Source organism: Schistocerca americana, chromosome 3 (genome assembly GCF_021461395.2).
Source record: "Schistocerca americana isolate TAMUIC-IGC-003095 chromosome 3, iqSchAmer2.1, whole genome shotgun sequence".
Lineage (NCBI taxonomy): Eukaryota > Metazoa > Arthropoda > Insecta > Orthoptera > Acrididae > Schistocerca > Schistocerca americana.
In genome coordinates, this window is record NC_060121.1 from 813,674,541 (window position 1) to 813,746,629 (window position 72,089).

The 72,089-nt window shown below is 42.0% G+C and overlaps 1 protein-coding gene across 1 annotated transcript; it reads right to left on the bottom strand.

The window, feature by feature from the left end:
• Nucleotides 1-549: 549 nt before the first annotated feature.
• On the bottom strand, nucleotides 550-52,407 carry LOC124606415 (sialin-like). Its single transcript, XM_047138396.1, has 10 exons — nucleotides 52,052-52,407; nucleotides 43,540-43,745; nucleotides 39,017-39,250; nucleotides 33,497-33,581; nucleotides 26,596-26,813; nucleotides 21,682-21,834; nucleotides 11,962-12,094; nucleotides 7,421-7,662; nucleotides 2,984-3,104; nucleotides 550-623 (listed from the first exon to the last, which is right to left on the bottom strand). The coding sequence occupies exons 1-10, from the start codon at nucleotides 52,134-52,136 to the stop codon at nucleotides 550-552; spliced, it is 1,551 nt and encodes a 516-aa protein (XP_046994352.1). The 5' UTR covers nucleotides 52,137-52,407.
• Nucleotides 52,408-72,089: the final 19,682 nt, after the last annotated feature.

The following is a 72,089-nucleotide window of genomic DNA, read 5'->3' on the forward strand; positions in this document are numbered from 1 at the left end:
TGGACCAGGTAGCAAAAGTAAATATTCATAGATGGACATTACACTGTATTCAGGGCATAGTTAAGCAGGTAAAATTCAATCACAAACAGTTCCGTAGATTCAAAGTATATGTTTTAATAGGTATTTATTTTGCATGACTGCTTTCCCCCATTGGTCGGGCTAGATGCCACTTGATAGTTCTGTACGCCCTTAAAACTTAGTTTTTAAATAGTGGTCTCAGATTTTTCTTAGTTAACTGATATCTTTTCAACTCTTCGTAAAATTTCATTTAAACTGATAGCGTTTATTCTCGTGTTGCAATGACAATCAGAATATCACCCAATTACTTTCTTTAAAAGATTTTCAGTGTTTTTTATTCAAAACACACATAAATAAGGAAACTGAAACGTTTAGTGGCTCACAGCGCTGAACGCAGTGCAGCTAAACGGTAGCGCAATTGATAAAAATAAGACAATAAATAAAAAACTGATGATTTTATTACAAATGAATGATAATGATGACATACAAAACTCATGAGAAAATAAATAGTGACATATGACATGACTTTTGTTAGAATCGCTCTGTCTCGAAGACGGGGTTGTCAAGTCCATTCTGTTGTTTTCCTTCCTCTCTGGACTCTTCCTCTGTAAAGATAAACCAATCGTAAGTGGTAAGTGAAATAAAATTTGTAGATTTATTAGTTAGTTAGTTAGTTACATATTCAATAGCTCATTTGAACGATTCTCTTATCGAAATGTTGTGGAAGACTTATTGTTAAAATCTACAGCATTCCAGACTGCCTTCTTAGTAACTGAGTAGCTTGGATCTAAATAATAGTGAAATGTAAAGAAATGTTTGGCATTTGAACAGAAACTGCACGTATGGAACTTCAAGTGAATTAGATAGACAGAATAAAGATCGCAAAATCTTCCAAGCACTCACAGTCATTTATCTATGAGAAAATAATCCTTGCAGATGACAGTAAAGGGAGGAATAAAAGAGATCGTAAGACACGGAACACAAGTTAATATTGTACAAGGATGGGATGTGAAATCGTAATTTTCTTTTCGAAAAAAACCATCCCGCCACTCACTTAAAAACACAGAAATGGTAACTCTGGATGACCAGATAAATGGTAGAATCCCGATCCTCCCGAATGCAAGTATACTGTCTTAAAAATCTCGCTCGGTGCAATCACTCCTGCACCATCTTCAGCGAATCATATAGCCGTATACTGATGAAACAGTCTGCTGTAGCACGGCGTTGTTTGTACTTAGCTCATCTACCAGCAGACTTTTCCATTCAGCCTTTCTCTGTTCTTATGGCCCAATTGCTTCCACAGAATAATTTCTCACCCAACCGTTTAGAAGCGGCACTGTCGATACAAACAATAACGTTTCAATCCAGTTAGGTTCTTGGGTTTATGTTGATATTAACGAATGGTTTTCAATGAATTCACATGTCAGATCGCATTCCTGATACAATGACAAATCGTGTCAAGCTTAATGCTTTCTTACATAACTCTAGCAAAACTGAAATTGTCTTATGGCAAAACATCTTCAGCCAAACATTGACAGTAGCTACACACAGCGTCATTCTAATTAATCGTTCATTCTAATTTCATGAAGAAACGTGTGAATGAGGAGCACTAGTGGTTGATTCAGTTAAATCTTCGGAAAGGAAAACCGCAAATAATGGGCCACTAACAAATATGGAACTTAGGTAATTTCGTTTGAGATTGTATGCAGTGGGGTGTCCGAGAAGCGGTTAAGGAGCGATCAAGTAGTGGAGCTCAAATCCGCGTCCGGCCACTCGTATTGTGTTTTCGTGCTTCCCCGTACCGACTGAAGAGAATACCAGAGTGATTCTCCGTCTTTGTCTAAATACATCTTCTGCTCGGTTGCCATAGGTCTCAACTTTAAACTAAATACGAAATAATTTATCAGGTTTAATTAAGTGTTGATGTTTATGATATGATGAAAATTCTTTTCATGATGAGATGGGGCCTTCTGCTAACTATGAGTTGGGTTTGTGTTGACAGCATTACAAAGGAGGGTGTTATCTGGATAAAAGATAAGCAATGTGGGAAAGATAGGATGTAGGTGGGCAAGGAAAGTGTAAACTGGAAGTTTTTTGGAAATTTGTGGTAAGGTCTTATGGGACCAAACTGCTGAGGTCTCCAGTCCGTAAGTTTACACACTACTTAATCTAACTTACGCTAAGGACAACACACACACCCACGCCCGAGGGAGGACTCGAACCTCCGACGGGGGGAGCCGCGCGGACCGTGACTAGGCGCCCGAGACCGCTCGGTTACCCCGCGCCGCAAGTGAACTGGAGTCTTCATTAAGGATGGGATGGGTAAGTCTTGATTGTAGGAAACGGTAGATTACAGGAATGAATCCATGATCTGGAAAGGAAAGTGTCTGAAGTGAAGCTGTCAAAAGACAGGGGGTGTTTGGAAATGGAGGGATGAGGGGATGTGTTGATAGAGGTGCGGTAAAGGCTAGAGTTTTCAACAATGATGGAGACTGTAAGGTGTTGGGACTCACAGCTATAGAAGATGTAGTAATGGTGAAGAAGTTCAAGGGTGTGTGAGAAATTCATGATCTAATGCAAGATGCGAGTGTGAGGAGATAATCGCATGTGGAAAGCGAGGTGGCGTGCGAGGATTGGACAGAGTGATAACATTCAGGAGGAGAGAAGGCAGGTATGGATGGGCCAGGCGAGAGCTTCATATTTATGGATGATGCTCAAGGGATTCAGATTCCCTCATTCGGTTAGTCAGTAGTTTTAGCCTGTTATGGGCCTTGCTTTGAATAATTATGTGGTGCAGAGACGATGGAAAATCTACACTTTTTACGTAGATCTGACGGGTACATGAAACAAAAGGAATATAAAGGAACAACATAGACCGTGCTTTCAACGACGCGTGCATTACTGTACTGTTTCACCTCTCTTAGTGCAACCTACCGAGTGGATCATCTATGGGGTAGTTACGTACCCTGGGGCGGATCGTTCCATGGCTGCACTTTGTCCGTGGCGAGCACCACATACAGGGCGTACGTGACGAGGCCGATTCCCGCTGAGATGTAGAACACAGTATTCCACGCCGTCCGCGTTTGCTGGAAGAAGCAATAAAAGAAGCTGTTACTGCTTGATTCCAAGACCAGAGTACCCAGAATCATGCTACTCCTCTAAATCTTCCACTACTGGCCAAAGTCAGGTGTGTTCATTCAACTCTCAAATATACAGCGCAGCCAAATTAAAGGATCATTTTGTCGAAACCCCGTAGTTGTTTTCCACTGAGACGTGTAAGTTTGAAATTTGGCTCAAAAGTAACTACAATCTGCCTCTGTAATGGCGCAAAAGGCACAATTGAGCAAAACTTCAGAATTACGCGCCGGCCGGAATGGCCGAGCGGTTCTAGGCGTCACAGTCTGGAACCGCGAGACCGCTGCGGTCGCAGTTTCGAATCCTGCCTCGGGCATGGATTTGTGTGATGTTAGGTTTAAGTAGTTGTAAGTTATAGGCGTATGGTCAGAAAGCAGATGGTAGTTATAAGAGTCGAGGGACATGAAAGGGAAGCAGTGGTTGGGAAGGGAGTGAGACAGGATTGTAGCCTGTCGCCGATGTTATTCAATCTGTATATTGAGCAAGCAATAAAGGAAACAAAAGAAAAGTTCGCAGTAGGTATTAAAATCCATGGAGAAGAAATAAAAACTTTGGGGTTCGCCGATGACATTGTAATTCTGTCAGAGACAGCAAAGGACTTGGAAGAGCAGTTGAACGGAATGGACAGTGTCTTGAAAGGAGGGTATAAGATGAACATCAACAAAAGCAAAACGAGGATAATGGAATGTAGTCGAATTAAGTCGGGTGATGCTGAGAGAATTAGATTAGGAAATGAGACACTTAAAGTAGTAAAGGAGTTTTGCTATTTGGGGAGCAAAATAACTGATGATGGTCGAAGTAGAGAGGATATAAAATGTAGACTGGCAATGGCAAGGAAAGCGTTTCTGAAGAAGAGAAATTTGTTAACATCGAGTATAGATTTAAGCGTCAGGAAGTCGTTTCTGAAAGTATTTGTATGGAGTGTAGCCATGTATGGAAGTGAAACATGGACGATAAATAGTTTGGACAAAAAGAGAACAGAAGCTTTCGAAATGAGGTACTACAGAATAATGCTGAAGATTAGGTGGGTAGATCACATAACTAATGAGGAGGTATTGAATAGAATTGGGGAGAAGAGGAGTTTGTGGTACAACTTGACTAGAAGAAGGGATCGATTAGTAGGACATGTACTGAGGCATCAAGGGATCACCGATTTAGTACAGAAGGGCAGCGTGGAGGGTAAAAATCGTAGAGGGAATACACTAGTCAGATTCCTAAGGATGTACGCTGCAGTAGGTACTGGGCGATGAAGAAGCTTGCACAGCATAGAGTAGCATGGAGAGCTGCATCAAACCAGTCTCAGGACTGAAGACCACAACAACAACAACAACATGGTCACCACAGCACTCTCCCGGCCTTTGTCAGTTTTTGTGACCGAGGCAGCTCCTCATTACTCAAGTAGCTCCTCAAGTGGCGTCACAGCGGCTGAGTGCACCCCGCCGCCAACAATGCTCCGCGGAACCGAACAGGCACACATCCAACTGCTAGCCAAGCCCGATAGCGCTTAACTCCCGTGATCTGACGGGAACCGGTGTTACCACTGCGGTAAGGCCGTTGACGGCTTTCGAAAAGGTAATCTTTTAATTCTGTAGCGCAGTTTAGAAACATGAATATATTTTTTTGTTTATATTTTACATGTTATTTATTTACCTATAGCATAAACATTTCAATTCCTTTTTAAAGAAACGTACCGTGTTTAAGGGCTAGCGTCTGATTACTTTTCCAAACGTACTAAGTCCAATGTTGGATCAAAGGCACACCTTAGAGTCTAAATAAAAATCAACAACTCAGGCAGCCGGAGACTTCAGGTATAAGAAATCTGTTTCCGCTAATGGCCTCGCCAAAATTGAGCAGAGGAGTGGACAGAGGGTTATGGCATCCTCTTATTCTTCGTGTGGGTAGCTCCACCTAAGGCCGGAAAAATCACCAATGATCAGCGATTTGAGAATGCAAATGCCAATGGAAACCTCTGCCTTAAAGAGACACAATCTGTATACCTAGGAAATGTACCCTGTAAATAAAAACGAAGTTGTCGCTCCAAGGTGAGAAGATTCTGAAGTAGTCCCCAATTCAAACAGACAACTGGATGTTGAACATGAGGAAAATATTAAAAAAGCAACGAAAGGGTAGTATTCTACGAGTCTGAGCCTCAAATGCAAGATATCTGACTGTGGCAGAGAAGCTAGAAAATCTGAAAAATCATATGCAAAAGCTGAAGCAAGATGTAATAGCTATCAGTAATGTCAGACAGTACACGATAATATCAACATTATCAGAAAATGTTACAACGAAAGCAATATGCTATGATTAATCATGCAATGTCATTATGAATAAAAAAGTAGGGCGTAGACTGAGTTACTGTGAACAATTCAGCGATAGGTTTATTTTCATTATAATCGAAAACAAATCCATGCTAATAATCATAGTTCAAGTATACAGTCGATATCACACGGAGAACGTGAATAGACAGAATATATGACAATATATGAACAGGTAATTCAGTATGTAAAGGAAAATGAAAATCAAATAATCTAGTGGGACAGAACAGAAGGCAGAGTTACGGGTGACTATTACCTAGGTGACAGGAAAAAGAATGAAGAAAGACTAGTTGAATTCTCCAATAAATGTCAGCTAGTAATGGTAACCGTACTATTCAAAAATCGCAAGACCAAAAGAATTACTTGGAAAAGAGGCACAAGGAGATTACATCATGGCGAGACACAGGTTCCAAAATCTGATATGGTATGTAAAATGCACTCAGGAACAGATATATGCTCATAGTTCAGTTGGGGAGGAATGGAAGGCCCTATAAAAGGGTAATCGCACAAGCTTGACAGACAAAAGTAAGTATAAGAAAAGTGAATTCGAAGAAAATATGTGTAACATAAGAAATGCACCAACTGAAGGAGTAGAGAGGGAAAGAAAACCAAGTTCAGTTAAGAAAAAAGAATAAAGCAATGTAAGTCGCTTAGAAATGAATTAAACAAGAAAACCAAGGACGCTAAAGGAAAAACAATACAGGAAAAATGCGACGAGATCGAGAAAGGAACAGCTGCAGAAAGGATATTTAGAATGGCCAAAATAACATTCAGAGAATTTAGAAGCAACGGTGTCAATGTTATGAGTGGGAAATACTTCCACAGTTAAACCCAAAGGCTTGAGCCTTGAGCGGACAGAAGAGGTATTACGAGGGCCGGGGCGGGGAGGGGAAGGGGGATAACTCTTACCTAACGTGTTAAAAGAAGAAACAGGTTCGATATGGGTACAAGGACTCTGTTTCTAGAATTTGTCATAGCTTTGGAAGACTTTCGATTAAAGAAGATAGAATGAATAGACAATTTCTTTTTAATTTATAAAATCATTAGGAGAATGGCAGTCAAACGATTATTCAAGTTAGTGTGTAGAATCTGTAACAGTAGAGACACCGTCGGATTTTCGGAAGAGTATTATCCATGTAATCCTGGAGATGACAAGAGCAGATAAGTGTGTGAACCAGACTTATGCCATAAATGTGCTGAGCTCAAGGAGGAATATGTTGAGTGCATTTTTTTTTTCAAACTCGTAACAGCATTTCTTCTTTATAAAGCCAAGGACTTACCAGCACCCCCTCATACATACGCAACAACATATATACAATTGAGGACATTGTGTTAATCTGCGATGAAGAAACTGTCATAGAAGTGCACCAAAGTAATTAAAAGTTTAGTGAAAAAGAAAAGTTAATGAGAGGAGACCACCGCACTTGCGACTTGTTTGAAGAATTACTTTGTAACTATTAGCAATAATAGCTCAAAGTGGCCACTGCAAAGTTTGCTGCAAACATAGTGAAAAAGTTACGTTCTCTTACACGCAACTGCAGAGATGTAATGCATTGGCCACGTTCGACGTGACAGACGTATTTCCACCATTTTTGGATGAGTTACCTTTGGGTCAGAGTCCTCCTTTCCACAGCGGAGTTAAACCTGTCGATGATGGACGAATCTTCAATCGAGACGATTTCGGACTGCCGAATGCCGAGACGGTTGTTTTATAAAATTGAGAGCTGTTTTCCTTCTCCATTCCTGTCCAATCCGAGATTGTGTTCGGACCTCGTCATCGACAGTACATTAAATCCTATTTTTACTCCTTTTTATTATTTGAGATGTAGCACATGATATGGTGCCATACATTTTCCTTGGATGAGACACAATGAAATCTTCATCTTATTATAAGTTTTTGGGTGTTTCAGTGCTATCAAATCTGAACTACAGATCGCTGAAGTACTTACGTTGCCATTCGTCAGCCATCCCACGACGTACGGTGCCAAGATGCCAGCGGCGTTTGCGAACGTGTTAGAGATGCCGAGCATGGTGCCCGAAAAGTTGGGCGCGATGGCGAGCAGGTTCATGGAGTTGCCCGTGTACTGCGCGCCCATGCACAGACCGTTGATGGCGAGGAGGACGATGATGCCCGCCACGTCACAGCCCACCAGCGTGATCACGATCAGCATCAGCGCCGGCGGCACAGCGGCTGCGAGTGACACCACCACATCAGTCATGTGGAACGAGAGTCAAATTCGCGTTTGTGAATATTACGAAACATTGGCTATACTGAGCACTGGCCGGTTATAGCGGATGTTATATACGTCACACCTTATAATAGAATACAGACTGTAACGGGTACGTTTATATACTGAGGTGACAAGTCATGTGATAACGATATGCACAAGAACAGATGGCGGTAGTATCGCGAACACAAGGTGGACTGGCGGTGCTGTCATTTGTACTCAGGTGATTCATGTGACATTCCATTTTGGAAATCGTTAGGGAGCTCAATATTTCGAGATTCACAACGTATAGAGTGTACCAAGAATGCCAAATTTTAGGCATTACCTCTTCCCATGGACAACGAGTGTGGCCGACGGCCTTCACCTAACGACTGAGGGCAGCGGTATTTGGGTAAAGTTGTCAGTGCTAAAACACAAAGAACACTGTGTAAAATAGCCGCAGAAATAAATGCGAGATGTATGACGAACGTATCCGTTAGGGCAATGGGGCGAAATTTGGCATTAATGTGGTATGGCAGCAGACGACCGACGTGAGTGCCTTTGCTAACACTACGACATCGCCTGCAGCGCCTCTCTTGGGCTCGTGACCATATCGGTTGGACTTTAGAATACTGTGGTCTCGTCAAACAAGTCCCAATTTCAGCTGCTAAGAGCTGATGGTAGGGTTCGAGTGTGGCGCAGACCCCACGAAGCTATGGACCCAAGTTGTCAACTAGACACTTTGCAAGCTGGTAGAGTTTTCATAATGGTGCGGACTGTGTTTACATGGAATGGACTCGGTCCTTTGGTCAACTGAACCGATCATTGACTGTAAATGGTTATGTTCGGCTACATAGATGTCATTTTCAGCCATTCATGGTCTGCATGTTAATTGAATCTTTAAGGATGACAGTGGGCCATTCAGAACATTCTGGACAGTTCGAGCGATTGATTTGGCCACCAAAATCGCCTGACTATCTCGTCGAACATTTTGGGGACATCTTCAAGAGGCCAGTTTGTGCACAATATCCTGCATCGGTAACACTTTCGCAATTATGGGCGGTTATAGAGGTAGCATGGCTCAGTTTTTCTAACGGCGCTTTCAACGACTTGTTGAGTCCACTCCACGTCGAGTTGCTGAACTACGGCGGACAAAAGGAGGTTCGATACGATATTAGGAGGTATTCAATGACTTTTTTCACCTCAGTTTGGAATACACTGGTGTGCAAAACTTAATAACGAAAACAACTTTAGCAAGATGTGTCACTGCGAAATAACATAGTTGGAATAAACTTGGGCAATACGTAGAAAGTAATACTACAGTACTATGCAGCACAGAAAGTACCTGAAAGAAATACCAATAAGAAAAAATTAACACTTTTCAAATTCAAATGGCTCCAAGCACTATGGGAATTAACTTCTGAGGTCATCAGTTCCCTATAACTTAGAATGACTTAAACCTAACTACCCTAAGGACATCACACACATCCATGCCCGAGGCAGGACTCGAACCTGCGACCGTAGCAGCAGCGTGTTTCCGGTCCGAAGCGTTTAGAACCGCTCTGCCACAGCGGCCGGTATTGACACTTTTATTCGAAGACAATAATTACACTGAAAACATCACGATTCATGTCGGCCCCGTGGAACCTACAAAAGGCGGGACACAGTTGCTAATAGCGTATGTTAGCACTACAGACAGCTATACATGCTCTGCAATGCACTCGCATGCTGGTCAGAAGTCTAGTAAGGTTTCTAGTGGTCGGGCTTTTCATTCCTCCACCAGCACGATTGACAACTGCTGGATATTCGTCGGTGCACGTGGATGTGTGCAATATGTCTCTCCAACGCATTCTACACGCGCTCTGTGGAGCTTAAGTCGGAAGATTTCGGGCAAAATGATCCCGCATTTTCATTCATTTCCTCCTAGTAGTTAATATGTTATGTTACATTATCTAGTTCGTCCTCAGGTTTTGTAGAGCAGAGTACATATTGCACTTTGCTTTTATAAAGTTGTATTCCTACTGTCTTTGGCATTCAGTTACCACGCTGTTGACGCATATAGCGGCTCTGATACTTCCAGTTGTCGAGACTCTCGTAATTTACCTTTCTTTCCAGGCTGTTGACCTCTACTTAACTGCCACACCAAATCCTCAATAATTTCTTTGGTATATTTTGGTCTTCCTCTGCTCCTACTGTCTCTCCCCTTCACTGCTTCTTCCAGCACGGTGTTAACTATTCCTAGAAGCCGCATTAGATGTCCCACTAACCTCTCCCTTCTTCTGCTAAGTGTCTTCCATACCAGTCTTCTACATCTACATCTACTTCCATACTCCGCAAGCCACCTGACGGTGTGTGGCGGAGGGTACCTTGAGTACCTCTATCGGTTCTCCCTTCTATTCCAGTCTCGTATTGTTCGTGGAAAGAAAGATTGTCGGTATGCATCTGTGTGTGCTCTAATCTCTCTGATTTTATCCTCATTGTCTCTTCGCGAGATACGTGTAGGAGGGAGCAATATACTGCTTGACTCCTCGGTGAAGGTATGTTCTCGAAACTTCAACAAAAGCCCGTACCGAGCTACTGAGCGTCTCTCCTGCAGAGTCTTCCACTGGAGTTTATCTATCATCTCCGTAACGCTTTCGCGATTACTAAATGATCCTGTAACGAAGCGCGATGCTCTCCGTTGGATCTTCTCTATCTCTCCTATCAACCCTATCTGGTACGGATCCCACACCGCTGAGCAGTATTCAAGCAGTGGGCAAACAAGTGTACTGTAACCTACTTCCTTTGTTTTCGGATTGCATTTCCTTAGGATTCTTCCAGTGAATCTCAGTCTGGCATCTGCTTTACCGACGATTAATTTTATATGGTCATTCCATTTTAAATCACTCCTAATGCCTACTCCTAGATAATTTATGAAATTAACTGCTTCTAGTTGCTGACCTGCTGTATTGTAGCTAAATGATAAAGGATCTTTCTTTCTATGTATTCGCAGCACATTACACTTGTCTACATTGAGATTCAATTGGCATTCCCTGCACCATGCGTCAATTCGTTGCAGATCCTCCAGCATTTCAGTACAATTTTGCATTGTCACAACCTCTCCATATACTAAGTATCATTCGCAAAAATCCTCAGTAAACTTCCGATGTTATCCGCAAGGTAATTTATATATGTATATTGTGAATAGCAACCTCGCTACGACACTCCCCTGCGGCACACTTGAAATCACTCTTACTTCGGAAGACTTCTCTCCATTGAAAATGACATGCCGCGTTCTGTTATCTAGGAACTCTTCAATCCAATCACACATTTGGTCTGATAGTCCATATGCTCTTACTTTTTTCATTAAACCACTGTGGGGAACTGTATCAAACGCCTCGCGGAAGTCATGAAACACGGCATCTACCTGGGAACCCGTGTCTATGGCCCTCCGAGTCTCGTGGACGAATAGCGCGAGCTGTATTACACACGATTGTCTTTTTCGAAACGCATGCTGATTCCTACAGAGTAGATTTCTAGTCTCCACAAAAGTCATTATACTAGAACATAATACGTGTTCCAAAATTCTACATCTGATCGACGTGAGAGATATAGGTATTTCTCCCCGTATTCTTTGTGGTACGTCTACATTTTGTGCTTTATGTGTCCACTTAATTTCTAACGTTCTTTGATAGCATCACACTTCAAATACTTCCAGTGCCTTCTCCGAATTCGCAATTGTCCATATTTTGCTTCAAAACAAGACTATGCTCTGGAAATACTTAATTTCAACGTCACTATCTAATACCAGTAGGTCTTTTCTTATTTAAGTATATTGTCTTCCCTATTCTTCCTCGTTTCAGCCTGCTTTATAATATTGCTCCCTAGATACACGAATTCTTTAATTTTTTCCAGTACTGAGTCATTCCCAATTTCATCGTTATTCTCCTCTTTGGCTACTGTTCATCGGCCTCGTCTTTGATTTGTTTGTCTTTTAGACATATTCTGCGCTTTGTATCAGCTCTATTCCTTTCAACCTTTCTAACTCTTCCTTACATCCAGACCGAGAGCTATATCGTCTGCGAACTTTTGCATTAGGATCTGTTCTTACCTTTTAAATTTATTAAAAATATTCTTAACCTTTCTTTTTTTGCTTGCTCGACGTTCAATCTGTAACAAGGTCTTGCATCCTCCTTAACGCGGGTTTGCCTAACTTTTACAAGTCCCACATGGATTTTCTGGTTATTGTAGAAATACATTACTTCAGTGGTACGTCACTGAGACAGTGTGCTGGGAATACTTACTGATGCCGTTGAAGATGCGGTAGCCGTTGATCTTGGACACCTTGCCGCTCGTGATGAGGTAGTCGAGGATACCGCTGTAGACGACGCTGCCCAGACCTCCCACGATGTACGGAACCGCCGACAGCGCAGAGTTCTGCACAGGCAGGACGCAGCAATTACGATCGGGTCCGCCTCATGACGACATTAACACTTTCTCTTCTCTGATTCCCATTCAAAGCATTGTTTTTGTACTGACTTTGGTGTTGCGCTGGGTGTGTGCAGAAAGGTCGGATGAGGGATGAATGGGGCAGGATTTTCAGCTCTTAATATGCTTTCTGTACCGCGTTTAGTAATGTCTTTGTGGTCTCTCTATTTACTGACTCCATCAGCCCAGTATTTTTACCCATATGGTCGAAATTTCATCCTTAATTTTTTAGTAGATTACCTTTAAGTGAAATTTTTATTACCACAGTATAGGTTAATGTACTTGCATAAATGCTGGTGTAGGGGTTTTGCAACTGCAGTTTATATATACGTTTATTCAGTATGCGGTGCAACACTGTTGTCATGAAGTAATATGAGTTCATTTGAACAGTAGTTTTTGTTGGAACTTCGTTAATCTATCTGTGACGTGTCTATGCACCATAGACATATTTCTTGGTTACTTGTATTACGGCGTCTGTTTCCTTGTTGTAGATTTGCCGTACAAGAGGATTTTGTTAACTTCCTTTACCATGACTGAAGCTGGCTAAGTGACACTCTATTTTCCTTCTTGTGTCCACGATATGTTTGAGGACCTAGTGAGTAATCGAAAGTTTGTGATCGTGTGTTCTTGGGGTTACTGAATATGAAGCGCCGCAAAGTATGTACACGGCGAATCGTTTCCGTTTTTGAGATTTAAATTTGTATTATTTATACTCTGCCTAAAGTAAAACACAATTTATTTCTTTTTTTTGTTTTCCCAGATATCTTTCGACATTTATGTATCAGCGTCCGTGGTTCAATCGAATAGCACGACGAATTAACGACAAGCGTCGACGTGCTGGCCAACCTAGATGTGGCTTTTAGGCGGTTTCCCCCATCCCTGTAGCTGAATGCCGGGCAGGTACCAAGTCCCGCATGAGTTACACAATTCACAACGTTTTGTGCATGAATTACACTACACGCAGACAGTTTGGAAAGGGGGGGTACACATATTTCGTTCCGGGGGGGGGGGGGGGGATGGGGCTGTGGGAGGTAAGCGGATTGGCAACAGGAAGCGCATCCGGCCAATCCATAAAGTAACAATGCCAAATCCGTTCATAACCCTGCCTACCCTGTGTCGATGCGGGACAACTGCACAAGAAAAGGAAATTATTATCTTAGGCATTAGTGTCTAATTAAAAGTGGGAGTGACTCCAAGTTAAATTTTGTTAGACCGGGGGGGAGGTAGCAGCAACGAACAAACGAACAGCCATCCCCATTCCCTCCAGCACCGAACGCTGGATCTGCGCCTAGCCTCTGACAAATGTAAAATGACGAAAATCAAAAAGATTTGGTGAATTCGAAAATTTTTCAAGCGTCGTGTGACACGACGTACATCCAGATACTGCAGTAATCTTATATACCTCGAAACATTATTTCCCAGGAGATAACTTTTTATTTACAGTTATCAGAGCAATCAGTTAGCAATTCAAAGAATACTTCTTCCATGCTAGATACGCACTCTGGCGATAACAGATAATTTACTACAGCTCTTGAAATTATCTTTCACGTATAACCTTGACATAAAATCACTACATTATCCCACAAGTAAACATTTAAGATATTCTATGTCGCAGCGTTCAAGTTCCATGTCGTTCTCATGGACTTTGTATCGATTTGTGAAATATGCTAACGATATGTTGATCCTCAGTATCACTACATAAATTTGAGATAAAACTTCCCATTTTGTACCCAACTAAAATTTTCAGCAGGTACATTCTTGTTCAAAGCGCAGCAAACATGGAAAGGGGATTACAGAAAAGTTAAATTAGTACAAGCATATGCTAATTATAGTTCAATCCTGTGCATGAAATTACAATTTATGCCTTCAATGGCAAGTGGACTTTTTGAACACTGATGAGAATAAACATGTGAAATGTATTTCATAGCTGTCAGAAATACGTGCTCAATGGTCGAGAGTTTATGAAAGATTCGAATTTGGGCACGCTATTTTACTAGAAGCTGCTCGAGAGGAACAGTCTCAAAAGCCTTCTGGAAATCTAGAAATATAGAATCAACATCGCCTGTCGATAGAACTCATTACTTCTAGTGAATAAAGAGCCAGTTGTTTTCCATAAGAATGATATTTTCTGGATCCGAGCTGGCTAAGGCCAATAGATAGTTTTCTTCGAGCTATTTATAATTTTCAAACTAAAAATATGTTCCAAAATCCTACTGTAAATCGATATCACTAATCTGGGCCTATAATTCAGTCGATTACTTCTATATCCTTTTTTTGGGATTTGGTGTGATCTGTGTGTGGCTTGTGTAACTTTCCAAGCTTTAGGTACGGATCTTTCATCGAGCGAGCGGTTGCAAATGATTGGTGAAAATGGAGTTATGTCATCAGCATATTCCGAAAGAAACCTAAATGGTATACCATTGAGACCTGAAAACTCGTCTTTATTGAATGAATACGTTGCTTCATTGCACCGAAATTATCTAGTTCCATGTTGCTCATGTTGGCAACTTTTCTTGATCCGAGTCATGTAATATTTACTGCATATTCTTTGGGGAAGGAATTTTGGCAAATCGTCTTTAGTAACTCTACTTTAGTGACGCAGTCATGGTTGACATTATCATTAGTAGCATGCAATAAAGGTAGTGGTTGTGTCGTACCGCTGGTTTACTTTATATACGACCAGAACATTTTTGGATTTTTTGCCAGATTTCGATATAGAGTTTCATTATGGGTGCTATTAAAAGCATCTCACATTGAAGTCCGCACTAGTTCGAGCATCTGAAAACTGTTGCCAATCTTGGTGCTTTCGCATTGCTTTTTAAAACTTATCCTTTTCCGTTCCTTCTGCAACACTATCTTTACCTGTTTCTTGTGCCCTTGAGGATCTGCTACGCTTGTTATTGATTTACTTAGTATGAAGCTCTTAATTTAAGTCAATACTATTTCTATGAATTTAGCCACATTAGGTCTACATATACATAGTTTAGAACGAATGGAGACTATCTCTTAGGAAATAGCCAAGCGAATTTATTCCTACTTTTTTAAATAGATACATTTTGCGGTAATTTTTGGTGAGTTTGAATCCTACGGTACCTGTCTTGGTACGACGGTGTAGTCATCCCTGTATCCGTCATCACGATCTCTATTTGCACAGGATATTTTGTTCTGAGAGCTCTAGTATGTTATCGCTATCATTTACGCTTCGTGTGGGCTCCTGAACTAAATGAACAAGATTGTTCGTTTCTGTATGGACCTAAAGCACAAATGCCGGCCGAAGTGGCCGTGCGGTTAAAGGCGCTGCAGTCTGGAACCGCCAGACCGCTGCGGTCGCAGGTTCGAATCCTGCCCCGGGCATGGATGTTTGTGATGTCCTTGGGTTAGTTAGGTTTAACTAGTACTAAGTTCTAGGGGACTAATGACCTCAGCAGTTGAGTCCCATAGTGCTCAGAGCCATTTGAACCATTTTGAACCTAAAGCACAAAAGTATAATTTTGTTGCGCTGCTCAATTGTTATCTGGGGCTGTCAACATAACTTAATGTCTACATTCACATATGTAGTAGTATTTCATAATCGTATACCTTTACAGTCTCTATAATGGAAGCTGAAGAATTCAGAAACTTTAAGAATATTAGCACTGCCCCGTGAGCAGGAAACCTAGGTTCTGACCTCAGCCTTGGTACGAGTTTTTATTCGTCGCTTCGGTCTACATATACAAATCATAGATATTTGAGACTTAAAAGGTCTCTCAAACCACATAGTTTCATTTAATTAAAATTTAAGCATTCTCGGAAGTCTAGGAATTTCCAGCACCAATATTTCGTCAGTACCAATGTCGTTAACAGGCAACAATCGTTGAGATTATCAATTCCAGTGATGGATTACTCACACCTGGCGAATTTTTATTGTGAAGAAATATTTAACGTCCAATTAGAGATTCATTTTAAAGCTCTATAGAACTAGGAATAACCTCAAACCATACCAGCTGTAAATAGTTATGTTAAAAAACATAGCCCACAGAGAATAATAAGAATGGTCATATCAGTGTGTATATTGCCTTGTATCTATTATTTTCGAAAATAAGGTGTTCTGGCTAACCACTTGCTGCTTGCCATACAAACAGCTGAAGGTCTTACAAGGGAACCTCGCCATCGCACCCCCCTCAGATTTAGTTATAAGTTGGCACAGTGGATAGGCCATGAAAAATTGAACACAGATCAATCGAGAAAACAGGAAGAAGTTTTGTGGAACTACGAAAAAATAAGCAAAATATACGAACTGAGTAGTCCATGTCCAAGATAGGCAACATCAAGAGTAGCCTGAGCTCAGGAGCGCCGTGGCCCCGTGGTTAGCGTGAGCACCTGCGGAACGTGAGGTGCTTGGTTCAAGTCTTCCCTCGAGTGAAAAGTTCGCTTTTTTTTATTTTCGCAAAGTTACGATCTGTCCGTTCGTTTATTGACGTCTCTGTTCACTGTAATAAGTTTAGTGTCTGTGTTTCGTGACCGCACCGCAAAACCGTGCGATAAGTAGACGAAAGGACGTACCTCTCAAATGGGAACCGAAAACATTTGATCGCAAGGTCATAGGTCAATCGCTTCCTCCACAGGTAAACACGTCTGATATATTCTATACGACACTGGTGACGGCATGTGCGTCAGATGACAGGAATATGTTGTCGACCCACCTAACTTGTACACCTGACGAATGGGTAAAAAGATTCTTCTACTTTGCTCGATTTAGGTTTTCTTGTGGATGTGACATCACTCCCAAAAAAGTGATGAAAACATAAGAGTTGGTCAGATAATAATTCTCTGAAAATAAAAAAAGTTAAACTTTTCACTCGACGGAGGAGTTAAACCAAGGACCTCTCGTTCCGCAGCTGCTCACGCTAACCACAGGACCACGGCGCTCCTGAGCTCACACAATCCCTGATGTTGCTTATCTTGCGCATGGACTACTAAGTTTGTATATTTTGCATATTTTTTTCATAGTTCCACACAACTTCTTCCTGTTTTCTCGATTGATCTGTGTTCAGTTTTTCAAGGAAAAAGCCTTAATTACTGCTGTATACCACAACAAGAAAAAGTTTCAAATGTTAACCATGTAAAAAAGCTTGCCCCCTTCGCTTGTTATCGCTTTCTATATGCCTTCTTTCCATATTTTGAAGTGATTATGAAGAATTGAGGGTGTGCTATCTTCAGGGACTTATCTGTAAATACCCTGTTAATAAGTGCTAACAAGGGAACCTCCCCATCGCACCCCCCTCAGATTTACAGGGGGGTGCGATGGGGAGGTTCCCTTGTTAGCACTTATTAACAGGGTATTTACAGATAAGTCCCTGAAGATAGCACACCCTCAATTCTTCATAATCACTTCAAAATATGGAAAGAAGGCATATAGAAAGCGATAACAAGCGAAGGGGGCAAGCTTTTTTACATGGTTAACATTTGAAACTTTTTCTTGTTGTGGTATACAGCAGTAATTAAGGCTTTTTCCTTGAAACAGTGTTTTGAGATCACGTAGAAGATCGTAAAGGCAGAAAAAGTGTGTGTCAGTCCACGAAGAGAAAGTTCCCGCAAAGGAAAAGCAAGAAAATTTGTGAAATATATACCGACATCACTTCCTTGTGAATGTAACCTACTCGAGCTGAAACTGCGCTTTGTCGCGTACACCGTTCCTAAATTAGCAGATTGCTTGGGAAAAGTTTCGATGTGAACAATGACGCATACTGCGTAACTGTAATTTTAGTTTCGTAAGCTATCGAATCGCTTTGGAAAGTACTTCTTCCTATTGAACAAAAACATATTTATACATACAAAGTGTTTTCGTGAAGACGCAACAGAGTTCCAGGAATAATTGAGGTGGGCAACAGAGCTGCTGAAACGACTGAATCGAATGTCAGAAGCGAAAATGACAAAATTTGTAATTTAACGCACGTCTGATGACAATGAGTAAATTGTAGGTGGACACATTTTTTGTAATTGTTTTATTTGTCTGCAAAACTTTCACAGGATCCTCACCTTCTATGCTGGCACGTGGAATGGGCGTAAAAATCTCTGTCACATGCAGTTCGCACACATCCAGTTTTGTCACAGGCGACTAGAATTTTTGCAAGTCTCTACAGATGATTCGTATATAACACACAAACAGATGTCAAGTGAGATCAATAGAGGCTAATGGACCGATCACGGAAAAAAGATCTCTTCCTGTGTACCTTTCACAGAATGTTCTTTAACACCACAACTCTGTGGATGATCATACATTTTTTACGTGTTTTGCGAAATTTGCGCCGTTAGTTGTGCTGAATATTATTCTTGTAAATAAGTTGTCAAGTTACATATGCTACTTGTTATTTAAGAAAGAGAATACGCATGGAATGTTGACATTTTCTAAGTAGACATGACGGCCTAGTCAGGGAAAAGTTATGGTCAAAGAGTGTAGTAAATTGAAAATGCATTATCGCTGGGCGTCCGAGCGCGCCAAAAAAGTAGCAGTTGAGAGTCGTGAGGAGACGATTGGTGCCGTTGGTTGTGTGTATTCGCTGGTGTGACTATGCAAAAGTGCGGAGACAAAAAGTCTGTTTCCGAAGTGCGGAGCAGTGAAAATTGAATTAGTTGTGTTGGCGGATGATTAATATGGGCAAGCTATGGCATTTATTGGGCACAGTACAAACGCAGCAACAGTAATTCACGTAACATCAAGAGTACTGTGGGCCCTTGTTATTGTCTATGGTACGGCAAGAAGATTAACCTGTGCCCTATTTACCGCTAAATGAAGCCACTCGATAAAGCAACGGCATCATAAAGTGAAGTAAGAACTAAACTTTTTATAAGTAGAAGTGCAATAGACTGATCAGCGTAGTTGGAATTTTATTGCTTGAATAACATTGTTTTCGTGCATATTGTCACGTAAATAATTTTCGTAAGTCATTATCCAAGTAGTTTCCATCTTATCCCTTTGTATGAACCGAGATAATCAGAAAATGAACTGAAAATGAAGTGAACATCGATTTATTAATTATCAAAACATAATTTTTCCAACCTTTTGGACTGTTGCGTAATAATGAAATTTTTGGTTATAGTATGAATGATGTCAGAAACAGAATGATGCAAAAGCCAGTATTAATTCATTTGCTAAAAATAGAGTAACTTTCAAAATAAAAAATTAGTAGTGAAAATTTACGTAACTCGGACACTGGATTTCATTGTCAAGCACAGTTCTAATTTATAGCTTGTGGCATAATTTGTAAATTTTATTACAAGGAAATATCAAAGTAACTGCTAAATTCAAACAATATTTCTGCTTGTTGTTATTCCGACAGTCAGTATTACGGTTTTAACGTAACAAAAAGTTTTTGTCCACAGCCAGTAAACAATCTTACTTTAATTGACCTTTGAAAATTAATATAATATTTTGTATATGTTTGCTATTTGATTGCTATCTAACTACTATGACGTGTGTGGTGTGAAGTACTGGAAAGTGTGCGTTAGGTACTGTTCCTACGCCATGACGCCAATAACTATTGTTACGTAAGATTGCTTACGAGTACAAAATTCAGTGTTATACGTGTTCAAATGTGTTTGAATTCCTAAGGGACCAAACTGCTGAGGTCATCGGTCCCTAGACTTGCACACTACTTAAACTAATTTATGCTAAGAACAGCACGCACACACCCATGCCCGAGGGAGGACTCGAACCTCCGGGGGGAGCGGCCGCGGATTCCGTGACAGGGCGCCTCAAACGACGCGGGCACTCCGCGCGGCTTCAGTTTCAGTTTAATTGTTCTTGTTCCGGTGAGGAGCTGGCGACCGTTGGTTATTTCATTAATGACATACTTTGAAAACCGTTTTTCCAAATTTTTCACTCACTACTGTTAATTAAAAAACTAGTTTACGTAGTAAAGCTGTGAGTACCGGGCGTGAGTCGTGCTTCGGTAGCTCAGATGGTAGAGCACTTGCCCGCGCAAGGCAAAGGTCCCGAGTTCGAGTCTCGGTCGGGCACACAGTTTTAATCTGCCAGGAAGTTTCATATCAGCGCACACTCCGCTGCAGAGTGAAAATCTCATTCTGGACTAGCTTACGTAATTAAAAATATGTAAAGTTAACCGAACCTTATTTCTAATCGTCATTGCCAAAGTACTGAGCAGTGGTGATTCGGTTATAACTTCATCTACTTCTCTGTTTTGCATTATTCTTCGGAATAGATGCCTTTTTCCCACAGATTAGGGAATTTAGGTACACGGTCATATATTGCAAAAAAGCTTAATTAGCCGGAGATGTAGGAGGGCTATAGTGCTGTGCGTCCGTCCAAGAGAAATACGTGTAATGTGATAAATACGTCATTCCTGGAACCACGTACGTGCGCTGAGATCAAGGGGAATATTTCTCAACAACGTCACCCTACTATCGCCTCTTCTCGTGTTAGTCGAGTTTTCATAGCGTATAGGATTTCGTATCTCAAATGGGTACTCTAGTCCTTCTCCGGCATCACTCAAAATTTATTTCATCACTACGAAAACATATTTTATGTCTCCATAGCCCGCGCGGTTGGCCGTGCGGTCTAACGCACGGCTTTCCGGGCGGGAAGGAGCGCCTGGTCCCCGGTACGAATCTGCCCGGCGGATTTGTGTCGAGGTCCGGTGAGCCGGCCAGTCTGTGGATGGTTTTTAGGCGGTTTTCCATCTGCCTCGGCGAATGCGGGCTGGTTCTCCTTATTCCGCCTCAGTTACACTATGTCGGCGATTGCTGCGCAAACAAGTTCTCCACGTACGCGTACACCACCATCACTCTACCACGCAAACGTAGGGGTTACACTCGTCTAGTGTGAGACGTTCCCTGGAGGGGTCCACCGGGGGCCGAACCGCACAATAGAAAGAGTGGTTCGGTGTAGGGCGGCGGAGGGGTGAAGTGTACTGCAGTAGTCGTCACGGGGTTGTGGACCACTGCGGCTGCGGCGGGGACAGAGCCTCTCCGTCGTTTCTAGGTCCCCGGTTAACATACAATACAATACACTACAATGCCTCCATAAATATAAAAAATTAGGATTATTAACTTTTGCTGTAAAATACTCGATTCTTTGCACACTATCACTAAGAGAAATATTGGTTCAGACACGTTGAACTGTGGCATGTCAGAAGTGTTATTTGATTCATCGCGTACATCATTTCCGGTGACTGAGATTTGTTTTTCAGATTAGCTCCATCTACTACCGCAAAAAGTAGCACCATTTCTCCATTTTTATTTTTGTCTCGCTGCCATTGCCCTGATGTAGTTGACGAAATTTTATTATTCGGATTCATTGTTCTTGTATTTAACGCTCCGGTGAACAACGTTTCCTATTGTGCATTTAGTAGATTACTACTGGGCGACAACGAGAAGCTCAATTTTATATATAATATAAATATACATATAATAAAAAACATGTATCTGTGGCAACATGCTAGCACCGTGAAACAGCCGAAAAAGGACGCATGGACGCGCTTAGACAGCGTGCGGAAGTGCGCGCAGAAAAATCACACGCACTCGTGACGAGTACTCACGCTGGAGATGTCGAAGTGCAGGATGTTGGCGAGGTAGGTGGGCCCGCTGGTGAGCAGCGTGAAGAAACCCCAGCCGATGCCCAGGTGCATAGAGGCACACGCCCACAGCCCGGGGGTCGACAGCAGCCTCTTCCACGGGATGGGCAGCTTCCTCTGCAAACCAGACACACAGTACTTCCGATAAATGATTTTTGGATGCCAAGAAATATTGCGTGTCCCTTTTAGCCTTGACCCATGGTTTTCAAGACAGCACGGAGAAAAATGCAAGTTGGATTTCGCATTACCGATATTTTCTGAAACCATGTTGGTTGGCGTATCTCTGTTCGATATACCTCACATATGGGGTCCTAACATTCTAAACGTACTAAGTAGGGTAGTTGTGACGTGAGCGTGAAGGTGCTCGTGGAGCTAACAACAAAACATCATGCCTATTCCACGTTATAAATTGTACTAACACTACCGCAAATATAACTGATAACAAAAGGAAACCAGTAATTTGAAGTGCTAACTGGTGTGCACAAAACAAAATCCGTCTTCTAATATTTACTTGTACGTACATCCTCGTAGTGCCTTGTGGCGTATTTGATTGGGTATAACATAAGAATCTAGTCTCAGATCACAGTTTCCTATCTTGTCATTGAAATTTTGCCTTTATGGAAAAATGCAAGAAGTGATGATTTACAGAAGTAATTATTTCAACACGCCCTACTTTACCGCCCAGTACATTCACAATGGAGGAAATGAACTTTATTGATTTCCAGACCGCTGCTCATAAAGTCATCAAACAATAAAGCTACGAATCAGTGTTGCTGCATATAAAATCATCTCACGTAGAATAGTGCACATCAAAAGCACACTCAGTGACACTGAACAGTGGGAAAGTGCAAACATTCAAAAGAGAGGCAAAACTGTTGACGATATCATTCATATATAACTTTCAGTAGCGAAAAATAGTTCACGATTGTCTGCCGAAAAAAAGGACATGTTTCCTATGATGCTCTTCATACCACATCACCATCGGCAGGTTTTTTTACTCATTTGTTGAATGATACTGCGAACTGATGGTTTTGGCTTCATACTGTTACATGTGTTGTAAGGCGTCCGGTTTTTATGGACCTTACATGTCTTGATCCATAACGACAGCACGATACGGTATGAGATCCTCAGAAAATAATAATATATTATAGCAACAAAAGGCAATTGCAGTAATCTCATGTACCGAAAACTAACAAAACAATATCTACCAATATATGGTCAGGGGCATGAATAAATAAATTAAAGTGAAACGCATTTTGGAGACAAACCGAGCAGGTGGTTCATGGTATCGGAAAACCCCACTTAACAAGAGAACGGCAAGCTTCAGCACAGAAAGGGATAAGGCCAGAACAATACATTGTTCCTTTTAACGTAAATACGGCTGGGACCGAGGGTAAGTGGCTGGACGGCTTTAACAGGGCTAGGCTGCGAGGCGGTAAGCTAAGTTTGCACAAATTAGTCCACTCTCTTTACAGATACAAAGTGCGGACAATCTCACAGTGTTAAAATATTTATATTGTGGTATGTTTTGTCATCGATTATAGCATGATATCTCCGCTGGACGTACTTAGCCTATTTAGTTTGAATAATGTAATGCGTAAGACATCTTTTGCTCTGAACTTTTAAATTTTCTTTTCCTGAACAATTCAATGTAATTTTTTCTGACCTTTCACTATAGTTTGTATTTGATGGATGATAATAAATGTTTAATACTATAAAGTGTTTCAAAATTCCTTTTACACACTTCTGGACGTTGTGGGGGGAATTAATAGGTCAAGTTTTACGTAGGAACCCGTGTTCGGAAACGTCATCTGACGCCGCTACAAAGAGTCAAAATTATAGGCGCCTGCGGCTATGAATGTATGTAGATACAAGGTGTTTCCTTGATGATGTTACAGACTTTCTACAATGATGTAAAAGGATAAATGTGTCAATTTGAGGTGAGGGTCCCTGTACCGGAAACGAACGAGTCGAAAGTTACAAGCGAAAACTGTTCTCAAATGGCTCTGAGCACTATGGGACTTAACATCTGAGGTCATCAGTCGCCTAGAACTTAGAACTAATTAAACCTAACTAACCTAAGGACAACACAAACATCCATGCCCGAGGCAGGATTCGAACCTGCGACCGGAGCGGTCCCTCGGTTCCAGACTGTAGCGCCTAGAACCGCACGGCCGCTCCGGCCGGCTAAAACTATTCTCATCCGACATGGGAATACATGTGCTGATGCTGTTGTTGCTAAGATTGTAGGGTAGGTAACATTTCATGGGCAAAAAAGGAAAATATGTCCGATAAACACGGACTCTAAAATGCATACCCTAGGAGCTATTAGAACTGGTTCATCTTTGCTGCTGTGAAAAACATCTCCTGTATCGAACAAGTGCTCACAGCTCTTAAGGTATGCATTTTAGAGTCCATGTCTGCTGGGCATTTTTTCCTTGTTTTGGTCCATATTACAACCTCTGAAAGTTAACTACCCTACAATCTTAGCAATCACAGTACCAGTACATGTATTCCCGTGTCAGAGGTATCAGAATGGTTTACGCTTATAACTTTCTACGCGTTCGTTTCCAGTACAGGGATCCTTAGCTCAAATTGATACATTTATCCTTCTCCATCACCATGGAAAGTTTGTAACATCATCACGGGATCACGCTTTATACACATACATTAACAGGTGTCGACGCCTATTATTTTGACGCCTCATGGCGTTGTTGGATGACGTTTCCGGATGTGGGTTCCTGTGCCTCCAGAAGTGTGTAGAATGAATTGTGAAACACCTTGTATTTCGTATGTCATACAATATCTTTTCTTTATTATATCTCAAAACAATACTTTTGGTCCACAGCACGTTTAGAATGTTAGCTCTTCATATGTTCTAGGATTCTACAAAACACGAATGAAGGCCATGACAGTAAAGTCGTATGGCATTGTTGGCTGGCGTCACTAACTGTTAGGTACAGCCGCCGTGTTCGAAATGGTTTTATTCCTTCGGTCACAGTGTCCCCTTACCGGATCGTTTATTAGAGCTGGGTCATACATGTATTTGAAGAATATAGCTAAGTATAAAGGATATATGTACAGCGTGATGTTGTGTGATTACATTTGTGTTGTACGACGATGGGAGAAGGGAGAAAGTGAAACCTGGTGCGGGCACGTAGTCCTCTCGAACAACACCAAGAGGACGGCCAGGCTAAACGTTTCCATCCGACACACAGATCACCATCAGCAATCTCACATACTCTCACTTCGTGACACCCTGCGGAGACGCTTGAAATTTAATCGAGGACATTGCTGCACAAACTGGTGATCAGCAACTTCACGCCACCATCTCTGCTCGCATTGCCGACCAAAAACCGGCAGTGAAAATTTCATCCATCACTAGGATTGGAACCGGCTTATCTCCGAGTCGAGCGCCAACAGACAGGCATGCGATAGTGACTGCGTTAGCACTGATTTTGGAACTTTTCAAACTGCAACTAATGATCTTATGGACCTTGTTTTTGGACTGAGTGTACTATTACAATAAACGCGAATTTTCTGTCCTACTGGGCTTTCTGTCTGCGCTACACCACGTAGGGTTCAACGGACTGTGAATCTACGGCAATACATTCAGCTTTTCATTTTGTGCCTGTAGTCACTCTATTTGTCCAATAAAGGGTTATTTCCTCATTTATAAAAGATCACACAGCTGTTGTGATATGGATCCGTAATCGGAAAGTAACAGGGCTCAAGACCCCTTACGAATAGCGCGAGTTAGATTTTGTGTTGTTAGCAAGATAATTCTCGACGATTTAAGGCCTCTGTTTTGCCCTGTTCTGCCTCTGTTTCGTTAGTGATCCATCTCCAGAGACCACGATATAGACGCAACGATAAACTTTGCACTTGCGTCCATTGTTTCCATTTCGAGAGCCAAATTTTTGCTACGTGGGAGTTGGTGCCACTTATTCGCAAAGGTATTCGGCAAAAAATTATAAATAATTCTTCATTAGTCAATAATTGCAGCAAATGAAGAATACGAGAAACATAGTCTAGGCTATGACGGTTATGTGTTACAGATTGTAATGGTTCTTTATTTAAGTGACGATTACGGCACTCCAACCCCAGTTCTCGATACCAGTAATATCGTACTACTTTTCTGCGAAGTAACAGACATATTTTTGTGCCAATATTCACATTCGGTTTTATTAATGTATAGGTACTCCGATGTATCGATATATTACAGCGATATGGTTCTTGTGTGTATTCATTTCTGTGAGACCGTCGTAATCTTTGACTTACTTGTAACCGTTTTGGCGCGAATGCGCACAGAGCAGTCTTTTTTTCACTTTGCAGAAGTTAAGTTGTCATCTGGCTTTGTAAAAGAACAGTCAAGTCTTGGGTTTGGTTAAAGTGGAAGTTAAATGTATGAAGATTGATGCAAAACTGTTTTCTTGATAATGTGACAATTAAGAAGAAGTATATATGAATTTACAAGAAGTTTAATAAAACTGTGGATTGTGAACACCAAGTCAAAAATTATTTCTACCATACCATTGTTCTCATCTGAATTTCCTGAAAAACGCATTTGTTAGGGCTTCAAATATTGCTAAAATACAGATTTGGACCTTTTAGCAGTCAAAGTGGAATCACCCTAGAATCAACAAGATGCGCCGTAACAACTTCGACGAAATCTACGTGGGAATCCATTCAAGATAAGTGCCTAAATTAATGACTTTTTACAGTGACTTCATTATTTCCATTCTAACGATACCATCCACAGTCAAAAACTTTGTTGCTGCCCGATAAAGCGAACATATGCTGCGTGAGCAACATTATTAATGTGATTTCTAACCTACTTTGCAAGTGGTGGTATTGTTAGAAGTGACAGTGACTCACCTTGGCGGGCACCTTGCCCAGCGAAGCCTCGATGTAGCGCCGCTCCGCGGGGTCGATGCGCGGGTGCTTGGCCGGCGTGTCGTACACGAGGAACAGCCACGGGATGTACCAGAGGATGCCGATGCCGCCGAACACGTAGAAGACGAGCGGCCAGCCGACGCTCGTGCTGCACAGCAGGCCCGACACCGGCATCGTGATCACCGTGCCCAGGTACCCTCCTGCGTGCACACCACTCTATGGCACTCGTCCTTCCCTACTAACTGTATCTAACAGCACACAGCGCGTTGATGTCCGTTTCCACGGTGTATCGTTGAGACATACAAACAGCTTCAAATCGCAGGTGGCCGTGACCTAGTCACGTCCTGGTCGCAGAAGTATACAGGGTGGTCCATTGATCGTGACCGGTCCAAATATCTCACGAAATAAGCGTCAAACGAAAAAACTATAAAGCTTGAAGGGGGAAACCAGATGGCGCTATGGTTGGCCCGCTAGATGATGCTGCCATAAGTCAAACGGATATCAACTGCGTTTTTCTTAAATAGGAACCCCCATTCTTTATTACGTATTCATGTAGTACGTAAAAAAATATGAATGTTTCAGTTGCACCACTTTTTTCGCTTGATGATAGACGGCGCTGTAATAGTCACAAACATATCGCTCACAATTTTAGAGGAACAGTTGGTTGTTTTTGTTGTTGTGATCTTCAGTCCTGAGACTGGTTTGATGCAGCTCTCCATGCTACCCTATCCTGTGCATGCTTATTCATCTCCCAGTACTTACTGCAACTCACATCCTTCTGAATCTGCTTAGTGTATTCATCTCTTGGTGTCCCTCTACGACTTTTACCCTCCATGCTGCCCTCCAATGCTAAATTTGTGATCCCTTGATGCCTCAGTACATGTCCTACCGACCGATCCCTTCTTTTTGTCAAGTTGTGCCACTTACTCCTCTTCTCCCCAATTCTATTCAATACCTCCTCATTAGCTATGTGATCTACCCATCTAATATTCAGCATTCTGCTGTAGCACCACATTTCGAAAACTTCTATTCTCTTCTTGTCCAAACTATTTATCGTGCATGTTTCACTTCCATACATGGCTACACTCCATACAAATACTTTCAGAAACGACTTCCTGACACTTAAATCTATACTCGATGTTAACAAATTTCTCTTCTTCAGAAACGCTTTCCTTGACATCGCCAGTCTACATTTTAATTTTATATCTTCTCTTCTTCGACCATCATCAGTTATTTTGCTCCTCAAATATCAAAACTCCTTTACTACTTTAAGTGTCTCATTTCGTAATCTAATTCCCTCAGCATCATCCGACTTAATTCGACTACATCCCATTATCCTCGTTTTGCTTTTGTTGATGTTCATCTTATATCCTCCTTTCAAGACACTGTCCATTCCGTTCAACTGCTCTTGCAAGTCCTTTGTTGTGTCTGATAGAATTACAATGTCATCAGCGAACCTCAAAGTTGGTAACAGGTAGGATTTTTAAATAAAAATACAGAGCGTAGGTACGCTTGAATATTTTATTTCGGTTGTTCCAATGTGATACTTGTACCTTTATGAACTTATCATTTCTGAGAACCTGTGAATACCACATTAATGCAATAAATGCTCGAAGTGATGTCCGTCAACCTCAATGCATTTGGCAATACGTATAACTACATTCCTCTCAACAGCTAGTAGTTCGTCTACCGTAATGTTCACACATGGCACTGACAATGCGCTGACGCATGTTGTCAGGCGTTGTCGGTGGATCACGATAGCAAATATCCTTCAACTTTCCCCACAGAAAGAAATCCGGGGACGTCACATCCGGTGAACGTGCGGGCCATGGTATGGTGCTTCGACGACCAATCCACATGTCATAAAATATGCTATTCAATACCGCTTCAACCGCTCGCGAGCTATGTGCCGGACATCCATAATGTTGGAAGTACATCGCCTTTCTGTCATGCAGTGAAACATCTTGTAGTAACATCGGTAGAACATTACATAGGAAATCAGCGTACATTGCACCATTTAGATTGCCATCGATAAAATGGGGGCCAATTATCCTTCCTCCCACAATGCCGCACCAACATTAACCCGCCAAGGTCAGTGATGTTCCACTTGTCGCAGCCATCGTGGATTTTCCGTTGCACAATAGTGCATATTATGCCGGTTAACGTTACCGCTGTTGGTGAATGACGCTTCGTCGCTAAATAGAACGCGTACAAAAAATCTGTCATCGTCCCACAATTTCTCTTGTGCCCAGTGGCAGAACTGTACATGATGTTCAAAGTCGTCGCCATGCAATTCGTGGTGCATAGAAATATGGTACGTGTGCAATCAATGTTGATGTAGCATTCTCAACACCAACGGTTTTGAGATTCCGGATTCTCGCGCAATTTGTCTGCTACTGATGTGCGGACTAGGCGCGACAGCAGCTAAAACACCTACTTAGGCATCTTCATTTCTTGTAGGTCGTGGGTGACGTTTCACATGTGGCTGATCACTTCCTGTTTCCTTAAATAACGTGATAACGTAACTATCCGGCGAACGGTCCGGACACTTGGATGATGTCGTCCAGGATACCGAGCAGCATACGTAGCACACGCCCGTTGGGCATTTTGATCACAATAGCCATGGCAAACGGTCCATTTTAACACGGGTAATGTACCACGAAGCAATTACCGTCCGCACTGGCGGAATGTTACGTGATACCACGTACTTATACATTAGTGACTATTACAGCGCCATCTATGACAAAGCGAAAAAAGTGGTCCAACTAAAACATTTATACTTCTTTACGTATTACACGAATATGTACTAAAAATGAGGGTTCCTACTTTTAAAAAAACGCTGTTGATATCCGTTTGACCCAGGGCAGCGCCATCTAGCGGGCCAACCATAGCGCCATCTGGTTTTCCCCTTCGAGCTAGACGAGTTTCGTTCTTTGTAGTTTTTTCGTTTGTTGCTTATTTCGTGAGATATTTGGCCCGGTCACTATCAATAGACTCCCTTTATGCACTGAGTGACCAAAAGTGATGGAAAGGCACTGAATGTATCGCTAGTGAGTCGCTCCCCAGTGAGTCGTCACCAGAGCAGTAAGATGTCTAGGTATGGACTCTACGAGGTGTTGCAATCTTTCTGGAGAAGTACTGATCCCGCACATGCAGTTCAAAATGCACCTGCAAAGGAATATCGAGCATACAGGTATCGACAGCATCGTGTAAATTCTCGATTGGGTTTGGGTGATCTGGAGGATTAAGTCACGATCCTGAATTCATAAGAGTCTACATCAAGCCACCTAACTGCAACAAAGAGCGGTGCCAAGTCATTTTCTCCCTCTGAAACACGACATCTTCGTCGGAGTACTCTACATCTACATCTACATTTCTACATCTACATTTATTCTCCGCAAGCCACCCGACGGTGTGTGGCTGAGGGCACTTTACGTGCCACTGTCATGACCTCCCTTTCCTGTTCGCGTCGCGTATGGTTCGCGCGAAGAACGGCTGCCGGAATTAATTTTATATGATCATTCCACTTCAAATCGTTCCGCACGCATACTCCCAGATATTTTACAGAAGTAACTGCAACCAGTGTTTGTTCCGCTATCATATAATCATACAATAAAGGATCCTTCTTTCTATGTATTCGCAATACATTACATTTGTCTATGTTAAGGGTCAGTTGCCACTCCCTGCACCAAGTGCCTATCCGCTGCAGATCTTCCTGCATTTCGCTACAATTTTCTAATGCTGCAACTTCTCTGTATACTACAGCATCATCCGCGAAAAGCCGCATGGAACTTCCGACACTATCTACTAGGTCATTTATATATATTGTGAAAAGCAATGGTCCCATAACACTCCCCTGTGGCATGCCAGAGGTTACTTTAACGTCTGTAGACGTCTCCCCATTGATAACAACATGCTGTGTTCTGATTGCTGAAAACTCTTCAATCCAGCCACACAGCTGGTCTGATATTCCGTAGGCTCTTACTTTGTTTATTAGGCGACAGTGCGGAACTGTATCGAACGCCTTCCGGAAGTCGAGGAAAATGGCATCTACCTGCGAGCCTGTATCTAATATTTTCTGGGTCTCATGAACAAATAAAGCGAGTTGGGTCTAACACGATCGCTGTTTCCGGAATCCATGTTGATTCCTACAGAGTGGATTCTGGGTTTCCAGAAATGTCATGATACGCGAACAAAAAACATGTTCTAAACAGATCGATGTCAGAGATATAGGCCTACAGTTTTGCGCATCTGCTCGACGTCCCTTCTTGAAAATTGGAACTACCTGTGCTTTTTTCCAATCATTTGGAACCTTCCGTTCCTCTAGAGACTTGCGGTACACGGCTGTTAGAAGGGGGGCAAGTTCTTTCGCATACTCTGTGTAGAACCGAATAGGTATCCCGTCAGGTCCAGTGGGCTTTCCTCTGTTTAGTGATTTCAGTTGCTTTGCTATTCCTTGGACACTTATTTCGATGTCAGCCATGTTTTAGTTCGTGCGAGGATTTAGAGAAGGAACTGCAGTGCGGTCTTCCTCTGTGAAACAGCTTTGGAAAAAGGTGTTTATTATTTCAGCTTTACGCGTGTTATCCTCTGTTTCATTGTCATTATCATCCCAGAGTGTCTGCATATGCTATTTCGATCCACTTACTGATTGAAAGTAAGACCAGAACTTCCTAGGATTTTCTGTCAAGTCGGTACATAGAATTTTACTTTCGAATTCACTGAACGCTTCACGCGTAGCCCTCCTTACGCTAACTTTTACATCGTTTAGCTTCTGTTTGTCTGAGAGGTTTTGGCTGCGTTTAAACTTGCAGTGAAGCTCTCTTTGCTCTAATGCCATAAACGTATGCAGACAGTCAGAAAGAACGTCCACATAAAATGCACCTGTCATTGGTCCCTGCAGAGCCAGAACATAACTTAGCCACCTCCTTCCAGGACATACAGGGTCCGTAGCTTCATTGGCCTAGCTTCTCTGCGCTCTATACGACTGAAACACTGTAACGGCGCCGCAGTCCCATAGTTCAGTAACATTGTTCGCCGGCCTGTGTCAAAGGTTGTGCTCAGTATGGTGTCAGCAAACGAACACGATAGACTCATAGCCTGCTGGAGCCTATGCAATGCATTTTTCTTCCTACAGTCGACCTGGCTCACAGCTATCTGTCCAACGCCTCGTATACCTCTGCAGAGGCTACTTAACGTCCCTTCATCAGACACCTGTGTGGAAACATTGTCTCTGCGATATTGAAGATGCCCTCCCTCCTCCTCTAGACGATTTTACTCTCGGAAATCCTAATTTGAATTTTGCTCTGATGATCATCCTAATTTGAATTTTGTTCTGATGATCATCCCTTGTTCAAAGTCGGTTAATGCGCGATGTGCTGTCGTGGCTGCTTCACTACAAACCTATCTGTATTTATTCCTTAGTAGAGAAGGGCATAAGACTTTCACATTTATTACATGAGCCTGAAATACTCCTACACGATTACATAATTTAACACACTTCCTGCGAATGTATTGTTTAATCTTAACAATATCTTCCAAGATTAAACTTGTAATTCTCATTAGATGTTGTGGATAATACTATGCAATATATTCGTATTTTATTCACTTCTTTGTAAGGTTGCACGAGTGAACTGAGAATTCCAGTGAACATTAAAAGATTGTTTTAATTTATTTCAATAGAATGTTAACAAAGCTAACAATTATTTACACATGTTTTTCAAAAACGTTTACCCGACCATGATGTTATACCTCAAATGATTTAGTAACAACTGTGCGGACTTGAAATAAAGGTACTGTGACGCAGTACTCTTGAAACTTTGCCTTTGAAATGCTAGCAGTTGTAATGCTGAAGAAGCTGAAGTTTTCGGACTCTCAGTCTGGGACTCCAGAAGTATGCGAAAAGTTAACTGAATGAAGCTCACTATGTATAGGTATTGGAAACAACGGGAAAGGAATGAAGTCTACGGAAATCCATCACGACGAAAGCGTCAGCTTAACGACACATGTGCTAAGATGCAGAGGCATGTTTAGCTAGCGACTAGGATGGGGAATAGTTCGACGGACAAAATCTGAAATAAATAACATATAAGTACGGAAGGTGTAAAATGCACCCTGAGTTGTAGAGTTTCCCACATTATAGAAAAAAATTAAGAACAGTAACCACACGATAGTTACTTCACTACTTAAAAAGGTAAAAAGTAAAATCATTGGTTCCCTTTGGCCTTCAGGGATCAAACTAGATCCACTGATCTTTAAACTAGTGTTGCGACATCCTTGTTGTATGATTTATAAGGTATTACTGATGATTTCATCTAGAAGAGTTTTCACAGAGACGACACGATACTGCAGTATGCATGCATGTCCAAAGGAACATTGCAGTATATGGTTGACGATATACGGAAGTTCGGATGCGGCCGTGAAGCGCGTTCGGATAGCCTAATTGTAAGGCGACCGCTTGCGATAAGCGGTAAATCCAGGTTTGAGCCCTGGCCCAGCACGAATTTTCATTGTCGTCATTCCATTACACAGATGATGGCTGTCCATATACATTTCACGTATTTTGACAGAGACTCTTTGCAACTTTTTAAACAAAAATCCTCCGTAGGTAAAGTAAGATGACGTACGTCTTAGACGAAATCGAAAAAATAAGTTCGTGTTTAAACAACAATGATTGCAGACGTGATTGGGAATGAAAATTGTAGAGGCGCTGCTCAGTGTTTCTGTGTCCGGGGCACGTACATCTCTTTCCAGGTTTAGTGAAGAGAGTAGTTGTACACAATGTTGTGGAATAAGTAGGAGTTTGTTCCGATGAGTAACGTCGGCAATTCGTCGTTGTCAGACACAATGTTAATTTGTCATGCATAAATGCAGCGCGACTTACCAGAAAAGATTATGGAGAACCTGCTTCGCTCTTGAGGGGGCGCCCACTTAGAAATCATGAACTGCACCGCAGGGAATGTCACTCCCTGCAACAAAACACGTATTATGTCATAACGCAAAAATAAACCAATTTTTTTGATTTTTGTTTTCTGCTACTCGTCTTTACCTTAATGGTAATACATTATGAGTGAAATATTTCTTGAAATACGGTGCTTCTCACAGATGTGGTTCCAGTGTTGCCAAACTGCCTCTCTTTCAAGTCCATTTTCTACCGAAAATATGCAGAGGATGAAATTTTGTTACAGACTTTTTGTGCTTTTAGTACGCAGTATTTGCACTGTAGCGTGTATTTTGGTTCATCCTGTATGCATTAAAACATGGAATCAGTAAATGACTTCAGGTGTTTCAATTTGACCTAGACGTTACAGCCATCAAAAAATAGTAGGAGAATGTTTGGACTTAACTAATCATCCAACCTCGGTTCAGAATATCACTTGAAGCGCTGTAGTCCTTGAAAGGGACTCATGCTGTTATCCTTAATTCATGGTATCGAATTGAGAGCCAAAGACTCGCTATATTTAAGGGACATTGTGTTATCTTTAATTTGCCCTTGTCATTAACTATGAAAATATCTCTGTTTACGAAAGAGACAATGCAATACGTGTTTCTTTGAAGCGTACCATTCCTTCACTGAGACATGACGGCATCATCATCATATCTGTCTACATAATGGGTAAAAGCTGGGAATAATTGTGGAACTGGAGAAGACGATGGTTACTGTGTTGGTGTGCTGTTAATATTATTTAACATTCCTTTTATTTTACCAAAATGGAAATTAAACTTTTCTGAAACGTGTGAATCCTAGTAGAAGAAATACATGAAAGAGTAACATGTTAGGGTCTCCCCACTTATCAACACAAACGGAGCTTAAAGACGAAGCTTAACTCAACAACTGTCCGAATTCTATCTAAAATATGATGTCACACACTAATTCAAAGAAATTATCCATTTCAACCCTGACCTGCCGACTTCAGACAATAAGATTGATGTATCATTTCATTCCAACCACTGAGACTGCCGTTTCTTCAGCAGTTGAAGTGGACTGAAAATGCGCTTTTCTGGGCGGTTGGTATGAACTACAGCGTCCGTCTCATTGTCTGAAGACTGAAAGCCAGGATCGAAAAGGGTAATTTCTTCTTGAACGGAATTCTGTAGTACGACCTAAACGTCGTTCTTTCAAGTCCAAATAATACTGCTTTTTTATGCTGCCAATTTCACCACTCTAATTTTTCACATCGTCTTACGCTTTATGAGAGTAGTGTCATATTTGTATATTCGCTCTATGCTTGAGACACGGGGAATGGAGCTGGAATTTAAACAATGACATTGGCACCCAGTATTGTTATCAATAACTGTGCATTACCACCTTCTCTGTATTTGCCACCACAAGTGATGACGAAATTGTTGCTTTCTTTTCTTTTTTCTTGCACAGAAAAAATCTGGGTTGTGAAAGTGAGTGTGATACTACGAGCCATTTACAAGTCAACTGCGGAAGCACAGAACGGTGTAATGAGTGAGAATGATTTGGAATTCATACTCGATTTTGACAGACTGGAAATGAAGTTCCTCCGCTCCACAGAGGAATGTTCTTTACCGGACTATAAAAAAAAAATGTGTCTATTAGACAAGAATTAAAAGTAGAACCCAGTGCAACTAGAACTGAAAAATACGGACTAAACAGGAGAGAGCATGTTAAGCGTATATCTAATAACAGGATAACTACACTGCAATGCGATATAACACAATAGGAAAGACAAACGTTTGACGTCCCTCAAAGAGATAGCGTGACCAGTTCTGAGCGGAACAGACGAAAAGGCCAAATCCTTGAAGACGATGATGATGAAAACGAAATGAAGGTAGGCGGGATATTTACGCTAGACAGTGAATAGCAGCTGGAAAATTTACGAGGGGAACAAGGATGTGTGCAGCAGAAAGCAGTAATTTAAGGAAATTTTTAAAGCAGGTCTGTCTTGATTAGTGTATTGCAAGCAGCTGACGATGATGAGGATACCGGGAAAAAAGATGTCTTGTCCAATCATATTGCTTAAATCTGGACATCGACAACAGAGCTGCGTACGTTTGAAAGGAAGACGAAAGACTAGCATTTAATATTCCATCGATGACGACGCTGTTAGATGAAGCACGTCTTCCGACTGGGAAAAAGTGCGAGAGGAAATCGGCCATCTCCTTCTCAAGATTTCCACCTTCCATTTGCCTTAAAAGGTCAAGGCAACCTCGGGAAACTTAACGCAAGACCAGTGTGATACCACCGCCCCTACCTGCTGATATCATTTTCCAAAACTTTTGAGAAGTATTCTAGAATAGCATCTCATCTGAGCAACAATAATAGCCTCAGCAAATCACAGTTTGGATTTCAGAAGAGTTGCCTTACTGAGAATGCCATTTACATGTTCACTTACCAAATTTTACAAGCATTAAATAACAAAATAGAGCTGGTTCGTATATTCTCGACCTATCTAATGCATTTGACAGCGTGAATCACAGTATTTTCCTAGATAAATTGAAGTTTTATGGAACTTATGGTACAGCCGCCAGTGGATAATGTCATATCTAACCAAATAATGCAGGAAGTTATACTAAGTAAACCATCCAATGTAGTGTGCGAACATTATTCCCACTGGGCAGAATTCACGTATGGGGTTCTCCAAGGCTCAGCCTTAGATCCACTATTGCTACTCATATTTGTAAACAATCTTCTGTCAAACATAGATACAACATACATATATACAACAAGCAGAATTAGTTCTCTTGCAGATGACACTGGTATTGTAATTGCTCCAAGCATACATATAGAAACAAAAGAAATAATAAACAAGGTTTTTAAAAGATCGTTGACTCGTTTTCTGCGAATAGTCTCACCCTCAATTCTAAGAAGATACAACAATATTCAGCTCTGCACATCTATGGGTATTACACGAGTGATAAGTGTAGCACATAGTGAGGAAATAATAAATAGGGCGGAAAGTTCAAAATCATTAGATGTTCATATCGATGAAAATTTAAATTGGATAAATCAATAAAGTCATCAGAAAATCAAAGCCAATTGCAAAACGATTTAGATAAGATAACTACATGGTGCGAAAATTGGCAGTTGACCTTCATTAATGACAAATGTGAGGTTATCGTCATAACCCATTAAACTTTCAGTTACGCGATAAATCAGTCAAATCAAAGACCGTAAATTCAACTAAATACGTAGGAACAACAATTAGGAACAACTTAGGATGGAAAGAACACATAGGAAATGTGCGGAAGGCGAACCAAAGACTGCGTTTTATTGGCAGAACACTTAGAAGATGCAGCAGATCTATTAAAGAGACTGCCTAAAAAACGTTTGTTCGTCCACTTTTGGAGTAGCAATGCGCGATGTGGGACCCTTACCGGATGGCTTAACGGAGTGCATCGAGAAAGTTCAGAGCAGGGCAGCAAATTTTCTATTATCGAGAAATAGGGGAGAGAGTGTCACGGACGTCACACAGGATTTGCGGCGGGATCTTCTGACGAAATTTCAATCACCAACTTTCTCCTCCGAGTGCGAAAATGTTTTGTTTACGCCGACCGCGATAGGGAGAAACGAGGATCATAATCAAATAAGGGAAATGGGAGCTCGCACGGAATGATATAGGTGTCCGTTTTTTTCCGCTCGCTGTTCGAGAGTGGAATAACAGAGAATTATTGTGAAGTTAGTTCGATGAGAACTCTGCCAGGCACTTAAAAGTGTACTATGTAGACGTAAATGAATGTGTAAAAGGTGGTGGATGGGATATAGTTACACACTTCTGGAGATATTAAAGAAACTACACTACTGGCCATTAAAATTGCTACACCAAGAAGAAATGTAGATGATAAACGGTTATTCGTTGGACAAATATACACTACTGGCCATTAAAATTGCTACACCACGAAGATGACGCGCTAAAGACGCGAAATTTAACAGACAAGAAGAAGATGCTGTGATATGCAAATGATTAGCTTTTCAGAGAATTCACACAAGGTTGGAGCCGGTGGCAACAACTACAACGTGCTGACATGAGGAAAGTTTCCAACCGATTTCTCATACACAAACGGCAGTTGACCGGCGTTGCCTGGTGAAACGTTGTTGTGATGCCTCGTGTAAGGAGGAGAAATGCGTACCATCACTTTCCCGACTTTGATATAGGTCGGATTGTAGCCTACCGCGATTGCGGTTTATCGTATCGCGACATTACTGCTCGCGTTGGTCGAGTTCCAATGACTGTTAGCAGAATATGGAATCGGTGGGTTCAGGAGGGTAATACGGAACGCCGTGCTGGATCGCAACGGCGTCGTATCACTAGCAGTCGAGATGACAGGCATCTTATCCGCATGGCTGTAACGAATCGTGCAGCCACGTCTCGATTCCTGAGTCAACAGATGGGGACGTTTGCAAGACAACAACCATCTGCACGAACAGTTCGACGACGTTTGCAGCAGCATGGACTATCAGCGCGGAGACCATGGCTGCGGTTACCCTTCACACTGCATCACAGACAGGAGCGCCTGCGATGGTGTACTCAACGACGAACCTGGATGCACGAAGAGCAAAACGTCATTTTTTTCGCATGAATCCAGGTTCTGTTTACAGCATCATGATGGTTGCATCCGTGTTTGGCGACATCGCGGTGAACGCACATTGGAAGGGTCTATTCGTCATCGCCATACTGGCGTATCACCCGGCGTGATGGTATGGGGTGCCATTGGTTACACGTCTCGGTCACCTCTTGTTCGCATTGAAGGCACTTTGAACAGTGGACGTTACATTTCAGAAGTGTTACTATCCGTGGCTCTACCCTTCATTCGATCCCTGCGAAACCCTACATTTGAGCAGGATAATGCATGTTGCAGGTCCTGTACGGGTCTTTCTGGATACAGGAAATGTTCGACTGCCGCCGTGGCCAGCACATTCTCCAGATCTCTCACCAACTGAAAACGTCTGGTCAATGGTGGCCGAGCATCTGGCTCGTCACAATACGCCAGTCACTACTCTTGATGAACTGTGGTATCGTGTTGAAGCTGCATGGGCAGCTGTACCTGTACACCCCATCCAAGCTATGTTTGACTCAATGCACAGGCGTATCAAGGCCGTTATTACGGCCAGATGTGGTTGTTCTGCGTACTGATATCTCAGGATCTATGCACCCAAATTGGGTGAAAATGTAATCACATGTCAGCTCTAGTATAATATATTTGTCCAATGAATACCAGTTTATCATCTGCATTTCTTCTTGGTGAAGCAATTTTAATGGCCGGTAGTGTACTTTATGTATGTTCAGTATGTAACCATATTTAAAAATTAAATTGTGATGTGTATGCAAAATGGCGGGATCCACATCACTACGATTTATTGTGCAAACGATCAACGGAACGTGAAACTAAGCGTGCGGTGCAGAGGGAGGGTTGGTCTGGGTCGGATCGTACTAACCTCGGCCAGCCCCTCGAGGACACGCACGGCGAAAAAGAGGTCGTCGTTGAGCCAGGCGGCGAACGGGCTGACTACGGTGAGCACGGCGGTGATGAAGTTGCCCAGCCCGAACACCAGCTTGCCGCCGAAGCGCTCGGCCAGCAGGCCGCCCGGCAGCTGCCCCACCGCGTAGCCGTAGAAGAAGCCCGCCAGGATGTAGCCCTGCCGCGCCTCGTCCCAAGCGAACTCGCCGTCCTGCAACAGCGACAAGAGGCGCTCTCATTTTGCACTCTAGTCCATCCTGTCTGTCTGACCAGTTGCCTGTTGGCGCTCGTCTCGGAGCCCCGGACGAGTGTCATCTAGAGGTTGTTCTGACGTCTCGCTAGGACGAGTGGCTAGCACTGTCCAAGATTCGCCCTCATTCTCTGGAGGCAGATCACAGACAGCAGCTGGATCTTATAAGCAAACCGGACAAAAAAATCATTCGCCACCGTGACATATAACGCTATTAATGTGTATCATTACATCTAGCCTAGATAATGGCCTGTATTTCCACTTATCTTCCCCTTCTCTTTGTCCGACACAGTTTCCTCACTGCTACCATTACTGATGTTTGGATATGGTGTTTAGTTCTTTGATAAGCGAATCTTGGTAATTAATTTTCTAGTTTAATATTTAGTATTTTACTGTATACCAGGCAGATAATGTGAAAAATCTCCAGGGCCATGGTTCTCCAGTGCACAGAATGTTCAAATAAAGGTTAAGAAATATTGTAACTAAAATATTTCATTTTGCAGCGGAATGTCCAGAGTAAGTCAGCTCGCTGACAGGTAAAAACAGGCTATCTGACCTAAAATCGGACCAGGACTTTGTCTTTTGTTGACAACGTTCGCATTCGAATGCCTGTCGTGGTCATACAAGGTTTAAATGTCCTAGCAACGCTGTCCTAATTCTACATACTTCACAAAAGCTCTCCTACATGCTTCACTAGTAGAGAGTACAAGTCTGCTTCCATCACGTAGTTTCGATGAATTAAATATCTACGTATCTGACTTTCTTGAATGCCTTGAATATTCATATTAACAGAACTTTCCGTCGGTTCTTGGTAGAACAACATTACAATAAATGAAAAGCACCAGTTTGCTTTTGTTCTACAGTATTACTTTTATTGTTAACACCCCTTGTAGTTGTCTCATCAAATACTGTTCATATTTTACTTTGCTCATTTATTTAATGAAAACTGGTACACAGCCACTGCTTTGATTATAATGGTAATGCTAAAATGCAGTACCACCACGCTCTCAAACTGTAGGTTCCCTCAAACACCTCCATTTTACTGCATTTATTAATTTCTGTTTAACTTATTGATATTGCTTAAGTTCCTACTGTATTCTGTATTTACACTGACAACTATCTCTTCTTTTAATTGGTTGTGTATCACTCTCAATGTTTCATACCTCCTGATGCCGCCTTGTCTAGTACTAATTTTATTTTATTTTATTAGTTTTGTTTATTAATAGAAACTGTTATGTAGGCATGCTATTCCTATTTTGTGCTAAAGGTTTTCCTGTCAACTCCATTGTTATTTATGTACTGATCAGTTTTTACTATTTCATTGCAAAGATGTTACTTAATGTATGTTTCTACTTCGGTCTAGATGTGTTACTTCTCTTCCAATGTTGTCTGCTAACATTTAACTTCTTTGGTGATAATACTCAGTAAATGTCCGAAGATAGCCCTATAAGCCGAAAACCTGTTAACAATAAAAGTAATATTGTAGAACAAAAGCAAACCTTGAATATTCCTCCAGAATGCTGTTCTGCAGCTTCAACAAATTGGATGAAATGCGTGTTATTGTAGTAATAACACACGAGACCTGTTTTTTTATTTTTTATTGCTGCTCCCGCTTTCGAGCGATGGCTCATTCTAGACCGGTACCAAGATATAATCAAGATATTACCAGTATGTACTCGTATATCAGTATATGTATATATAGATGGATAATATTTGCACTGTTAACGTATGCTGCCACTTTTCCCAACACTCCATACCACTCTCCCAGAATCCATTAGTCAGTTCCCGATTCCTCACTCAACTCTAAAGCATTTGACCAAGAATAGTGCAAGCATGTACAGTTTTCTACTGTATAGGCTAGGCGCAAAGAAATATTCACTGGAAGAAATCTACACCACGTGCGCTCAGCACGCATTGAACAATACATAGCTGCATGAACAGGACACAAAAATGAATATAAATAAAAACAACAAACATTTAATTGTAAATAGAAATAGATCTAAACAAAATGCAAAAGAGTCACTCTATATTTCACATCAAAATACGTGTAATTAAATAATTTGTGCGTATCATAGAGGACTGAAGATGCCTACCATGTACAGGTGAAATATCTCTGGTACCCAAGAACAAATTTCAGTTGTAACAGATGGAATTTTTCGTATCTTCATGACAAAACAAAATTGAAACTATAATATTTGATAATATTACAATTTTTTACTTGCTTTAGAAGATATTAAATGCTATTTTTCAAATATGATTTACTTTTGTCTTGCCGTATTTGTGACTGGATGTTACATTATCTATTTCTGTATCAGAGATTTGCATTAAATTTATGTCTCTCATGCACATCGGTTTTAACGCATCTTAAATTCAGGATTGCCTTTCACCCTTAATTATGTTTTTTATTTCCGCAAAAAATTCGAATAACAACTTAAATGTAGAAACGGATCTCAGAAGTAAAAATATACATTGATAACTTCGACAAAATTGTTATCTGTGACAGATAATTCAGAACAAAAGACAATCCTGAATTTGACATAACACATAAATTGATATTCATTAAAGATAAAACTTTCTTAGCAAACCATATTTCTGGTACGCAATTGCTAATGTAAAAATCATGCACAAATATGACAAAAGAAAACTAGATCATATTTGAAAATTAGCACTGAAGATCTTCTAAAGTAAGTAAAAAATTATAATACAAGCAAATATAATTTTTTATGTACGTATATTAATATATTTCCTGATAGCAATTCGATTCCACCTACAGTATGTGACTAAAAGTTTCCGGACAGCCCCAAAAACATACGTTTTTCATATTAGGTGGATTGTGCTGTCACCTACTGCCAGGTGCACCATATCAGCGACCTCAGTGGTCATTAGACTTCGCGAGAGAGCAGAATGGAGCGCTCCGCGGAACTCACGGACTTCGAACGTGGACAGGTGATTGGGTATCACTTGTGTCATTCGTCTGTGCGCGAGATTTCCACAATCCTAAACATCCCTAGGTCCACTGTTTCTGATGTGATAGTGAAGTGGAAACGTGAAGGGACACATACAGCACAAAAGCGTACAGACCGACCTGTCTGTTGACTGACAGAGACCGCCGACAGTGGAAGATGGTCGTAATGTGTAATAGGCAGACACCTATCCAGACCATCACACTGGAAATCCAAACTGCATCAGGATCCACTGCAAGTACTGTGACAGTTAGGCGGGGGGTGAGAAAACTTGGATTTCATGTTCGGCTGCTCATATGCCACACGTCACCCTTTAAATGCCAAACGACGCCTAGCTTGGTGTAAGGAGCGTAAACATTAGACGTTTGAACAGGGGAAAAACGTTGTGTAGAGTACACAATGTGGCGGTCCGATGGCAGGATGTGGGTATGGCGAATGCCCGGTGAACGTCTCTGTCAGCGTGTGTAGCGCCAACAGTAAAATTCGGAGGCAGTGGCATTATGGTGTGGTAGCGTTTTTCATGGAGGGGGCTTGCACCCCTTGTTGCTTCGATTGGCACTATCACAGCACAGGCCTACATTCATGTTTTAAGCACTTTCTTGCTTCCCACTGTTGAAGCAATTCGGGGATGGCGACTGCATCTTTCAATACGATCGAGCACCTGTTCATAACGCACGGCCTGTGCCGGCGTGGTTACACGACAACATCCCTGTAATGGATTGGCCTGCACGGAGCCCTGACCTGAATCCTATAGCACACCTTTGGGATGTTTTTTAAGGCCGACTTCGTGGCAGGCCTCACCGACCGACATCGATACCTCTCCTCAGTGCAGCCACCCTTGAAGAATGCGCTGACATTCCCCAAGAAACTATCCGGCACCTGACTGAGCGTATGGCTGCGAGAGTGGAAGCTGTCATCAAGGCTAATGGTGGGCCAACACCATATTGAATTCCATCATTACCGATGGAGGGCGGCACGAACTTGAAAGCCATTTTCAGCCAGGTGTCCGGATACTTTTGCTCACATAGTTTAGGTACCGTTTGAGAAAAAGCAGGTTTTTTTGTATTTCAGTAGCATGTATCCATATAATTTCTTCAGTTCTAAATCGAAATGTATGGAACATCAGTGATTTCATCGCCGACGAACATCCACACACTGTACCAAAATACTGCCTGCTATAAAAGGAAACCAAATCACTGCGACTTCATATGTATGTGGTACAAAGAGAGATCCTGTACATGCAGCCCTTGAGTCTTCTCTTGATGTGAAGTATTTCGGGGTACTTACCTCCGTCTTTTGAGTGGTGACATTCTCGCCAGCGAAGCACGTGCCCTCTGCGTAGACCCCGCTGTCCTGCTCGGTGGTGCCGGACTGGATGGCCGTGTAGTTGACCATGGTCACGATGGCCACCGACAGGTTCACCCGCAGCGCGTAGCCGATGGCGATGCCGCACATGCCCAGGCCGCCGAAGATGTAGCGCGCCTTCAGCTTGTCTGTCGACAACCCGAGGGCAAAATGTAGTACCTCACTGTCTAGTTATTCTTCATATTGCAATCGTGAGCTATTCTCTCTGGACGCCGCTGAAAAGTTTCGTCAAAATGTGAAAATGACCATACCTTGACCAACGAGTAAGTATTGAAAAAAATAGATTTAAGAAAAATAGAGTTTACTGAACAGTGCCGGCAAAATTGAAGTCTCCTATTTCCAAAAATGGTTCAAATGGCTCTAAGCACTATGGGACTTAACATCTGAGGTCATCAGTCCCCTAGACTTAGAACTACTTAAACCTTACTAACCTAAGGACATCACACACATCCATGCCCGAGACAGGATTCGAACCTGCGACCGTAGCAGCCGCGTGCTTCCGGACTGAAGCACCTAGAACCGCTCGACCACAGCGGCCGGCTCCTATTTGTCCTAGATGTCATTCCCGAATCTGTCACTGTCATACATACATTTCCCAAAATATCTTTAAGCAAGTGCACACCCAGTGACAAAAGTGGTCGACATTGTACACTGACAGTCAGGATACGCGGTCCACACATGCGGTGTCAGCTCAGTACCGAAACCACAACGCGATGTCCCAGGTAGTTGCTTTTTGTGCGATTAATTTGTGCCTAACTAATTTAATGTGCTTAAAAAAATCTTCGTCCTTCCAGTAGTTAGGTGGGTAATGATTACATTCACATCATTTCTGAAGAATCTCAGAGATTTCTCATCCGGTCCAGATGCTTTTCCATTGTTGAGCGGTTATAATTCATTTTCTATTCTGCGTATATTTATCTAAATATCTTCCGATTCGAAGTTCGTGCCGTGATTAAAACAATCGCTGAAGACCGAACTGAGTCTTTTGGCCTTATCTCTATAATTCATGAAAAATCTGATCAATACTACTGGAAAACTCTGGTCCACAAACAACGTTACACAGAAACTGTGCTGCTCGACTTGGGGAATACACGACCTATACTCTGAGAATCAGCTATTTTGCCATTATCTAATCCTGTGCAGAACGCTACGTTCTCGTCTGATTATACACCCACAACATCAAACCGACTGACGTGAATCCCAACAAGACAGTAAGGATGATCACGGTAACGACCAAATCTACTTCAATCCAGTGGCTTCCGATAGCGTCGGAAATCGATTTTCTAAGTACGTATGGGCTTATGAGAGACTACAAAAGAATTCTGACCAGCATATAACTTCTGCCACTCAAACGATACAAACTTAAATCTAGACAATCACTTAACAGGGACACACAAACATTCACCTGAACAAAAACTGATTTATTTGAGGAACGAAGCAACCATTGTTTCAGAAACTCATCTGCATGGTGCCTTCATTCGAGGAACTCTCTCGCCAGATCAGAACCACCGCTCAAGATCTGGATTGGACTGCACAATATGCGGACTTGTCACGAAAATTGCACATAATCTCGTCACACACTTCTCTCCCGTAACCTTTCGTGTAACTATCTACCACATGGTCAGAAGAATAGGTTGAATTTGTAGAAGCTGTACCAGCAACTCACAATGGACACACTAGCTGGACATCAGCTTACGAATACTTCAGAAGCTTACAAGTGACCTGCCCGGCTTCGCAAGGGTAGCGTTCACTATCTACGACGGACGATTTGTCTAGCGTAACGGTAATAAATTACACAGGATGAGTCAGCAAATGGTTCAAATGGCTCTGAGCACTATGGGACTTAACAGCTGTGGTCATCAGTCCCCTAGAACTTAGAACTACTTAAACCTAACTAACCTAAGGACATCACACACATCCATGCCCGAGGCAGGATTCGAACCTGCGACCGTAGCAGTTGCGCGGTTCCGGACTGCGCGCCTAGAACCGCGAGACCACCGCGGCCGGCCATGAGTCAGCAGAAAAGGTACATGCTTTGAGGGGTAATAGTACTAGTGATTCTGGACAAGAAACGTAATATGAACATGTCCTATTCTTAACAGTTTCGGAGGAAACTAATGAAACTAGTAGGGAATAGGACAAACGCAGGTGATACTAAATGAAATATTGATCTAACGTTTTGTTTAAATGTGTACATTTCCTCACAAAAGATGTTGAAAAAGTGCACCGTCAACTGCAATCCATTTTGCAGCTCTTGTAGACACCTGCTGTGTTGCTGATCTGAGCTCTTTCGTACGGTTCTTTACGTGAGCACACGCGTGTAAAGTGCGAGTGAGAAGTTCCTTCTTTGTGTCCACTCTGCGCTTGTAGACTTCGCTGTTCAGCCAACCCCACAAACCCCACGAATAGTAATCAAATAGGGTAAGATCGGGTGACCTCCGTGGCGAAGAAATGGCTCCACGTGACCGGTCCAGCGCCCAAGATACGTGTCAATGAGGTGCTGTGTCACTGGCCATACGAAATGTGTAGGAGCTCCGTCGTGCTGAAAGTACATACGGTTCGTATTACCAAAGGATTATTCTCTACGTATTCTGGTAACACATTTGGAAGGAAATCAAGGTATCAAGGTAAGACGGTTATCTAAAACAATTTGACTGATGAGTTGGTCATCAATAACACCGCACCATTAAATACAATCGTTAGTAAAGACAACACTATGTAGCATAATGTCGCTTTGATTGTATTCGCATGTGAATGCTGGTGAAGAAGGACATACGACTGACGGCAGTCATAAACAGTTGCATGCCTGATACGGTTAAGAAAAGGGCGTGTGTTAATTTGAAGCGTTTTTTTCAGAATCGCTAACACTACCACCCTACAAAGTATGTACCAAAGTATGTACCTTTCCTCCTAACTCACCCTGTATGCACAGACCTTCCTCGTGAACCACTCTATTAGTGAGGACTGTATAAAAATTCCTACAATAGTTCCTGAAATTAGTCTTCACATATATACAGAAAAACGCAACATTGAACTTTAGTTTAGTAACATGTATAGATTCATTATATTGTCAGTACACTGTGTTACTGTCTAGTACACCTTAATGATTCAAATGGCTCTGAGCACTGTTGGACTTAACATCTAAGGTCATCAGTCCCCTAGAACATAGAACTACTGAAACCTAACTAACCTAAGGACATCACACACATCCATGCCCGAGGCGGAATTCGAACCTGCGACCGTAGCGGTCGCGCCGGCTGGAGTGACCGAGCGGTTCTAGGCGCTACAGTCTGGAACCGCGCGACCGCTACGGTCGCAGGTTCGAATCCTGCCTCGGGCATGGATGTGTGTGATGTCCTTAGGTCAGTTAGGTTTAAGTAGTTCTAAGTTCTAGGGGACTGATGACCTCAGCACTTAAGTCCCATAATGCTCAGAGCCATTTTTTTTTTTTTTTTTGTAGCGGTCGCGCGGTTCCAGACTGAAGCGCCTAGAACCGCTCGGCCACAGCGGCCGGCTCTAGTACACCTCTGTGTCATTTTTTTATCCTCAGACATATCTAAATTTTAATTTTAGACTTCCATATTCGTATTGCCATATTATCGTAAATGCAGCTCTGTAAATAAATAAATTCTCTGCACTCATTCTTCGTCGTAGATACTAATACTTCGTTATGTTCATCACACTGAAGTGTTCGCATGTATAATTTCCCACAGACGTATCAGTAACTGATAAAACTGTGGCAACAATATTTCTCTGAACTCTTATCAAGCTGTATAGTAGGCGTTGGAGTACCATTTAGCTACAAGTACCTTGAATTTTATGAAGGCCACGCGTCGCACAAGATCTGATTAAAGCATTTTGTTATTGAGGCGGCTAATGTGTCAAGACAAACTTTCTCGCGCGGGTGACTCAAGAAATATACGTAGTTATGTACATGTAGTGTAATGTCGTGTATATGTTGTTGACGGTGATGATGATTTAACCTTCTCCATGTAAATCAGAAGGGATTTCAAAATCGTCAATCATAAGAAACTCAAATTGCGCTCTGCTGTTGTTAACGGCGTGGATAGAGGAAACTAGCTCGATTCTGTATTTCCAGAATTTAGAAAAGCTTTCTGTAGGAAACAAGTTCCCACAGCATGTAACGTTGTTTACGACTGGATCGAAAACTTCCTGTCAGTCAGAACACAGCACCTTCTCCCGGATAAAGAGTTACGTAGAGACACTGAAAGAGGATCTGGTGTTCCTCAGGGGAGTTTAATAGCACGTTGCCATTCATGCTTCAGTGATTTAATCTATGGTGTTAATAGCAACCACAGGCTTTTCACAAGTGATGTAGTCACCTGTGAGAGAATTGTGTTTGGTTAAAACTGCAGTATATCCAGTTCGATCTCGACATAAAATCAGTCTTGCGCAAAGACTCGAAATTCGGAACTGTGTATTTCATGAAAGGAAAAACAGTGGTATATTCTGACCACAGGATTAACATGACACAGTTAGTTAGTCTTGTCATGTAAATATTTGGGAGTAAAGACAAATAGGGATGTTACATGGAACGACCAGGTAGGCTCAGTTGTAGGCAAAGCATGTGCCAGGTTACAATTCGGTGGTAGGAGACTAGGTAGTTGCCGTTTGTCTACGAAGGAGATCGCATACAAAACATTTGTACGGCCCGTGCGTAAACGCTGCTGCAGTGTGTCTGGAACAGACATTAGGTCGGACTAACAAGGGACATGGAGCGTACGCAACGAGGTGTACGAGAAAGACGGTCCGTGTTACGTACGTCACAGCGGGTGATGCTGCAAATGTTACAAGTGCCAGCAGCCGTGTCCGGCGGGGAACGAGTAACTATCTCAGACGAATTTTATAATTCTTGACCGCGCGTCTAAATGAATGCATGCTCTTGATAGCACACAACAAAGTTAAGACTTTCAGTGAGTACTGTAACACAACAACACAGTGTCTGACATGGAAAATTAAGCAGTATTTTTAATTTGTAATTTTGAGTAATGGAGTAATTTTCTGTAGAATATATTTTGTCATTATTTTGTAAATATCTTCTTACGAATGAACACGATTATGTAATTTAAATGCAATATATGAAAAAGAATTGCGTAATAGCGTGTAGTAAACACGCTGGTCTAGTCAGGGCAATTTGCTACTGTGAACAGTCAAAGGGTATATCTGAAGTAGGGAACATTGTCGCTGGGTGCGAACGCGCACAGAACAGGTGAGTCTGGCGCGAGCTCTCGCGCAGAGGAGTCTGACAGAAGCGCTCAGGCCCTGTGCTTGCTACCGGCACATTGTAACGTACCAAATTGGAAGAATTTTTTGTTATTGCCACGCATAACTGCGGTATTAATTGGGCTTAGTGCAAAAAGCATCAAGAGGAATGAATACGAAAGAAGAGCACTTGGGCTCAAACTTGTTCATTCCAAAGCGACACTAAGAAGAGCCCGTTGCCGTTCATTGCCGGGGGTTATTGCCTTACGCAGCACCAACAGCCGCTCACTGAAGTAAGACCAGATTCAATTGTATACTTATAAGCATATCAAGGCCAGCCAGCGTTATAGGTTCATTTTTTAAATAATTACCAACTTAACGATGACACTGTGTTACAAGTGCTAACCTATCATTTTTAATTAAAACTGAGCGTCACTGTGGACGACAAAAAGACTAAAATTGCTGAGATAATTGAATTTTAATGATTTGTTTAAAGAAGTGAAAGTTATAAAAACATAAAAAATAATCGAGACTGACAGTTAAAAGTAATGGACTTTGTTACCCAGTGAAATCTTCGCTTAAAGAACATTATTAATATTTAGTGATTGTGAAAAAGTAATTTCAGTGAGTTTTTAGAGATTATTGTAGATCAGAATGTTTAATATCTTTGTGTGATCAATAATTTCTGCTCTAATTTCCGAAATGCTTAACAGTGTTATGCAAAATCTAATAAACATTTATTTAATGAAAATTAAGCGCGTATATGCTTAACGGAAAACGTTTAAGAACAATTACAATTGTAGAAATATTAACAATAGGAATTATGGTAGGCTGCGCGAAGGTGTTTATTACGTAAACTGAGTGACAAACAATTAGCAGTGAAGTGCATACGCTTAGCGCAATTTGCTTTACTGATTTCACGGTTAGATTTATTTCATGTTGATAACCATGATTTTGGATCTGAGCTCGAGCCAGTGTTATTATGTCCATTCTCGCTTGATTGTCTTGAATTAATGATTACATAAATACTTTTCCAAATTGATTAACAGCTACACAATATTGTTCGCTCACACCGTGAGCTAGCGATCATTTTCGATAACCATTGCAATCCAAACAAAAAAATATTTAGCTTCATTATCTGAAATTTCACTAACTACTTTGCAGTTTTTATCATTTGTCAGAATGGAAATGGAAGTGAGCGTTTGGCATCATTGGCCGGGAGGCCCCTTGCGGGGCAGGTCCGGCCGCCTTGGTGCAGGTCTTATTACATTCGACGCCACACTGGGCGACCTGCGCGCCGGATGGGGATGAAATGATGATGAAGCCAACACAACACCCAGTTCCTGAGCGGAGAAAATCCCCGACCCAGCAGGGAATCGAACCCGGGGCCGTAGGATGGCAATCAGTCACACAGACCACTCAGCTATCGGGGTGGACAGTCGCGCAAAAACGATTCGGTTATAACTGATTCTACATATTTTTATTTAATTTGTTCTTCGAAACCGATGCTTTCTCAAACAAGGACATTAGGATCACGTGCCATCGATTATTTCAACTATCCGAAAGTGTAGATCTGTTATAGTACCTTTTCAATTACATACATTTCCCACGGGCCCTGAACGGACCCGAGCGTTCATGAAATGTGGCGGACAAGCCTATTAGTGTGACGTCACAAGTTCGCTGCGCGGGGACCCCGGTGTGTAAAGGATGACGGAGTGAATGGTCACAGGCTTCTTTGACTAGCGAGAGAGCTTGACGTAAATGCTGAAAGTCTCAACTGGCAGACTCTCTAAGAAATTCGCAAGACATCTAGCGAGAATCTGTCGAACCTTATGAACCCCGTTTCATTGCAGAAACTGCGAATATTAATTCCTCTACTCATCTGCTCCGCGAAAGGCAAAGGTCCCGAGTTCGAGTCTCGGTCCGGAACACAGTTTTAATCTGCCAGGAAGTTTCATATCAGTGCACACGCCGCTGTAGAGTGAAAATCTCATTCTGGAAGCATCCCCCAGGCTGTGGCTAAGCCATGTCTCCGCAGTATCCTTCCATTCAGGAGTGCTAGTTCTGCAAGGCTCGCAGGAGAGCTTCTGTGAAATATGGAAGGTAGGAGACGAGGTACTGGCAGAAGTGAAGCTGTGAGGAGGGGGCGTGAGTCGTGCTTGGGTAGCTCAGATGGTAGAGACTTGCCCGCGAAAGGCAAAGGTGCCGAGTTCGAGTCTTGGTCTGGCACACAGTTTTAATCTGCGAGGAAGTTTCATTTCTGCGCACACTGCGCTGCAGAGTGAAAATCTCGTTCGAGTTTTAATTTTGATGCTTGCACGTTGTGCGCCTGCTCTCGGATAGGCTTTGTGCGCCGTTTTATTGTCGGATAATTTTACGATACATTGAGACCTATTGAACTTGAAAAGAGCCTGTAAAGCCGAAATTTGCCAATCGTCCAAGATGTAACAAAGTGAACACTGATCAACAACATCCGAAGTGGAATCCATGTACACCAGTGGTATCTCACATTACGAAAATGTTCGAAAGATTAGAAACCACTGTAAAATATAGACTTTAGAGGACGTGGGGAGTAATGTAGTGTACATGCAGGTGTGAGAAAATTACCATAAAATAATAAGAAATATGATATTAAATGCTGAGAGAGAGAAAGAGGGAGTCTGCAGTCTTTCTATTGTCAAGTCTTGTATGGACACCAAAGAACAACAAGAAGTACAAAGCAGCGGTCAGCTAATAAGCGATTCAGTCACCACTGGCGCTGGCAGTCATTTGTATGAGTGCAAGATACCTGTCCAAAAGAACGGACACTACACAGTCATGTAATTGATTCGCCTCAATGGGCAACGAATGCAACATATTCAGTGCGGATACACAGTTAGGTCCGACCTCCTGCGGGAATCTTAAAGTAGCGAGCCTGGAGGACATGACCACCGACTGCGCATAGGCGGCGCTAGGTGGGAATGTGGGTCGGCAAAAAGCGTGCCGAGACAGTCCGCGCAAGTGCGATGAACACCGTGCCTCGGTGGCCCATTGGTTCACACAACTATCTAATGAGCGGGATATCCCAAGTGCGAGCCCAGGCTGACACGCATTTTCACTCGTAGCCGCTGATTCCGTATAAAGTCCCGATGCAGTCCTTTCTCCCCCCCTCCACCTTCAATTTACATGAAAGTATCAATCAGTACAAGTCAGCCGCTGTTTTTTTGCTCACCTGTGGTATCCTCGACGTCGACGTCCGTGCGAGGAGACAGATCACGAGTTCCAGCACTATTCATATTCGATGAATTTGATGTCATGTTTTACGACACAGGGTTTAATCTAACTCTAAATTCTACACCAGATCTTGTAGGGATAAGGTGGACGGCACGGCCCTCCTCTTGTAAGGAGGTTTTGTGTTGTCGATTCGTGGCTGCGTGAACAGAGAATAACAACGAAATGCTGCTGAGGATCCCCGGCACGGTGAAACCAGAAGAGACTAGGCGGGAAGCAGGGCTGCAACTGAGTCCGACGTCGGCAGCGGCGACTAAGGAAGCATCGCGGATCCGTGTGCGCGGTCGGTTGCGAGTGTTATCTGGCTGACTGTGGACCGCCGTGTGGGATGGACAGAGCTTTTTATAATGACGGCGCCCTTATCTGGATGATTGTCAGGTGGACACGGTGGCGTCAGATAGCACAAGCGGACATTTCCCACAGCGTAGCTTCTGCTGTCCTCCACCCCAACACGTCACTCGAGGAGAGAATCGCATTCAGTGCTACACATTACTTAAGTCTTGTTTAGAGCATCTGCTACGTCCCTAGTTGAATGGGTTTTCCACACAATAAATTTGGTATTAAAACATGGAGTTACCTTCAGATGATCCCAATGATACTGTCGATGTGACCACGGCAGCTGCATTTGATGGCGTACTTAAAGTACGGCGCAAAGACACTCACGTTTGTTTACGAAATAAAGAAAGAATTTTATATCGCAGTGACAAAAGTCATTGGATACCTTCTAATATCGTGCCCGGCGTAATGCAGAAACTCGACGTGGTATGCACTCAAGAAGCCGTTGGAAGTCTCCTGCAGGCACATCGAGCCGCGGTGCCTCTTCAGCGGTCCAGAATAGCGAAAGTGTAGCCGGTACAGGATACTGTGCACAAACTGACCTCTCGATTATGTCCCATAAATGTTCGATGGGATTCATGTAGCGCGATATGGGTAGACAAACCATTCGCTCGAATTGTTCAGAAAGTTCTGACATCGTGCACTGTCATCCATAAAAATTCGGTGAATGTGTAGACCACGAATGGCTGAAAATACTCTCCAAGTAGCCGAACATGGTTCAAATGGCTCTGAGCACTATGCGACTTAACTTCTGAGGTCATCAGTCGCCTAGAACTTAGAACTAATTAAACCTAACTAACCTAAGAACATCACACACATCCATGCCCGAGGCAGGATTCGAACCTGCGACCGTAGCAGTCGCGCGGTTCCGGACTGAGCGCCTAGTAGCCGAACATAAACATTTCCAGTCAATGAACGGTTCAGTTGGACTACAGGAGCGAGTCCATTCCATACAAAGTCAGCCCACAACTATTATGAAGCTACCACCACTGCGTTATCCGCGGTGAAAGGTAATAACTCAAATTTGGTATTCTCACCACACTCTTGACACTGTGTATCTAGGAATATTGAATTCCCTAACGATTTCCGAAATGGAATGTCCCCTGCGTCTAGCTCCAACTACTGTTCCGCGTTCAGTGTGTTTTAATACTCGTCGTGTAGGCACAATCACATCGGAAGCAATTTCACGTGAATCACCTGAGTACAAATGAGACCTCTGCCTATGCATTCCCCTTTTATACCTTAAGTGCGCAATACTGCCGCTATCTGTATAAGTGCTATCCCAAGACTTATGTCACCTCAGTGTGTAGCGTAAACCGCAGCTCACTGCTTGTGGGCCAGACCTTGATCGATTCCGTGCTGGGTATCACCGACTGTCGCTGGTGCACTTAGCAGTATGAGTGTGGTTTTTAGGCGGTTTTCCACGCTCGCTTTATTTTAGACAAATGGCTGCCTAGTACCCACTCTATGCCTCAGAGAATACGACACATAAACAGTTCGAGTACGATAGAGAACAAAATGTACACAGTTTACAGACAGGTGGCTCACACGACTTCCCTCCCTTAAGCCACTGACACCTGCCGCGACTGGAAGGGCATCCAGCAGCAAAGTCAAATAAAAACAATGAAATTGCCAAATTTTAAATACACGCATTAAAAAAAGTATTGCATCACTTCGGTTTCAAGAGTTCCGAAACCGGTACAGAAAACTGGGATAGAGATCAACATAAACATCATTTCCGCCCTTTTTATTGCTCATGAAAACCACACACTGCGTGTTGTACCGCCATACAGCGAGACCTTCAGAGGTGGTGGTCCAGACTGCTGTACAAACCGGTACCTCTAGTACCCAGTAGCGCGTTCTCTTCCATTGATGCATACCTGTATTCGTCGTGCCATATTATCCACAAGTTTATCAAGACTCTGTTGGTCCAGATTGTCCCACTCCTCAACGGTGACTCGGCATAGATCCCTCAGAATGTTTTGTTGGGTCTCGTCTTCCATAAACAGCCCTTTTCAATCTATCCCAGGCTTCTTCGATAGGAACCTTGCAGAACTAGCACTCCTGAAAGAAAGGATATTGCAAGCCATGTCTCCGCAATATCCTTTCTTTCAGGAGTGCTAGTTCTGCGAGGTTCGCAGGAGAGCTTCCGTAAAGTTTGGAAGGTAGGAGACGAGGTACTGGCAGAAGTGAAGCTGTGAGTACTGGGCCTGAGTTGTGCTTCGGTAGCTCAGTTGGTAGAGCACTTGCCCGCGAAAGGCAAAGGTCCCGAGTTCGAGTCTCGGTCGGGCACATAGTTTTAATCTGCCAGGAAGTTTCATATCAGCGCACACTCCGCTGCAGAGTGAAAATCTCATTCTGGAGTGTAGCCATTGTTTATTGCTGGCGCGTAATTGTAGAGAGAATCTCCTTTGTAGTTGCAGTCTTTCATTGTTGTACAGTAAAACAGGTGTGGCATGCATGTAGATTTGCACCAAGTATTTCGCAGTTTGGCTTGCAATTAAGTAGACATTATATCCATTGCTATGTTATTCTATTTTGCTCTTCAAATTGTGCTTTTCTGTGTTATCGTGTGAAATATTGTGACACTTATGGCGTGTGAAAAACGTAATACTAGGCTCCAAAGTAAACTGAGAAATGACAGTGAAGACGAAAGCAGTGTGTTAGCGCCACCGAGTAATGAATTAACTGATGTTCAAAGTAGTAATTTGGTAATTGTGCATAGGGAAATGGAGCGGGCTGCAAACAATGGTGTAGACAGTGAAACAGGTAGTGAACAGGGAAGCATTATCGATCGATCGCTCGGCAACAGCTCGCCTCAGGAATCCGAAATGACATTACACAATTTCGCAAATACTGTAGATTCAGGTTTTGGGTCATCACCGTTTTCTCAAATAAGTCAAGACACATTTTCTGCTTGTCAAAATGTGAATGTTGCCGGTGCAAATGCACTGCCGAAAAGCGTAGAGAAACAGATTCCAGACACTAATACATTATTATTGCAATTAATGCAACAAATGGAACAAAATCAGAGACAAATGGGACAAAATCTTAAAAAGTTAGACACAGTGGAACAAAATCTTAAAAAGTTAGACACAATGGAACAAAATCTTCAAAAGTTAGCCACAATGGAACAACACCAGAGAAAAACACAGCAACAGTTAGACACAATGGAACAAAATCTTCAAAAGTTAGACACCACACTTGAACAAACACGTGAAGATTTAACTACTGAGTTACATAACATCGAATCGAAATGTCAAAAAGTCTGTAATGACGTAAAAACATAAATTTGTGAGCATTTCCAACCTATTTTTTCGCGTCATGAAAATGCATTACAGAATCACGAAGCAGCCATAAAAGAACTGCAAACTATTGTTCATGAAAATCACAACACCTTGCAAGCTAAAATTGACTCAGTTGCATCTACCGATTCGGTTACGCAACTTGCAAAAACTCAGGAAAACTTAAAGGACACAGTAGATTCGATTTCAACACAAATGGACACTCTGAAACTGGGTTCAGAAAAACACACTGAGGAAATGTGTTCACTATCGGAGAAAGTAGCCAAACTTTCGGATCAGGTCACTAACTTATCTACAAAGGTAGATGATGATCTGAATGACACAAGACCTGTAGCCTTCACTGACACAGAAGAGTATGAACAAATTAGAAAATTCAAACAGAATCAAAATCAAATCAATACACAGTACAAAAGAGAAATCCGGGAAGTACAAGATCAGCTGACACAGGTAATACAAGAATTACGTATTTCAGAGGACACTCGCGCCCCAATACGGGAAGAGGGGCATAGAAATACGGATCAGCCACAAAATAATAACACAGGGCATTTCGGAAGTTATGAAGGAAATTGGCAATGTGCACCGAATTTTGAGATGGAACGGCCGACACGACCTAACAATGACCGATATGCGACTCGCCGACATGATGATTTTGACTATAAGCTGTTCATTACTACACGTAAATTCAAAACATTTAAGAATTCTGGCAATGACATTCATCCACAAGCATGGCTCCATCAATTCTCTCATTGTTTTCCTCCCAACTGGTCGTTAGAACACAGATTAGAATTTATGTGTGGCTACTTGGAGAATGAACCAGCTGTAAGAATGCGATCGGTCATTCACGATTGTCACAGTGAAGGAGAATTTTATCATGCCTTCCTCTCAGCATATTAGTCTCAACTACACAAGACCGAGTAAAACATAGCATCATAATGATGAAACATTTCGAACAATCTGAATTTTCCAGTCTCGTGAAATATTTTGAAGACATGTTGCACAAGAATCAGTACCTGTCAAACCCATACAGCCCCTCAGAACTCATCCGCATTTGCTTAATCAAATTACCTGAACATTTACGGCATATTATTTTGGCAGGGCGCTGCAAAGACGACATTGAAGCTTTTCAGGGACTGTTACAAGAATTAGAAATTGACACAGGCAGTCGCCGGATGCGGAAACAGGAAAACAATCACTACAGGTCACATACGTCACAATTCCGCGATGAAAGAAATAATAACTGGACACGACAAGGCTATTCTCACAACGCAAATCGTGAACAAAACAGACACCACCCATATGACAACCACTGGCAGGGTAATAGTTACAGAGAAAGATCGCATTTCCGTAGTAATGAATATGACAGAGATTACCATAGAAACAGACAATTTGGGAGCCAAAATAATTATTATCAAGGGAGACAGAATAACTTCAGACGCAACGGTCCAGCGCGCAGTTACGATTCAGGGAGAAATTCTCCACCACTTAACCGACAAGAAAGAAACTACAGGAACTACCGACATGACGACAGACGATGTGATCGTAACGACAGACCTGAATTGCATCAGAACTGGCGGGATTTAAACAGGGCAAGGCGAATTGTAGAAGTTAGGTCTCCATATCCCAGTAACGATGCGCGCCAACAAAGAAACAGACAATGACTCGCACTGCAGGCAGCCACCTGCACCCGCTGGCTCAGGGAAAAATAACATTGACGCTAACCTTGAGCAAAATTCCAGTATTCTTTACGGACAAATACCGCATGATAATTGCATTCAAGTTGAAACTCTGCGTACTAGGAAGAGCAAAGGTTTACACCACATTTCACATGTAAAACCGTTTATTGAAAGATAATCTGCTTTTTAACTTTGTCTTTGCCATATAATTTTTCACTTTACATTGCTAGTATGCTTTGTCACACTTAAGAAACTGTTAACATGCAACAATGTTTGAAGTTAAATATCCAGTCTAGAACCTAGGGAACATTTTTAAACAGAAATTACGATTGCATTGTTATAGTGAACAGACGACACAGTGTTGTATTTGTACATTCTTGCTTGTTAGTTGCATGATTACGTAACAACTATCAGGCTCACATACTTAGAACATATACCGGCACTGCTAATGAGATTTTCATGTAACATTTTGGTTTACTTGAAAAGACATTCTTTATTTGAAGTACTTTCTGTGGGATTAAAGATGACTTAGCACTTGCTTTCTTTGACAGCTACACAATTATATCACGACGCTACTAATGAGTGACAATTTACAATGTTACTTTTGCGGTGTTTCTGTTTTATGTCTGCACAGTTTTTGTATTATTCTGGAAAGTAAAACATGTTTTAGTAGTAACTTTTGTGGTATAGCTACAGTGAGACAGCCTTTTCCGTAGCGCAACAATACGTTACATTATAGTACTTTCTTGATTACGGTCAGGTACGTTATAACTATGATATCTATACGCAAAGATTTTCACTTTCGTTTATGATGAGGTAAGTACATTGACTTCTGCAGAACTTAGCTTTCGGAGGACGATAATTACGACACTTCCACAGAGATTATCTTACAACAAGACGCACAGTTTAGCGCTACAGTACACGTATTTGAGTGATTAATTTTGTACTTAAAACATTTATTTTTTAAAGATATTTGAAGTACAATGATACAAAGGTTTTCCGTGATACATTTCATTCCATTGCTGTAATCTGTAACACCTGAGGGTATAATTACATTAATCCTCAGGGGGGTACACGCCTACTTTGTGTACCATGTGTATGGCAAGCACGAGGAGCCCTAGCTAATATGGTATTTGCTTACACAATTTTACACATCGGTACCATATTTCTCTAACACAGAATTACACAGCTATCTGATCATTTAACAGAGAAAGAAACTTTATTTTACTACATCAGTGACAGACGTTTACGTAATTACACTGTTGGATAACTTCGCACTTACGAATTTGTATGTTGTTTGTACTTGATGAACTGTTCATATTTTTTCAGAATCATTGTGATACTATGAGAGCTTTGAATGATGTATTTGGTATGGGATCATAATTTTTAAAGTACGTTTGAGGTAGATGACACTATTGAAATGAGGACAGAATTTTGTTTTAGGTTTTGAAATTATTGGAGGAAGCTACGACGATTTTGAGAATTGACTGAGATGTTATGATATTATTACGACGACGATGTGTATTATGCTGTTGAGGTATGTTTATGATCAATAAGATGATGCTACCGTATATGAGGAATTTGATTATGTTATGTATTTATTACGATGAAATATTGAAGTGTTGTCGCAAGATTGACGTGTTGACGAATATGTATATGTGTAATAAGGTAAGGAATAATGAGTAGTGGTTAGGGACTCTGATTTGTGGAGAAGGTTGTTGGAAACCGAGAATCGTACTTTAAGAGTTATGAAATGTGTGTAAATGCATGAATGTATCACAATGCCGACGAAAACTTTTTGAACACTGTTATATTCATAGGATTTTGTTTCTACACATTTGAACGCAAATTCTCGACCTGTGAAATATTTTTATATGAGACTGTCACTGTAGCGGAAACTGGTGTCGTAAATATTTCGGTAAGAAAGTTAAGTGACCACCTGCACCTAATGCGTCGTGGGCACCCAGCTGGGCGACAGCCCCCTTGAAAAAAGCCATTAGCGTGTGCCTTCCAGAGGCACAGGTGGAAAAAAAAGGGGAGGCCATTATCCTCATTATTGACGTTCCTTTGTAGAAAGCATTGGAAAAACGACACGCTCGAACTTGAAAACATGTAGAGTTCTTAATTTATGATATTTACTGAAATGAAATGACGAGAAATATTTTTATGTCTATACACCTGATTATGACTATTGTCTTTCTAGTTGAGAGATTGCTCATTTTGTTTAATATCTAGTTTCTAGCGACACTGCAGCAATGGTTAAAATAAAATTTTATAGATGTACTAATATAAATATTTTCTGTCTACAGATCGAGTAAATAATAATTTTTTCAAAAAAATGAGGGAGCACAAAATGACATTTACCTTCACAGGAACTGCATTCATAATTTTCTTTTCAACTACTTGGTAATTTTTTTTTGTAGAATAAGTTCTTGTGGTGCACCACTTTAATTACATAGACATTAAGATGTGAATATACATTTCCCTTATCTGCATTGTTGTCTTTAGTGTACTATTTTTTCTGCTTGAGCTTTGTCATGCTTAGGTATACGTTATAACATTTACTGCTGCTGTTTGCCAGGCATAGTGCTACTGAATTTTAATTTGTGTTACTCTGCTAAGCCAGTTTACTACTGATTTATTTTTCTTGTTTGCTGCTCATTGCCTTATATTAGTTGTAATTTATGCTGCTTGGTTTGCCTTTTGTATTTTTTGTCATTGCTGTTTGTGTTAATTGTTTTGTGCTGCTGCATTGCCTCGTTCCTTAGTTTAGCATCTGAGCTCAGTAGATTTAAGTTAGCTTAAGAGGGGGTAGACTATATAAGAGAATGAGTTGCGATGAATTGGAAGAAATGCATTGAGAAGTTTTACGAAAAAAGTACAGAAAGCAGGTATAGATAGCACTTTTTGAAATAATGAAGAACGAAGGGAGATCTCCAAGAAGTAAAGAAAGTTTTGTTTGCAAGATACTGCAGTACCAAATGTTACACTGAAAACAAACCCTGTCCTTTCACCTTGTGTTATTCTGCTATATGTTTGTGTACTCTTGTCTATTTGTGTTTTTCCTGTCTTTATGTGTTTAGCTAATAAGATTTATGTTGTAGAATTTTTCAAATACTATGTTATTTTCTTCGTAAAGATGTTTAGACATTATTTATTCTGTTCTGTTTTAATGCTCATGTGTGAAATTAATGTTTCGAAAACTATTCTCATTATTTTATATATTCACTTATGCCATAATTCCTGTAACACTGATGTATCTGTTTATTTCTATTCTTTTATAAAGCCCCTATTACTACAAATGTTATCTGTATTGTTGTGTTCTTTAATGATGCATTCTGTATCTTTGTAATTGTATTTTCATGTTGTAAATTTATAATTGTATTGACACCAGTTCTTCAAATTAAGTTACATTTCACTGCACACGTTTCTGTTGGTCATAGTATATGGACAATATGTGAGAAGTAGGGACTGATAGTGTTTGCACGTGTGTTAGTAATTCAGCAAGGGACTGGATAACAGCATTGCTGGTTCTAAGGACAATTCCAAACACTTTGTGAGTGCACAAGTGGTGGTTTATGGACTTGCTATATTCTCTGCAAGACTCTTCAATGGTGATTGTGCACCTGCACAGTCGCAACAGATGGCTGCTGGCCATTTCTACAAGGACTACAGTGAGTCTACAGCTTTGCTGACGCACCAGTACCATTATTTCTACAAGGACTGCAGTGGGTCTGCACCTCTGGTGGCCCACCAATACTGTAATCTCTACCAGGACTACAGTGGGTCTGCTCTGTGATGACCTACCTACCAATATTCTTCAAAACGTCGAATGACTCTGCTGTGGGTTTGCTATGTTGTGGCCCATTACCTGTCAGTATGTCAAGAGTCAGCACTGTCTTTCCGATGGAAGGACACTACTTCTTCAAGACTGCATGGAAATCCACTACTTCTGTGTGCATTCTCTTTTACTGTTCAGACTTTGAAAAAAAAGAAAAAAACTGTAATTTTACTGTGATGAATCAGGACTGTCTTTATAGACTGTGAGAAAATTTTAGCTTTTGACCAACATTGTATCAATAAGTGTGTGCATTTGATTTCTTTGTTATTGTAATTATGATTATGAAAAATTTTTTCAAATCTGTATTGGCCACTGCCCAAAACAATTTGTAAAATTTTTTGTGGGGAGCATGGGGGCTATGTAAGTAGGCTGTTTAGGTTTTTTTATTGGCAACGTTACGTAGCGCCCTTTATGAAAATCACTGGCTGTGCTGTGTACAGTCTGTGGCCAATTTGCATTGTTGTCTGCCATTGTAGTGTTGGGCAGCGGCAGCTGGATGTGAACAGCGCATAGCGTTGCGCAGTTGGAGATGAGCCGCCAAGAGTGGTGGATGTGGGGAGAGAGATGGCGGAGTTTTGTAATTTGTCATGAACCGCTATATATATTATGACTATTAAGGTAAATACATTGTTTGTTCTCTATTAATATCTTTCATTTGCTAACTATCTCTATCAGTAGTTAGTGCCTCCGTAGTTTGAATCTTTTATTTAGCTGGCAGTAGTGGTGCTCGCTGTATTGCAGTAGTTCGAGTAACCAAGATTTTATTGAGGTAAGTGATTTGTGAAACGTATAGGTTAATGTTAGTCAGGGCCATTCTTTTGTAGGGATTATTGAAAGTCAGATTGCGTTGCACTAACAAAATATTGTGTGTCAGTTTAAGCACAGTCCTGTATAAATTGTTCAAAGGGGACGTTTCATAATGTTTGCTGGCACGTACTCTGTGTTCATTTTTCAGTCTTTATTTTTTGATGGAATAATTTTATCTACCTTCCTTTCCACAATTTTATCGCATTTGTGGTACAACGAGCTTGTCCATATGAACATCATTTTCATCTGTTAACTCGTTGTATATGCAACGTTTTATTTGATGTTTGACATCATTTGCTAAGTGCAAACACAGCGTCGCCCTGCAAAAGGCGATTTGAATATGGGAACGTTACATTAGCGCCAGTGAGCGGTCTAGTTTATATTTAGTAAATCTGAGGTGAAGTGCACAGAAGACATAGGTTTGTTGGACGGTTTCTAGAAAAAGTGAAGTACAATGCAATCATAAAGAAACCTGTATACAACTGCGACCAGTTCTAAATTATTGCTCCAGCTTTTGCAGTCCTCATCAAGTACGCATGACGGCGGAAATCCGAGTACAGAGACGTGCTACTAAACTGCGAATATGAAGGTCAGGTTTGGCCTCTCCGAAACCGTAGTACAAATTATCATGGAATTTCAACAGGAAGAAAGGTGACGTAGTTCACCCGAAATCCTGTTATGAAAATTTAGAGAACAGGAGAACTGTGGGACGATTCAGCTGTCACCATTGTAGATCACATTACATCATTCTAAAGCTATTATTCCCAACATCCTCTATAAACTATATTTTAAATCCTTGCCTGACCCTACAATTTCTTCCCACTGCTGCTCTTTTCGGCACCAAGTTAACTATTTCTGGATATAATAGCGAGTCCCACACACCTGTCCCTTTTTGTGGTAATTTAATTCACAGTTTTCTTTTCTCACCTATTCTTTTTATATGCATTATTTCTTTATATTTTATAAAAATGAATTTTCGCATAATCGTTACAACCTGGTTACTAGGCACTTTCAACACGTTAAATTAGGCTTTGCACCGACTGTCGTTAACAACCGACTACAGCTCGTACGGGGCACGCTGCTTCAATAATGAGGGTATGTGATACTATTGGAGAGGAGAGGTCCGTAAACAGTGCCGACACGGTACCGGGCGACGCAATTTGATCGCAATGCGAGATAACCGCCATCTTATCCACTTGGCCGTAACGAGCAGAACAGCTTCGTCCACAGTGTCGAAGCAACTTTTGGGCACTGCAACGGGTGTGGACACGTCGGCGTTGACGGTTCGACGCTGTCTTCTGGGAACCGTACCTATGGCACATGTGCCACTGCGTCCAGTTCCATTGACCAGAACCCACCAACACTGAGGACTGCACTTGAACGCCGACTGCTGAGTGGTAAAATTCAGTGCTTTCGGACGAGTCTTACTTCAGCTTGTCCTATAGTGATGGCTGCATACGCGTTCGACGCCGCCGCGGTGAATACAGTCAGGCAGACTGTATTGTTGAGCGACGTAGAGGACAAAGCCAAGTGTGATGGTTTGGAGTGCCATTGGCTATAGCACACGATCTCGCCTCGTACATCTTGAGGGCAATCTGTACAAGAACCGCTACAATATGGAGGTTTTACAACCCGAGGCATTTCCCTTACTGTTGGCCGTTCCATCTGAGCTACCGAAGCACGACTCACGCCCGGTCCTCACAGCTCTGCTTCTGCCAGTATCTCGTCTCCTACCTTCGAAAGTTTGGAAGGTAGGAGACGAGATACTGGCAGAAGTAGAGCTGTGAGGACCGGGCGTGAGTCGTGCTTCGGTAGCTCAGATAGTAGAGCACTTGCCCGCGAAAGGCAGAGGTCTCGAGGTCGGGTCTCGGTCGGGCACACAGTTTTAATCTGCCAGGAAGTTTCAATTTATTTTTTGTTGGCCAGTCGCTCTACGTTATTCCCAGAGCTGGTTCCTTTAGAAAGGGGCGTCTGTCGTACAGGATGAAAATCGCAATTTGAAAGACTTGGAATCGCACGCGACAGGCTGGCGTCGTTGTGCACTAGGCAAGGTGGCGGCAGAAAACCTACCTGCCGATAAGCGCTCACAGCACTTTCCCTGCCTGGGCGGTTTGCCTTTAGTTCGGTACCCGCAAAAATGGTTTCTCATACCACGTATCAGAACGATCCACTACTTCTACAGACAGATGAAACTCATTAAATTAAGATCGTGCAACTAGATAGTTGAAGAAATAAGGACGGCATTAACGGCTCGATCATCGCAGTAACTGTCAATCGGACGATGATGGCAGGTCTGTATAAATCTGCGTGACGGAAGAGAAGCGTGAAACGTTGTAACCTTGCCACTAAATGTGTATCTGTATGAAATTTAGCTCAGACTTACCTCCCACTCAAAAAAAAAATCTACGTATTACGAAAACTATGTACCCACAAACCATTATTCAACTTAAACTCGTATGCTAACCTTTGAGTAAACAGAGCCGAATTTGAATTGAACTGTAACTGTTCTGAATACAACATGTCTTTATATTAAATGCATAACTCAAGTAAAACAATTGTCTGACCCTGATCAAAATTTCCACTTACCTTGCACCTTCGCAACTTTGTCGCTGATTTCTCAAAAGCACAACATCAAACAGCAAGCAGGAAGCGGCTATGTCAGACTTCTGTTTCTAAATAAATATTCAAACTGTTGGATGGCACATGGCGCATTGTGGTAATGCGTATTGACAAACCTTCTTTAAACAGTGAGATGAGGAGAGCAACTATTCCTATGAAATGATATTCCAAGACAACGATTTTAGAAAGAAGTGTGTATTTAAAGGGACAGAGTAGAATTTCGGGTAATCTTCACACATAGCATTGGTCTGCACAATACTATGCTTAACAAAGAGAACAATGATTTGAGAAGGGTACAATGTTAACAGAGGATTTCTATAAAAACCAAACAGCTTAATCAGTTGATATCTTAGTGCATGACCCACAGAGGTGGGGCGGTCTCTCTTTCAGCTCTGAGCAAGTTAACTACCTGACAGTTATTCCACCAAATCAGCAGCGCAGTGCTGTAGTCTTAACTCAAACTTCTTCTCTTCAAAAATAATAACATTATTCAACATTATTCATTATTTGTATACTTTTCGCCTTGCAATATATACATCATACGAAGGGCTTATTTCAATAGTGGTACACGTCCATTACCTCCACTTTTCTGCCTATAATGCTTCTGAAATTAATGAGTCAAACAAACAGAAAGAAAGGTTCATCTCTAGCAAGAAGCCATATGCTTGAATGTTTCTGGTATCTCAACTACAGATTTTCAGCGCTCATTTAACTTTAGGACTCTGTATCTCAATATGAACAAAAATGGACTTGTACCACTATTGAAATAAGCCCTTCATATACGTCCTTGCTGTCCTTCACAATAAATCTTTCTTCATCTAACAGATGCAATCACAAGTCAACACACCACTACTAATTACGTCTACCAACTGCCACTCTTCAACTAAGAATGTATCAGACTGTGCAGAGGCAAAGACTGTCAGTGCCACGACAAGATCGAATATTGTTTAACAGTAACGTAACTTGCTCTGTCTCTCTCTCTCTCTCTCTCTCTCACACACACACACACACGTGCACATCGATAACTTAAAAAAATCAAAATAACATGTCTACTTTATAACATATGCAGCCCATATTGTATTTTGCAAATTCTAGTCTTTATCTGCCCATACCGTTTCTTTTCTAGTGCTCTTTCCAGCGCTATGGTAACGAGTCCTAAATACTATAGTGTGTTCTTCTAATCATTCTCTCCTTCTGGTGCACATGCTCCATGCACTTGTTTCTTCGCCTGTTCTGCTAAGTACTTCTTCATTTCGTACTGCACCTATCCATTTAAGTTTTAACATTCCCTGATAACCCCACATACCAAGAGCTTCGAGTGTCCCCTTCTTCGCACTTCCGATTGTATTTCTCATGTACACAATGAAAGGCCCCAGATGTACACTTTCAAGGATTTCTCTCTTATTCCCGTATCTATACCTGAATTAGAAGAACTATTTTATTTACAGATAGTTGTTTAGAAGACAGCTACAACAGCAAAAACCAATCAGATAACGAGCTCGGTCATGCCTGCTACTCTGTCAGCCGTTGTCATATCGCTCTACTACAGAGTTGGCACTGCCAACCTCAGTCGACTCATGTGGCCAGTAACGTGACAGCTGTGATACGCTTTCGTTGTTTAGATAATTTCTTTGTGTGTTGTGTTTATTTCATGTCATAGATAGTGCTAAACTAGTTCTGAATGTTTTTTTTCTTTATTGTGATTTCATTCCCCTGCCCCATATGGTCAGGGGAGGGCTGTCAGCGGCACAGTCCGCCACTCTTCAGCCGAGTGACACGACAACTAATACAACAATAAAATGTTACATACAAGGCAATAAAGAAGGGGGACATAAAACAGAGTAATGGGAGATAATGAAGGTAAAAATACACTGACAAGGAGACGTTCATGGGGACAGTTAAAAAAGTCGACATAAAGTTAAAAAACACAGTTGATGATTCATAGAACACAAAAAAGACACTGAAGTCACATGCACAGCTTAAAAGTTGGCCACAGTATTAAAAACACTCCAGAACAACACACTTTAAACCCACTTGGAGCACACACGATGAAAAAAAACCGCCAGGTGGGACCTGTCGAGGGAGAGGCCTGAGAGGATGAAAATGGAAGGGAGAGCAAGGTGCAGCAGGGGTGGGGGCGGGATGAAAAGAGTAGCGGCGTCAGTGGGTGCTCCAAGAGGCAGGAGACAGATGGGGCAGGAGATGAAGAGGGAAGACAGGGCAGGAGGGAGTGCAGAGACGCTGAAGGGGAGCACAAGAGAGGGAGGGGGAGTAGGAGGGGGAAGCCGCTCAGGAGGAGAGAGGGGGAGGAGAGGGAGCCCTGAGGAGGAGGCAGGAGGAAGATGGGGTTAGAGTTGGTAGGAGGGGTAGATGTCAGGACGAAGCTCACCATTGGGAGGGGTAGACGGTGGAAGTTGCGTTGGGAAAGGAGACAGAGGGTGTGGAGATGGAGAAAGGGTGGGACACAATAGTAAAGGTGTGGCAACGGGCTGGGGGCGGAGAGGAAGGGAAACACCAGGCGGTGAGGGGGATCAAGGCTGCAGACAATATATAGTGTGCAGATGTGTTCAAGGAAAAGGAGAAGGTGGGGGAGGGGGATGAAGTCATAGAGGATGCGCAAGGGGGACAGGAGCCAGATGTGGAAGGCGAGGTGGAGTGCATGGCGTTCGAGGATTTGGAGGGTTTTATAGAACCCAGGAGGGGCGGCAATCCGAGCAACGCTGGCATAACAGAGGATGGGTTCCAAAAGTGTACATAAACGCGATAAGACTAACTCCTGCTTGCTAAGCACTCGCAAGAATGCACATTATAGGTTAGTGTGTGTATGTATTCGCAAAAGAAACGCTGGGTCGTTCCTGTCGCAGCCGTAGTGTGTACGGAGACACACTGCCTGCCATCTGCAACAGTCAACAACTTCGTTATTTTGATTGAGATATACACTATCTGATGAACAGTATCCGGATACCAGTATGTAATGAGAAACTCAGCGCTAGATGTCACGACAGGCGGATCCCTCCAATAGAAAAGGACAGGCTGCTGCGTTGTCAGTAGAGTATAGATGCAGTAAGAGCAGAGTGTGTCACTCAGAAGAGGTCAGCAACTTCGAATGTGGACTATTCATTGGATGTCATCTGTGTAGCAGATCCATTAGGGACATTTCAGTCCTCTCAGAGCTGCCCAAGTAGACTCTCGAGACAGCGATTCTGATGTGGAGACACGAAGGAACAACTGCAGCTAAATCGAGACCAGGCAGACCTCATGTACTGAAGGACAGGGACTGTCGTCATTCCGGAGGATGACTGTCAGAAATAGCATGAAATTGGCGGAAGGAATCAGTCGTGAGTTCAAAAGCGTTACCAGCAATCCAACTAACACAACGACTATGCCTCTATGCCTATGGAGTTGAAAACGGTCGAGCAGCTCCTCGTGGAAGTCGCGCGATTCTGCACAGTAGTTGAGTGGAACGCTACACTTTGAGGCAAACCGATGGAAAGTTCTGGGTCTGGCGTATGCCTGAAAAACGCTACCTGCCCTCAGGTTGGTTCCAACAGTGTATCACGTAGGAGATGGTGTTACAGTGTGGGGGTGTTTCTCTAGTGAAGGTGCGTTTCTCTTAACAAAATGCGAAAATTTGATGCATGTGAACGTATCGTACAGCTTTATCTGCAGCTTACAGCAGAGGAATCGTCCAGTGACGACGATTGTATCAGCATGACAGTGCATCCCATCATAAAGCAAAGTCTTGGTTTGTGGACAGTAACATCCCTGAAATGAACCAGCCTGCCGATAGCACCGACATGATCCCAGTGGAACTGCCCTGGGATGTTTTAGAATGCTGAATTCGCTCCAGATCCCAGCGTCCAGCCACTACTTTCTCTGGTCTCGGCTCTTGAGGATGAATCGGCTGCCATCCACCCACAGACATCCACACATCTCACTGAATGTGTCCTCAGCAGCCCAACACAATCTAAGCTGTCATAAAGAGGAAGGGTGGACTCACCACACATTAATAACCGCTAACAGGTATTGGGAGACTTTTGATCAGAGAGTTTATATATGATACCAGTAGAGTTCTTTCATGAAAAGAAGCCTTCTTCAATTGTATCTATACATTCTATTATTTCTCTGGCTTCGCCATTCTTACGTCCTATGTAGGAGGTTTCTTTCACTTCTCCGACTACTGGGTCATATCCTGGTTTGATGTTAAGCAACTCGCAGGTCGTCAATACACCTGACTAGTAGGGCTATGCATGCATTTGTCACCAACATCACTCTTTTCCAGTTCTGTTTACATCTCTCTTTCTTTCCCCTCTCACATCCTCTCCAAGGGACGGTAGCAGTCTCTCACTCCCAAAAAACGTTTTTTTCTGAGGTAGAGTGCCATATATGTGTCACATTCACTTAAATTTTCTCTCCTATTTCCACTCCCCCCTCCACCGCCCCATTATTAACAGTACTAGGCGTGATGTAGACCGACAGTTATTGTGTCCGGATAAGAAGTCGTACCTCTACCAAGTTTGGTCGAAATTATTCCTGAATAATGCTTTAAATGTCATCTTTCCCCCATTGAGTTCTGTATAGATTTCATAGGTACTTTTCTCCTAAACAAAAATCAGCCACTAGATATAACTACAGTTGAACAATAACTATGAACAAAATATGCATCGGTGCTGTCATCAACCAGCCCAGTACTCCCAAAAATTATAGATTCGAGACATCGATCTCGGTAATTTTTCAGGGTCATTCCCTGTACACCTCCAACTCACTCCTGAAGATGCTGGCGGTGTCTTACCACGACAAGATATTCTCACATATACTGTTACATATGTGTATCAAGTTCTGTTAAAAATACTATAGACGTCCCAGAGGTATCCTGGACTAAATCACAAATACGTGAATCACCTAAAACTTGCACCGTAGATATTGTGTAAATGGAAAGTGCTATTTCTGTGCGATTTTCACATAATAGATTGGTAGTCAGGGGCTCGTATTTTTAGCCAATCAACACATTCTAATATTACTTAAAAAGTGTATTTTTTCTGCAAACATAACCTTTTTTAAATTAAACAGTGCCTATTGATATTACTAAAGTAAAAGTAGGGTAAATTAGAATGTCAGTTCCTAATGCGAGTTGTATAAATTTTGAAAAGTTCCTACGCCGGCACTTGTAAAATACATGTGGTAGCACGCGCTAAATAACGCCACAAGTCCATACACTAGCTATGTGAATTGTGACCAGTAACGAGACAACTGACCACCACAGGTTGATTCAAAATGACCGTCGGTAGCGGCAATTACACGCGTCCAGTCTGGTACGGAAAGACTGCTGCACACATGCTAGCATTTCAGCGGAGACGTCCGAGCAGGCTGCAGCATTTCGTCGTTCCATATCATTGGGTGTAGTTGGTATGGCCTTGAAGACAGCCTTACAGCCTCCCATCAAATAAAAGTGTATAGGTGTCAAATTTGGCGAACGGACCGGCAAACATCCGGGTCACCTGCATCCAATCCAACGATCTGGAAACACTCGTGAAGACATGCTGTAATACTTCGTGCACTACTGACGGGACTGCTGTCTTATTGGTACCACAGGTTTTTCCTAGTCTGCAGAGGAACGACCTCTAGCATCCGTAGAAGATGGTCTTTTAGCGATACTTGTGCGCGTTCAGTGGTCCGTCTATGAAAAATAGGACTATGATCTGATGATACACTATCCGACACCACACCTTTACACTCCATGGACGCTGACGTTCCACCTGACGAAGCCCATGGGGATTGTCAACATACCAATAGCGCATGTTTTGGCGGTTTACCTGGCCATGGTCGGTAAATGTGCAAAACGAGGTGTATTCTGGAGTATTCAGTCTTGATGCCCACATGCAGAAGTTAACACTATTCTCATAATTCTTTCCATGCAACTGTTTATGGAGAGAAATGTGATAGAGATGGAGCCTATATCGAATGCGTAGAACACTTACCTGACTCAAACCACTTCCTCGCGCGATTGCACGATAGCCAACGTCTGGATGAACTGCAACTGCAGCATGCGGGCTCACAAGCGGTTCCTCTTCGTCGAAATGTCTTGGCTCAAACTCGTCTAGGGGTTGAACAGCACGTGTCGCATTAAACGCCGTAAATTAGACACTTGTGACCCATTGGTTAAATTGTCTGGCTGATGGCAAGTTTGCGAAATACAAAGTTAACACAACATATTATAGTAGTAGTAATAATATCGGGAACTAAACTAACGACCCATAAATGATGTAGGCCACACAGTTGCAATTTGGTTAGAATAACGTTTATTCAGAAAGCAAACTAATAGCGAAAGTGGTAGCATTTCGAGTTACTGTTACGCTCGAGCGCATATCCATTTGACACAGTTCGATCATTCTCAATCTCATCGCGATTTACAAGTTCGATGATCCACCTCGTTAACTATGCAAAAAGTGGAGTTCACACCAGGCGCGCGGCTGCTCACCGCTCAGAGACTAAGTCCAGCGATACCATACAACGCGCCCGCGATACCACACAACGCGAAATTTTCTAAGTCGTTTCACTTCCTAGATGCCTAAAGACTGACCGTCCGCTTTCAAGTTTCCACCAGCACTGTCCCTCCACCCGTCCCGGCCGCATTTCCCGCGCACCGAATAAAATGGCTCTGAGCGCTATGGACTTAACTTCTAAGGTCATCAGTCCCCTAGAACTTAGAACTACTTAAACCTAAGTAACCTAAGGACATCACACACACCCATGCCCGAGGCAGGATTTGAACTTGCGACCGTAGCGGTCGCGCGGTTCCAGACTGTAGCGCCTAGAACCGCTCGGCCACCCTGGCCGGGCGCGCTGAATATCCTCGCTCAACTGACTGGGGCAGTTCCCTTTGGTGAAGCCGTCCATCTGATTGGCTACAGCTTATTCTACATTCTTTTACATTTTAACATATTTAAATAATCAAAGCTTGACCACTTCCACGTTCTAAATAAAGTAACAATAATATTCATTACATAATAAACGTTAAATTCTTTTACATAAAACCAATTCAATTTCCTTCTTAACTCTCAATGTCACGGCCAGTAGCCTTGTGCCAATGTGCTTTCTGATAATTAAGCAAAGAACAAAGTAAGTATTATGCACTAAACTTTGCAACAAATATTCTGTTACCTAATGATTCAATAAGGTGTCATCTTTCAATGTGTTTTGTGTGGAGGAAATCATGATCTGATGTTTAACTGTTATACTGACAATTTAAATTTACTATCTTTTAAACAAATAAAGTTACAGACTTGATATTTACAACGTTTATCATTTTAATGATGCGTTTCTATATGAAACGTCGATCGTTAAGATCGACCAAAGCGTTCAGATTTTAGCATTCAGGTCTTTGTTACAAAACTTGTT

Excerpts from the sequence above, each read along its gene's own strand:
- LOC124606415 (XM_047138396.1), bottom strand. The coding sequence starts at position 52,136 with ATGACATCAAATTCATCGAATATGAATAGTGCTGGAACTCGTGATCTG. Across the intron at positions 43,746-52,051 it reads CGACGTCGAGGATACCACAG|ACAAGCTGAAGGCGCGCTAC; the intron begins GTGAGCAAAAAA and ends GGTTGTCGACAG. Across the intron at positions 33,582-39,016 it reads TCCTCGAGGGGCTGGCCGAG|GGAGTGACATTCCCTGCGGT; the intron begins GTTAGTACGATC and ends GTTTTGTTGCAG.